At 44.1% G+C, this 71,219-nt stretch overlaps 3 protein-coding genes across 5 annotated transcripts; 1 reads left to right on the plus strand and 2 right to left on the minus strand.

Annotated features, from left to right (window-relative positions):
* The first annotated feature begins 19,025 nt into the window (after positions 1-19,025).
* On the plus strand, positions 19,026-20,707 carry LOC139299892 (piggyBac transposable element-derived protein 3-like). The gene is made up of 2 exons (XM_070922840.1): positions 19,026-20,554; positions 20,695-20,707. The coding sequence occupies exons 1-2, from the start codon at positions 19,026-19,028 to the stop codon at positions 20,705-20,707; spliced, it is 1,542 nt and encodes a 513-aa protein (XP_070778941.1).
* Positions 20,708-35,700: 14,993 nt separating this feature from the next.
* LOC139299894 (M1-specific T cell receptor beta chain-like) lies at positions 35,701-42,811 on the minus strand. The gene is made up of 7 exons (XM_070922842.1): positions 42,763-42,811; positions 42,304-42,614; positions 38,549-38,591; positions 36,929-37,276; positions 36,808-36,825; positions 36,603-36,709; positions 35,701-35,945 (listed from the first exon to the last, which is right to left on the minus strand). The coding sequence occupies exons 1-7, from the start codon at positions 42,809-42,811 to the stop codon at positions 35,919-35,921; spliced, it is 903 nt and encodes a 300-aa protein (XP_070778943.1). The 3' UTR covers positions 35,701-35,918.
* A 3,791-nt stretch (positions 42,812-46,602) lies between these two features.
* Positions 46,603-67,335, minus strand: col1a1a (collagen, type I, alpha 1a). 3 transcript variants are annotated; one of them, XM_070923291.1, is made up of 49 exons: positions 67,124-67,335; positions 64,702-64,893; positions 64,287-64,309; positions 63,856-63,891; positions 62,502-62,594; positions 60,822-60,890; positions 60,675-60,719; positions 59,785-59,838; positions 59,645-59,698; positions 59,490-59,543; positions 59,333-59,386; positions 59,182-59,235; positions 58,809-58,853; positions 58,668-58,721; positions 58,515-58,559; positions 58,276-58,329; positions 57,410-57,508; positions 57,270-57,314; positions 56,978-57,076; positions 56,561-56,614; positions 56,338-56,445; positions 55,284-55,337; positions 55,066-55,164; positions 54,918-54,971; positions 54,716-54,814; positions 54,523-54,576; positions 54,364-54,417; positions 54,087-54,194; positions 53,945-53,989; positions 53,488-53,586; positions 53,264-53,371; positions 52,708-52,869; positions 52,530-52,583; positions 52,303-52,410; positions 52,118-52,171; positions 51,871-51,924; positions 51,615-51,776; positions 51,228-51,335; positions 50,613-50,720; positions 50,432-50,485; positions 49,818-49,925; positions 49,587-49,640; positions 49,378-49,485; positions 49,228-49,281; positions 49,008-49,115; positions 48,562-48,841; positions 48,208-48,398; positions 47,627-47,869; positions 46,603-47,312 (listed from the first exon to the last, which is right to left on the minus strand). In XM_070923291.1, exons 1-49 carry the CDS (start codon positions 67,203-67,205, stop codon positions 47,166-47,168), a joined length of 4,344 nt encoding a protein of 1,447 aa, XP_070779392.1. In that variant the 5' UTR covers positions 67,206-67,335; the 3' UTR covers positions 46,603-47,165. The 3 variants fall into 3 exon arrangements, with proteins under 3 accessions (XP_070779392.1, XP_070779393.1, XP_070779394.1); XM_070923292.1 differs by lacking the exon at positions 64,287-64,309 and adding an exon at positions 64,070-64,085 and having other exon boundaries at positions 64,692-64,893; XM_070923293.1 differs by lacking the exon at positions 64,287-64,309 and having other exon boundaries at positions 64,697-64,893.
* Between the last annotated feature and the right edge of the window lie 3,884 nt (positions 67,336-71,219).

Raw genomic sequence — 71,219 nt, forward strand, 5'->3', positions numbered from 1 at the left:
ATCAGAGTCTTTCAAGTAGTGGAATTAAGCAGTCCTGAACGTGAAACTACAGCAGAATAGAAGCCTTAGCTCTCCTCCACTAGTGTGTACATATTCAATTGTTGACAACAGGGACACCAAGATCACTTCGGGTGGGAAAAAAGAACACCAGAGTTTTTCAAAGGGAAAGAAAACTGTCCTTGATGTGTCTGGTCTTCGTCTCCCAGCTTAATTAGACTGGTACTTCAGTCAGTGGCCACACTTACCGAAGCACGCACATTATGAAGCCTCGTGCATCACCATCTTTACAACAAACTCCTTAGCCTGCTTCGGATCCTTGAAACTTGCCTCTTGACCATCCGCTGTGGTTATTCTTAATGTCGCAGGGTATCTCAGGCCGTAACGGACTGCCTCACAGCTCCGAAGCAGCCCTCTCACCTCGGTGAAGGCCGCCCGCTGTTTACTCACGGTCTGGGTGAAATCCGGCAGGTTTCGGATATGGTCGCCTTCTGCGGTAGTCACTGCCCTCCTCTCCATGGCTTTCTTCAGAAGCGACTCTTTTTCGGAGAAGTAATGGCACTTCACCACAAACGCCCGAGGTGGGAGGTTGTCTTGCGCCGGCTTACTACGGAGGGTGCGGTGTGCCCGGTCTATGGTCGGGGGCTTCTCGAGATTCAGAGCTTCTTTAAGCAGGTTTGCTACAAACTGAGACGGATGTTTCCCATGTTCACGGCCTTCCTTCACTCCCGTGATGCGTATATTGCAACGCCGCGATCTCGCCTCCAAATCCTCGCAGCGATCTCTCAGTGTGACCAGCTCTTTTTTCATCTGGCTGACGTCTGCTTCCATAGTGGCAAACGAGTCCGAGCGACCGCCAACCTCAGCCTCCAGCTCAGGCACTCGGCTCTCGGCCGCCTCCATTCGCTTATCAACTTGATCCACCGCACATCGTAGTTCAGTCTGAATCTGGCCAATCTGACTCCGGAGCTCTGCCGACTGAGCTGTCGCCTTTTCTTCCATTTTCGCCATCAGATCTTGCTTTAAAGACTCAATGGCCAGTAGCACTGCCTGTTGATTATCGTCGTCTGCATCGTCTGCTGCGCTAGCATTAGCGTTAGCCTCTGGCTCCGACTTGTTTCCTTGGCGATTTCTTGGCATTTTCCTCTCCGCAGTTGAAAAATCTTGTCGACCTAACTTGTTTATAGATGCGCGTAGGGTCGTAGAGAGTGGTTTAAGAACAGAGAGTTTTAAAAAGAGAGATTTTTTGTAGTCCCGTGAGGAGCCCAACAAAACTACGTCTTCACATGGCGCTGCCCATCCCGGACTCCCTAAACAAAACAATTATAAGGTAAAAGCATAAGCTAAACAGTTCATATCAGGAGTAGCCATCATGGTACCGGGAACAGAACCTCTTTCCCAGGAGAGTACAACCTTCCACAACTCTACTGATAACATGTCTGCAATGAGCACAATAATCATAAGAGAAAACTAGGAGTCTCACGCCTGTACGTGTATATAATGCTATATGTGGGTATGTGTTAACTTTAGCAAAACCTGTATATCTACAGGGGTTCAGGAGTATAAATCTTCGTCAGCGTCCTTGTAAACTTCAGTCTCATCCTCTCCGGGCTCAGAGAGGGAGACCAGTGGAACAGTTTCTCCTGCATGTTGTGATAATTGGTAAGGAGGTGGTGTGGGGAATTTATCATTAATGGCTGTGGTAATACACTTTAGACAGAGGTGCCTGATGCATGGCATGCAGCAACATCCACATAAGGTTAACACAGTCACTGCAACAACTAGTGAAAGAAACACAGACATAATTAATGTTTTCCACCTGCCAAAGGCTCTGTTTAGCCAATCAGATAACGGATTGTCTATCCCCGAGTGTTCTGCTAACTCTTCCGACATAGTTTTGAGGCCAGAAAGGGCTCGAGTTATGGAGCCATCTGGGGCTGTATTGTTAGGGACCAACACACAGCAATCTTGGGAAAACATAGCACACGCACCTCTTTCAGCTAGGAGGAAATCAAGGGCCATTCTATTTTGGTAAGTCATCAGAGAAGTAGCCGCCAATTGTTCATGTAGTCTGGCAATGGCATCTCTAGTCATATTGAGCCCTTGAACATTAAAATGAAGGTAATTAATTCTATCCACGTTTTTGTTTACAGCGACCCACCAAAACAGGGATGACTCAAACCCTGCGGCGACTTGGTCAACCAATTTATATTCATCAGGGACACCTCTGGGGACTCCAATTGCATCTATGTAGGTCGGGGAGTTCTGATATAAGTCAAATGATAGTTACAGCCGCTCGAGTACTACAACCTAGTCTCCATAGTGGAGTGTTTTTGGAAGATTTTGTCAGTTGAGGTCTGTCCAGTCTCTGGTAGGTTCTCATCTCCAGTGTTGTAGTCATTGTCAGTCGGTGAGGTTCCTAAGTCAGTCCGAACCTCAGTCAGTGTTCTCTCTGTAGGGTCTTGAGTCAGTGCACGGTGCGTCTTATGGATCCAGTTGCTTAGTCTGTCTTCAGTCAACCATACTTTCACACAATGTGATGTAGCCTCTGCTACTTTGTACGGTCCCTTCCACCTGGGGGAGGACCAATTGAGCTTATTGACTTTCCTTAGGACCCAGCTTCCCACTTCAAAAGGAGATGTGTCGTGGTCCAGTTCTTTGGTGAGTCAGTTTCCGTGACCTGTTGAGAGATGCTCATCACAGTGTTATTCAGTTGTTTAACATACTCACTCAGATCTTCATACTGTAATAATACAGGTGGAGTGTCTGTTGGTGCAGTAGTAAATGGACAGGGCATTTTCCTTCCTGTCAAAATCTCATGTGGGCTGACATTCATTGTCGCATTTGGAGTGGATCTCAGGTTAAATAGCACTATAGGGAGGGCTTCGATCCAGGTTAGTTTTGTGTCTGCGCAGACTTTAGCCAATCCTTCTTTGATAGTACGATTAGCCCTTTCTACTAGTCCCTGAGATGCTGGATGGTAAACTGCACCGAACTTCTCCTAACTCCTCATTGGAGAAATGAGTGCCGTTGTCAGATCTTATTACTTCTGGTACTCCGAATCTGGGAATGATTTCCCTTGTTAGCCATTTTATGACTTCTTTCCCCTTTTCAGTTCTGGTAGGTGTGGCTTCAACCCACCTTGAGAATGGATCTACACAGACTAAGAGATATCTCTTGCCCTCAACTCTGTGATCTGCACCCATGTCAGTGAAATCAATCACTATCTCCTTCCATGGGGCATCAGGAAGTGGAAAACTTCGTAGTCCTGCCTTGAGTGAAACCTTTGGATTGAACTGATTACAGATTTCACATGACTGTACAAAATATTTAGTGATGTCTTTAAGGTGGGGGTGCCACTAATGCTGAGAAATGAGAGCTGTTACTTTTGAGCTCGCACAGTGACCTCTACTGTGGGCTTCTTGGCATAGCAAATTTAGTAGTCCAGCCGGAGCTACTATCTCGTGTTGTAGTACATTAACACTTCTCGGTCTGTTGTACTCCTACTCCCCCCCTTTTGAAAAAGAACGGTTGACGAAGCCGTTCTTTTCATCAACATCCAGATGAAACGGTTCACAGTACTTGGGAGTATGTAGGTTGCATGCTGTAGATAGTGCTGTTTTAACGTTAACGGAGCTGTTTGCAGCAGGCCATTCCTTATGACCACTAAAGGGCCCATCATAGGAGGTGAGCTCTGGGCTGCATGTGTTGTGTCAGACTGTGTCAGTGGCCTCTGATGTTGGAGGGCCTCCATCATAGCTCGTGCTTCTGCGTAGGCAGGAGGGGGAGCCGTGGGAGTTTGGTCATGCGCCGTCTTATCTTTTTGTTCCGGTTGCTGTGTCTCTGGAGGAGTCAAGGTCTTAACTGGCATTTGATATATGGATTGCACAGAGGACGGTGATTAGATGGAGAATTTAACTTCTCCCATAAAACATTGGCCAAAAACCCTTCTGCCTTTTTTACTACTTGTCCTGCTTTCCCTTTCTGCATTCTTCCTGCCTCTTGTACCGTTACTGTGCTCTGCTCTAGACTTTCTGTAGCTTGCTTCATGAACATATTAAAATCGCTCACTTTTGGTGGAACGCTTTCACAACCTCCAAACATCCCTTTGTCCTGCACTTCCCCCGTCCAATCTTCTAACCTTTCTAATCCCTTCTTTGTTTCATCTTTTGGAACTTTCTTCTGCCATCTCACTATTGTTTCAGCTAACACCGACCCCAAAGAGCCGGATTTGCAATCCCGCCACTTACCCACAACTTTCTGCGACATTTATAAACACTATTCCATGTGTTATTCAGAGAGGGTGAGTGGCACAGTGCCCGAGTGAGGACCCGATCAAGAAGCATCTACACGGAGTCTGTTACTCTGTGCGCTTGATCGTTGAGGGTTTTCCCAGTCTATTCACTCGTTTTAAATCACCACCTTCTGTAACACCTTGACTAAAATATCCCCTTTTATGCTATTCCAATCCTCCATGCACACAACGACTTGAGATCCGTGTTAGTGCAGGAATTTTCGAGCAGTCTGTACTGTCCGATACACCGACACATGCACAGTAAAAATATCAATCAAGTAGGAAACCACCCCACATTTGTATGAAAAATAACAAACTTATCCCTGTGTCCTCATAAAGATTGTATCTTTACAATTATTCCGGGAATTTATTTATTTATTTATTTATTTTTAAATTTTTCTTTTTTGTACTCGAGTCTTCACCTAACGCGGCATCGGGACAATCAAACTTCTCCCGGCATCGGGCTAACCCCGGAATCAAAAATGTCCTTTAATAATTTAGAAGACAATATGCCTTTTATTCCAGCCGATTCAAACTAAACTAGGACACTTATTCACTTTCCCTCACGTGAGACTAAGTGTTTTTTACTTTACATGTGACCATTTCAGTAAAAATCAAACAATCATTAATCATTCTCCAAAAGAAAATGACTACGCTTTTAGCGATCAGGGAATAATCTTATTCAGACAATTTGTTTTGGTATGCCCAATGTGCAGAAATTCCAAGTAGAAAAGAGGTTTTCTGCTTACCTTTTTGTTTCAGGCGCCTGAAATTGTCTGAAAAAGTGTCTCCTTTGATCGACTCCGGCGGTCCTCAATCGGACGCAGTCTCAGAGTCAGCCAATCCGGGTCACCGGCACCAATTTGTTAGCCCCATTCTTTAGTTTGAAGCCCAAGAACAAACTGGAGCCATGTTCAGTTCAGGAACCTGAAAAAAGTACATTAATGGATTTCTGAAATATAATTCCTTTTCCATTAAGTAAAGAAAGTAACATTCTCTCTGAATAACCATTTGGTTTCACATATGACTTGATTTAAATTAATTCTTAGCAACTTTCAAAGTCTGTCTCGCCCAACTTTTCAATAATGGCATGTTTCACTTTACCAATTTCAGTATTTATTTTACAATATTTACTCTTAACACATTTTGCATATAATTACATAAACTCTTTAAAGGAAAATGGGTCAAACCATTTTGAGCTGAGAAAGTAATTTGTGATTATTTTCAATTATAATGATAAGGAAACAGGGTTGCATAAAGTAAGAGGGATGACTAGCTACATTATTTCTGATTATAGATCATTATATAAAAGTGAGAAATAAATGCTCAACACACCAAAGTATACTTTGAATAACTTTTAATACTTTGTCAGCACTATTTCTCTATTAACAACACCCAACAACAACAACACCACATTGCTTTTTATTGACCTTACTATTGATGGCTGGCTGCCCTAGCCTATCAACATATTCACTCTAACTGAGCTAAAAACATTTCACTCTAACACTTAACAGGCTAAAACTTGCCATCTGCTTTAGAACATCGGTTTTCTAATTTTCCACTTTATTTCTCATGGCTGACCAGAGAACTCCATTGGTCTTTTGCAATGGCCAGGTGGCGTGATGTAATATTTTGCGGTGGTGGAATGATGGTCAGCATATCCTCAAAGGGATACCAATGGCGATCCTCCCTCAACGGCCAGAAAAAGCGTTTTTCCCCCACTTTGTGCATACATTTCACCTGGCAGTGGGTCTCATTCACCTCTTGGATGATCCCTGGGTAGATGTAGCCCTCATACAGCAGGACACACCATTTACCCACAACCTCTGGAGTATGCCACTGCTCTTCTTCTGGTGTGCTATGTGTTAGGAGTTCTGTGTGGTCATCTGTGGAATTAAAGCTGAAGCTTTTGGTTTTTTGGCAATTACATTCCAGATTCCCATTTGCAGAACACATGCAGCTGATGTCGCGGTACAACATTTTCCCAGGTGAAAGAGTAATCACCTGGCAAGACAAGGCAAGATCAGTCATACACAAGTTAGTTCAAAGTGCTTTACCTAAATAAGAATCATGGAGAAATAGTGAAGTGAATACCTGGTGAAGCCTCATTGTGGATGGTACCGCTGGAAGGTCAGCTGGCATTTCCTTCACTGCATCATCCACATCTTGCTCCTGAATGTAAAACAATTTCACCTTTGTTTGTCCATCATTCAGAGCCTGGTAAAGGGACATTGGCGTGGGAATATCAACTCCTCAGCCCTCCTCTTCAGTGTGCCACCTATGCCATCTGGGGCTCCTTTGCCATGATTGGCTTCAAAGTAATTCCAAGTTCCCCTTGTAAACCCCTTCTTAAAAATTTCAGTGCAAAAAAGGTAAAAGTTTCTACGCTGTTTGTATTGTGTGCAGGGCCCATCGCTCAAAAAATGCACAGTTGTCACATCTGGGAATTTTTCTCTGATTTCCTTCAGAATGGGGTCCATGTGTTTCCATATTGCAGGTGGTCCCTTCAATCTTGATGCCGATATGGTCCAGAAGGATGTAGGGGCCGATTCTCCCCCCACATGATAAACACCGGTGTGTAAAGTGGCCTGTTGGTGGGACGCACCAAAATGAACAGATTGCACTTCTGCACTGTATTTGCAAGCATAGTTTTCTGAGAAATCAACATGAAGTACACATTCGTTGGCAGGGAGGTTCTGCTTCAGGGCCCGTGAGAAAGCATACTGCTGCCTGATGTTGTAGAGATGACGCTTAAACTTCTGGAGCAAAGTGGCAAATGTTTCCACCAGCTCTTCTTGTGAGGATTCATATTCTTTTTTCAAAGTGACCTTTGAGGTTACTCCAGAATCATCTTTGTGCTTTTTGTCAACAGTTGCCCACTGAAGGTAGGAGACACTATCTGTAGAGGTCTTTTTGAAGCAACTTCTTTCCTGTTTCTACATCTTTTTTCCATTTCTCTCTTTCTTTTAGTAAGTACTGTTGTCTCCTCTGTACATCAGCATCTTTTCAGCAGCACTCAATGGTGGGCCACACTGTAAGAAAAGCAATTTATCTAACTTAATTTAGTGTCCCCTATTATGAATTGTAACTCATTGTTTGAATGCAGTTTGACTTATGTCAAGTTAATCATCCCATCAAGGTAGTTCCTGCAACCATAATCAATTTAGACTACCATCAGGAAATTAAAGGAAACAATACAGTCTGTAAAATTCAGGAAAGTGTTTACAATATGTAGATTAACTAAATTCTATTTCAGATAATGTAAATTATTGAATTGAATCATAAATAATAGTTTCTGAAGTCTGAGTAAACTCGAGGAAATGCAACCCTGTTAATGTAGTGCAACCCTGTTACTCTAATCACAGTAACAGGGTTGCAAATCCATGCTAATGTTAGCTTTTTCTCAGGAGTACAAGCTAGCTTTTTAGCTAGCTGGTGTTACTGCTGACCAAGAGGACACACTTACTTATGTAAAAAACTAAAAAAGAAAAAGAAAAAAAAAGGTCTTATCCTGATAATATGCATAACAGGGTTGCACGAGGTAGAGTGAGACATTCAATCAAGGCTAACAATGTTATAAAAATATGAAAAATAAAAAAGAGGACATACCTTTGCTCTGTCCATTCTTTTGGAAAACTGTTTGATGATGGCAATTCCAGCGTATCGTGTGATTCGCTGCTTTCTTCTTCTTCTACCATGCTAAAAAGGTTATGGTAACAGGGTTGCGTGCATGTTGTGGGACACATGTTCCATAAATAATAATTATTATTTGAAATATTATGTTTATTAAAGAAAATTGTTCCCACAGTTACAAGAAACAGCAATGAAACAAATAATACCAAAAAAATTAGATTTAAATTTCATTTTGACTGTTTTATTTGAGATTCAATTTGGTCATCAGGGGGGTGGGACAAGAGAAAAATGGCATTTTAGGGGGTACTCCAGACTTATTTGGTATTTTCAAAACTATTTTCAAGCATTTTTTTCTCCTAGTTTTTTTAGATTTGGTCTCAAGACAAGTCAAGTCAATTTACAGAGAAACTGCATATTTTAGTATTTTGTATATGGATTATTTAAAATTTGATGGGTGGGACGTAAAATGTCCTCCAATTCTGGAATGACCCAGGTTCAGTGGAGAAATACAGAATACATACAATCAGAATACATGATAGCTCGAAACATAGCCAATTATAACATCAACGTGACAAAGACTAAGGAGCTGACTGTGGATCTGAGGAGGACCAAGGCGCCGATGACCCCTGTTTCCATCCAGGACGTCAGTGATGCTGGATACCATCAAACGTACAGCTACATTATAGTGTTTCTTATGATTTGACTGCGAGTGAGATGAAATTCTTGGGGTGTGCAGATTAAACAAATGAGCCACAGCGTGTTAGTGTAGCGTTAGCCAGGCTAGCGGTTTCCCCCCTGCTTCCAGTCCTTATGCTAAGCTAGCCACATCCTGACTCCAACTCCGGATTTCAAACACAAACGTGAGACTGACATTGATTGATTTTTCATCTAACTGTTGAAAAGAAAGCAGATACACACATATCTCAAATTTCAAACTATTCTTTTAAATTGAGGTGTCACAGAAAAAGGGCCAATCGCTTTTTGTGTTAAGATTTATTTGCAGTTAGAACTAAAGAGTTGTGGATGGAAAAAAATGCCTTTTTTTGGCGTGTTCTCCACCTGATCATGAGAGAAAATGTAAGACTATTTTCTTGTTTAACAGCATCAGAAAACTAGTTGTGGAAGAAGCAAAAGAAGCACAGTAAAAGTACTCCCCTAAGTAAAAGTCAACATCTTACTGAAGTAAAAGTACAGTATTTAAAGTATCTGAAGTAAACATACTTATATGCAGAAAGCACCTTTAATTGTTATATTCATCACATATAATTTTATATTATTACTGATGCCTTTCCATGTATGCAGCATGTTAACGGTCATGTTCATTTAACTGTCAAGGTGGAGCTCAATTGAACTTACAATATCATATACAACAATACATTTTTTTTTTTTTTAAATGTACAATTTGAAAAATAACAAGATTTAAAATGAATGTAATGGAGTAAAAAGTATTTTCATTCAATTGAATGTTGAAGGGTGGGGCGGCCATTTTGTTCCCATTTGGATCACAGACTGTGGCTTTGATGAGTCTATGATGTCAAAGTACGAAAAAAGATCGTCTGTCAATAGAATGTTGGACACTCAAGCCTTTGATGTGTTCCGGAATTCTCGCTTGTGTACAAGGGGGGCGCCAGTCAGAAGTCGCTACCGTTGATCGCAAACACTTGAAGCACTTAGGAGACACAACCCGAGTGACAAAAACAGTTTGAAAGACACTTCGACAAGTACTGAAAACACTTCTCTTCAAACAAGAGCTTGGTTCTAGCAAGTCTTTATTGAACAGACAGGAAGAATCCTCAAGTCCCACGAACCTGACACTGATGGAGTACATAAATAACCATACTATGCTGGACCTCCCTTACCGGCCGCAAGCCGAGACTCTCCGCCGAAGAGAGAGGTCCCGGCCCCAGGCCCCAACTAATCCAGAGCGGGCAAGATATCAGCCACAAAACCACCTGATGCAGGTGGAAGATCTGAAAAGGCGCCTGCAGGTATCCAACTATTACCTAAAGCAGGAGAAAGCCATGAGGATGATGGCGGAGCGCAACAGAACCGCCGACAGGAGCAGCCTCCAGGCAATAGAGGGAAAACTGAGGGAGGAGATTAGCCTGAGAGTCGAGCGTGAAAAGGAGGTACAGAGGCTCCAAGAAGACATCAAAAAAATGAGTCTGTCCTCCGGAGCGCTTCCAGCTGAGCCCCTGAATGAGTCAACTACCACTGACCACCTCAAAGAGGAGCTCCTGAAGGACTATAAAGAGCTGGAAAGCGCAGCTAAAAACGGTCCACCTCAGTCTTGCGCCCCCAAGACAGAACTGGAGATAGTCAGTCGCCAGTTTATGGAGAGAGTCTCCATGGACCTGAAGCTGGTTAAGAGGCTGGAAGCAGAAAAAGAAGCCCTTCAGCAGGAGATGGAGGCGATGAAGCAGAAAGAGGCCTGCAGAGAAGAGGCGACCTCCGAGCAGCTGGAGGACCTAAAGAGGCAGCTGCAGGAGATGACCAGCTCCAGCCTCCAGCTGGCGTCCAAGCTGAAGGCCCAGGAAGAGGCCAGTGAGGCGCTGGAGGACAAGGTGGAGGCGCTCACCAAGCAGATGAAGACGCAAATGTGCGCGCTCATCCAGGAGGCCCTCCCCCTGAAGGAGACCGCTGAGGTCCCCGAACAGGCCGACGCTCCAGAGACGGTCCAGGAGACGGTCCAGGAGACAATCCAGGAGACACTCCAGGAGACGGTCCAGGAGACGGTCCAGGAGACGCTCCAGGAGACGCCGAAGAAGCCTTCTGTGTGGAGGCGATTCAAGAAGTGTGTCACTCCCAAACACCGCCGCAAATACAAGACGCAGCAGCAGGAGTGAGACAGAAACACACACACACACACACACACACACACAAACACACAACACCCCCCCCCCCCCCCCCCCCCCACACACACACACACACACACACACACACACACACAGGCCGTAACAGGCCACAGGGCAGCGCGGAGGTTCAGTATTTGGCACGTCCTCTCCGTGTCTGCGTGGGTTTACCCCGGGTCCTCCGGTTTCCTCCCACACACTACAACAAATATATATACAGTGCTTAACTAATGTATTAGACCACCTGTCAGAAAAACGAGAAAACACAAACATTTTAGAAATCTGTCAAAAACCTGTTTCAAACTAAAACTTGTATTGTTATCTATTAGGCAAATAACATTTGAACTAATTTGCCCAATGCCGTGTCCACAAATGGAACCCCGTACCATAATGGAATCTCCACCGTGTTTCACTGTGGCTGCAACGCATCCAGCATCAAAACCTTCTCCAGCTTTTCTGCGGACATAAACACGACGATGCTGACCGGAGAGTTCGAACTTGGACTCGTCCGTCCAGAGTACCTTCTTCCAGTGTTTGTGCTCCCTGGCTACTGTGAGGCGTTTTTGGATGTTTTCAGGCCTCAATAACGGCTTCTTAGCAGCTATTCTTCCCTTTAAGCCTTGTTCCTTCAGTCGTCTGCTTCTGGTCATTTTGGAGACTTTTCTCAGATTCTGATCTAGAAGCATTAATCTCCGACTGAAGCTCAGCAGTGGTCTCCCTTCTGTCTCTAGTGCTTAAAATGTTGAGGGGCCGGACATCTGCTTCAGTTAGCTTTCGTTTTCGGCCTCCTCCTTGACGCATTTTGTAAGTACCGGTCTCTGCAATCGAGTCCGAGGCACACTCGACCACGCTGAGAGAACACTTAATGTCTCGCCCTATTTGTCTCAAAGACCATCCAGCATCTTGAAGTGCTTTAATTCGGACTCTTTCTTTCTCAGTGAGTTCCCTGCGCTTCCCCATTTTGAACGGGAGTGAAGAAATTCAAACTGAATTCAAATGTGAGCCAGCACACTGGAATTCTCTGAGAAGTCAGAAACTAATCAAGAATAACATACAACCACTAAAACAAATTCGAGATATCATTTTGATTCAAGAGCTTGCACATACTGGTGGATTAACCATTACAGAAACATCAAAGAATATTTTGGTCATCAGCAGTACTGTCCATTTAGGGCAGCAAACACCTTACACTGGGTGGTGGTCTAATACATTTGTTAAGCACTGTATATATAATATATATTACAATTTGAACAATAATAATAATTGGAAAAATGATAATAAATAATAAATTCTTGAAATATACATACTTCCTGTATAATTGTATTTGTGTATAGTATTGTTAAGTATTCGCCATACTGTCGTCTTACTGTTCATAGTGAGAGTATTGTGTCTGTCAAAGGTTCTTGCACAGGTGTTGTTCACAACCCCCTTACACATAATGGAGCGTCATTTGATTCAATAGTGATGTAAAAATATTGATTGACACAGCTTTACAGCTTTTGGTTTCTTATTTCAAGTTCATATTTCAGTTCACTGTATTGATGCATGTGTTTTGCCGATGTCATTGAAATCCTGGGTTACATAAAACAGAATTAGTTTTTTGGCCTTTTGGAACACCGCCGGTGTTGACTTTTAGTGGGGAGTTCGGTGTCCAGCTGTGCACCAGCGGGTGGGAATAAAAGTCAGTGGTGTAACAGCACTTGTAGCGGTGCACAGAATGATGTCACACAGGCTCAATCTCACCTGGGTGATGCTAAATTCCTGGTTGGCCTACAAAAACACGTCATCCCTGCAACACCTTATTTTACTCTGATTTATATTTTTAAGTGTGACAACGCCACCCTGGGAATTTCACCCAGAGAATAACCATTTACTGTACAGATTCTTATAATAAGATAAGCAGAGACATGAGTTTCTAGTTTAAAATTGATTTTTTGACTTTATTTCAACAAAATTTAGTTGGGGTGTTAATAATCAGGCAAAAAGGGTGGTCAGTTAAAAAGACAGTTTATTACAAAAAGAAAAGATACGTTAAAATCCTCTAAAACATACCACCATACTAAGGGTCAGTACCAGTACAGGCAGGGGTGTCAGGGAAACCTACAGGAGTGAGGGGAAGGGGAGTCACCACCACCAAGGAGGGGAGAGGGTCACACACACACACACACACTGCAAAGCAAGAAAAAAAGAACGTATTAGAATACACCGCAAATTAAATCGTGCAATAAATACCCAAACAATGTATTACAAAAACAGGGCACAGAGATTTGAGAGAGCATGCAACCAAAAGAAACCAGAGAGGGGAAACCCTCCACCTAGTGACTCACCACCTGTAGGCACCAAACAGCCAACCTGTACTGGAAACTAACAAACCCCAAAATGTTACAAATTCCCAACCAAAAAAACTACTCACAGATCTTGGTTTTTATAAAGAAAGAAACAGAAAACAAATACATCCTCGCACCATACAACCCCTGCTTAACTTAAATATGGGGGAAAATCAGTCAACCCAGGAAGCAAAGTAAAGAAAACCACAGATCACCAAATTCATATTAAGAAAACAAAGTGAGGTAACCAAGAATATCCAAAGGAAATTAAACAAAGGACAAAAAAGAAATTGCCCCTGTTAACCTGATTCTTTAGTTGGAAGCCCAAGAACAACCTGGAGCAATGTTCAGTTCACAGATGTAAACTTTATTTCGGTCACAGGTAAAGTAAATGCAGCGCTGGGCTCGGAGTGACAGAGCTCTCGCAGGATCTCAGTCAGAAGGAGCCCCGATGTACGAAAATGATTCACATTTATCTTCTGGGGCTGGGCCTGCCCTGTACAGAGGTTGGACTTACTGAAATAAATCATGTGTGGATGTTGGTGGTACGGCGTAAATCTAACTGATAAAATAGAGGAGTTTCAGCCATCTCCTGGTATGAAAACCAGTTCTAACCAGTCATGTTATCTTCAAGTACATACATTGTGCTCAGTAGAAAAGTACAAAACAAGATCATAGGTTCAGTGGAGAAATACAGAATACACATATACATGATAGCTCGAAACATAGAACAATTATAACATTCCCCCTTTTGACATGATTTTATCATGTCAATAAAATCCAGGTGGGAACGTTATTTCTGTATTGTATCCCAATTGCGTGCAGCAGCCAGCTCAACAGGCCTCCAAACTGTGAATGACTAACCGCCATGAGTTGCAACACAATAATTCTATTATATCAACACAAAGAAAAATCTCATAATCGTATAGTGGATATGTAAGCATGTCTTCATTGCGTTGAGCAGCCTATATGTATGCCAGTACGTGTAAGCTGTTCTGCATTTACTTGCAGCAAGCAGTTCTTCATTGCACATGCATGTGGAAATAGTAGGGGGGGGGGGGGGACTTAGACTACACTATATTAAGGGAAGGGAGTTCATCCTCAAAATACAATAGAAATGGTTGCCAAACTTTATAATATCTATGAGTAGTGCCCCTGGCAGTGTATTTAAGTTGTTCAAGTTTGAGATGGGACATCACCTCCTCCACCCAACGCCTATGAGAGGGGGGTGTAACCTTCTTCCAACTAAGGAGTATTAGACGTCGAGCCAAAAGAGTGGAGAATGCTATAGCCTCAGCCTGGTGCCTAGTTATTGGTGTCTCCTGAGGGACAACCCCAAATAATGCAGTCAATGGGTTGGGACTGATAACTTTATTACACATATATGAAAATGTATCAAATATACCTGTCCAAAATAGAGACAGTTTCGGGCAAAGCCAAAACATGTGACTGAGGCTAGCTGGGTCCTGCCTGCATCTGATGCTAGTTTACTTGCAGATAAATGTAACCTGTGCAGAACCTTAAATTGCAGCAACCCATGTCGAATACATATTGAGGAGGAGTATACCAATGTAATTGCTGCCTGCCAATCCACATCTGAAATGGTGGTTCTTAATTCTTCCTCCCACAGCCTTGCCAAACGGTTAAGTGATATGACGGCAACCCTCTGGATATTATCATATAACACAGACACCAGACCTCTGTCAACTGGGTCCATGTTCAAACACTCATCTATCCATGCACTCTGAGGGGTTGTTAAAGAGAAGTGTGTTTTAACATAACTCCGCACCTGTAGGTATCTAAAGAAATGTGACTGAGGGATGCTGAAGTCTTTCTTTAGCTGTTCAAAGGAAATGAAGTGCCCTTCCTTAAAAAGGTCCATCACACATTTAATCCCTCTCCTATGCCACACTTGAAAAGATGGGTCTGTGAGAGATGGGGCAAAATTGATGTTCGCAAGAATAGGGGAAGTGACAAGAGCTTGTTTATGCTTAAAGTGAATCCTAAACTGCGACCATATCTTCAGGCAGCCAGAAATTATTGGGTCGTTCGTCCAACAACGTTTACTAAGGGGTAGTGGAGAACAAATTAAAGAGCGAAGCGAAACCGGATTACTCGAATACTGTACCATTCGACACCAGACTGGGGAGTCATCATCTGATACATTAGAGACCCAGAACATCAATTTGTGGATATTAGCAGCCCGGTAATAATACAAAAAATTGGGTAGAGACAGCCCACCATCTCCTTTTTGTCTTTCCAAATATTCCTTCCGTATTCGTGGTACTTTTTTATTCCAAATGAAAGTAGATATGAGTTTATTTAAGTCCTTAAAAAAGGATTTAGGGATAAAGACTGGTATTGCTTGGAACAGAAATAAAAACCTGGGCATGATAGTCATTTTTACTGAGTTGATCCTTCCGGCAAGTGACAGTGGGAGGGTTGAGCAACGCTCCATTTCCTGTTTGGCCTTGTTAAACACCGTTTTGAAATTGCTGTCAAACAGATCCTTATACTTGTAAGTGACACAAACACCCAGGTAGGTAAAACTATCCTTACTAACAGAGAAAGGAAAGTCCTGGAATGACATCTGGCGTGCCTTGTCATTTATGGGGAATAAAACACTTTTAGTTAAATTTAACTTATATCCTGAAATTTGCCCGAACTTGGTGATGATCTCAAGAGCAATTGGTATAGTAGTACATGGGTCTGAGAGAAAGAGAATGAAGTGATACTTTATGCAAATGTCCTGCCCTTCGCACTCCAACTAGATTAGTGGTCTTCCTTAACATTATTGCCAAGGGCTCGATGGCAATATCAAATATCTGGGGGCTCAAGGGACACCCTTGTCTTGTCCCCCGGGAGAGAGGGAAATAGTCCGATATTATCTTGTTCGTTCTTACGGAGGCTTGAGGCGCAGTATAAAGGATTTTAATCCATGAGCAAAAAGTAGGACCAAAGCCAAACCTCTCTAGCGCGGCAAACAGGTAGTTATATTCAATCCTGTCAAACGCTTTTTGTGCATCCAAGGGCAGTATTAGCTCTGGCTCAACATTGTTAGGTTGGTATACAATGTTGAATACTCGGCTAAGATTGCTTGATAGTTGTCTGCCTACAATAAAACCCGTCTGATCCGGATGAATCAGCTTAGGCATAATTTTCTCAAGCCTACCAGCCAGTACCTTAGTTAGAATTTTGTAGTCGCAACATAATAGGCTGACCGGGCGGTAGGACTCACAGATTAGCGGATCTTTATTCTTCTTTAATAATAAAGAGATAGAAGCCTGTGTCATAGTTGGGGGAAGACTTTTTTTAACCAGGACCTCTTTGAATACCTTCGATAGTAATGGTATTAATTTAGGACCAAATGTTTTAAAGAATTCTATTGGAAACCCGTCAGGGCCGGGTGCCTTTCCGGGTTTCATTTTTTTAATTGCGCTATTGATCTCCATTTGGGTTATACACCTTTCAAATTCTGATTTATCTCATTCGTCTAAGGAGGGCATTTCCAGTTTACTGAAGAAATTGTTTACCAACTCCCCTTCACCTGCTTCTGAGGTATACAAATTTTCGTAAAAAGACTTAAATTGAGCATTAATGTCCCTTTGATCTGTAACTATGTTACCTGCCCCATCCTTTATCGCAGATATAAGACCAGCCATTGCCGACTGTTTAAGTTGATGGCTCAAGACTTTTACTGGCGCGTTCCCCGTATTCATGGAGATTATGACGAGCTTTTAAATAAAGATCTATAGCATTATCATTTGTCAGAAAATCGAATTCCGTCTGAAGCAAAATTCTCTCTCTGTAGAGGTTCTCAGAGGGTGATGTTGAGTGTAGTTGATCCACCACTTTAATCCTGTTGATCAACTCTGTAACCCTTTTGGATTTCTTTTTATTTTCACCAGCAGTGTAGGATGTCACTTGTCCCCTTACATACGCTTTCATGGTTTCCCACAGCGTGCAATAGCTTATCGCAGGAGACTTATTAGTTTCTAGGAATAAGTCTATTTGTGTATTTATGAAATCGACAACTTTTTTATCAGCAAGCAATCTTGAGTTAAGGCGCCATGTACGTTTAGGAAGTATGTTTTCTGGAAACCGAAGTTTCAAAAGTACCGGGCAATGGTCCGAAATGACTATACTGTCGTATTCTACTTGAGTAATCATAGGTAGTAATTTTTGGTCTATTAAAAAATAATCAATTCTAGAGTAGGTTTGATGTACTGGGGAGAAGAAAGAGAACTGTTTGGAAGTTGGATGCTTGAATCTCCATGGGTCAATGACTCCATAGGCTTGAAGAAAAGTATTAATGCATCTTGCCGATTTGCTAAGTGAAGTGACCTTTGTACTGGAGCGGTCCTGCTTCGGATCCAAAACACAGTTGAAATCTCCCCCCAATATTAAATCATATGAATCCAGACCTGGTAAAAGTGAAAAGAGATTTCTAAAGAAGTCAACATTATCCCAATTGGGGGCATAAATATTTGCCAGCACCAGCGGCCTATTGAACAGTTTCCCTTGAATGATAACATAGCGACCATTTTTGTCCTTTATGATGTTAGACTCTTCAAACAGTACATTTTGATGCAGGAGAATAGCCACCCCCCTACTTTTGTGACCGAAATCAGAGTGGAAAACTTGTGTGAATCCTCCTCTGCGGAGTTTTGCTTGGTCCTTATTCAACAGGTTAGTTTCCTGCAAATACACTACTTCAGCTTTTAATTTGTTTAATCGAGAAAATACCCTACTTCGCTTAACCGGTTGATTCAATCCCCTTACATTTCAACTCACCAGCATGGTGTCGGCCCTGCCTGTACCTTTATCACACGCCATCAAGTTGACCTTTCACATAGTGCCACTGCCTCATCTCTGTGACCTGTTGTTGGTGGTTCTGAAAAAACTGCAATGGAGGTTCCCTGATAGAGTGATAGCCAAAGGAAAAGGGAAGAAGAAAAAAAAAAAAAAGGGGGGGGGGGTGGTACGTGCACACACGTTCAAAAAACACACATTCAAAGAACATCAGGCAACATGTAACCCTAACAATCTTAAACATTATAAACAAAAACATGAACACAGCATGGCTTGTCTCTCGCATGGAGACTGTCTGCTCTTCCAGTCACCCTCTTCTCCTAAACTGCTTACCATGTGAGCTCCCCACGGGAGCAAATGTAGAACTCTTAACCCTTTAAGGTCCTGCTTGACTATTTGGTAGACCACACTATACCTCATTGAAAAATGCATTGATCTTAACTCAACCTGAATGAGCCATCTCTGCCGTTTGGTGTAGTTGCAAAATGCTCAAAAAATCCCCTAGATGGCACTGTGTCTTTGAGCAGTATGCCTTTTCAGTGTCCCTTAAAATCGGAAGTGACACAGAGAAAATTCACTCCTCCTTTGATGACAGATTTCGGCGGAATTTTCAAAGGTAACACTGTTTTTTTTGACATATTATCATCTCAGAAGTGTTCTTTAACAGAGTTATGTAACTTTATGCAACAAAATAAGTCTTATAAGGGTCAAATAATTTTTTAAAAACATGCTCTACCAAACGGTTGAATTGTCATTTTATGGTAAAGGTAGAGAAGCTAGCTCATGTTGGTAAAATTTGCTATTTACAATGAAATAAAAATGTTCTGACCATTCATTGTTGTTAAAATGATTAATTTAATGTTATTTAATTGAACCTTGATGAAAAATATTTTATCAATATCATGTTTCACCATTTGTGAGACATTTCATGTGTATTATGTACTGTATATGGTAAATATCAAGAATAAATTGGTAGAATTAATATCAGTTCTGGTGTTACTATTATGTCATAGTAACAAATTGACTGTTTGTGTATTATCATATGACTAGCACTGTAATAGTACATGGTTTGTAATACAAATTGTTTTCTTTCTGTTTTACACATGATAGATGGAGGCCAAAAGATTTTACGGTGCAGGACCACGCACCTTTCTGGCCCTTGTGCCAGAAAATCCTCAGGACTCAGATGCAGATCTGAGTGATGATGACCCTGTAGAGGATCCAGATTATCTGCCCTCACCAACAGAAGAGAGTGGGGAAACATCTTTTGAGTCTATGGATGAGGAGGAGGTTGCCTCAACAAGTTCATCCTCACAACCACCATCCAAAAAGAAGAGGAGAAAGGGGAAAAACTCCCTTAAAACAGTTTCTTTGGATGAGCTACAGGACACACCTGACCCATCACTTCCAGGTGCAAAGAACGGCAGAAGAAGATTGTGGCTACGTGAAGACATTGAGACATTCCAGGTTCTAGACTCAAGTTTTAACCCCCCTGATGCTGTAAAGACACCCTTTCAGTATTTTCAAACGCTCTTCACCGTTGAGATGATTAAATATATCACTGAGCAAACCAATCTCTACTCTGCCCAGGAACTGGGAGATCCAATCAGTACCAGTCCTGAAGAGATTGAAAAATTCCTGGCAATGCTACTCTTCATGGGTGTTGTCAGCTTCCCAGCCATCGATGACTACTGGCACCATGAGTTGCGGTTCAGCGTGATAGCTGATATTATGCCAAGGAGGAGACTCAAGCTGTTACGCCGATTCATTCACTTTAATGATACTCAGCAGTGCGATGGCACTCCAGACCGGTTCTACAAAATCCGCCCCCTTTTTGACATGCTTCGTCAGCAGTGTCTTCTGATCCCATCCACTTACCAGCACAGTGTGGATGAGGTCATGGTGGCGTATAAAGGCACAAGGGCTGGTTCTCTTCGCCAGTATATTGCCAACAAGCCAGACAAGTGGGGCCGGGCCAGTTCATCTGGCATCATTCATGACTTTCTGCTCTATCAGGGGGCGTCCACGTTCTTCAATGTTGCCCTAACTGAGCAGGAGGAGGCACTGCTTCTAGGGGCCAAACTGGTGACAACGCTCTGCAAAACTATAACACTGCCACGACTTTCAGTTGTTTTCTGTGACAACTACTTTACCAGTTTCGACTTGGTCCAAAACCTGCACGAGAACCTGGGCATCAGGTGCATTGGCACTGTCCGATCAAACCGCATGGGTGGAGCAACCTTAAAGACGGACAAAGAGCTGATGAAGGAAGGACGTGGAGCTTTTGACTACAGGTCTGCTGAAGGGCTGCTCGCAGTGAAATGGTTTGACAACAAATGTGTGAGCCTTCTTAGCAGTGCCGCTGGGATCACACCTCTTTCCTCTGTCAAACGGTGGAGCAAAGAGGCCAACACAAAGATCGCCGTCCCGTGCCCATCACTCATCCCTGCCTACAATCAGCATATGGGAGGCATTGATCTCTCTGACATGCTGGTACACATGTATAAGACCCCAGCCAAATCCAGGCGATGGTACCTTCCCCTGTTTGGATACATTCTTGACCTGTGCATCTCAAATGCCTGGCTCGTCTACAAGAGGGACTGCAGCCTCCTGAACGAAACCCCACTGCCTCTCAAAAGGTTCCGTCTGGCAGTTGCACACACTTTGGCACAAGTCAACAAACCAGCATCCAAAGTTGGCCGACCATTATCATCCTCTCCACCACAGATGTCATCTCAGAAAAAATCCAATACCCCAAGACCCTCCCAACCACAACCAGATGTGCGATATGACAACTTTGGACATTGGCCACATCACTCTGACAAGCGGGGGCGATGCAACCTCTGTACAAAGGGAGTGTCGAGATGGAAATGCCAGAAATGTCATGTATTCCTGTGTTTGAATGCAAAGCAGGAATGCTTCGCAGCATACCACCAGAAATAGAATGCGTACAATGGTCAACAACAAAAGACAAAATAAGTGCTGTTGCACCCCTGACCAAAATCATTAGTGCAGTTTCTCCACAGGTCGAAAACCATGTGCTGTTGCATGACCACCAAAAAACATTTGTGCTGTTGCACGACCAGCAAAAAACATTTGTGCTGTTGCACGACCAGCAAAAAATATTTGTGCTGTTGACACTAATGACAAAAGCAAATTCTGTTCATTTCTTGAAAAACAATGTACTTTATTTGGCTTTTTCTCAATGTTTGTTGTATACATTAAAGTATATGATACGTTTATTATAAACGCATTTCTCAACCGTTTGGTAGAGGCCTATATCTCAAAAACTGTGGGGTCTGATTTAAAAAAAAACAATTGATTGTTGTTAATATTATCCTCAGTGAATAAAAAATGCAAATGCCTTTGCTTTTTTCTTGGTGCGGACCTTAAAGGGTTAATTCTTATACAGTGTATCTATTAGAGCTGAATATGCTGATAGTATAGTATGTTAACAGACCTAAACAGAAGTCGAAATATTCCAAATAGGAGGTTAAACAGTCGTAAAAATAAGTACCATGAAGTAAAATAAAAACAAAAGATGTCCCGTCGCCGTCTGCGGTAGTCACTGCCCTCCTCTCCATGGCTTTCTTCAGAAGCGACTCTTTTTCGGAGAAGTAATGGCACTTCACCACAAACGCCCGAGGTGGGAGGTTGTCTTGCGCCGGCTTACTACGGAGGGTGCGGTGTGCCCGGTCTATGGTCGGGGGCTTCTCGAGATTCAGAGCTTCTTTAAGCAGGTTTGCTACAAACTGAGACGGATGTTTCCCATGTTCACGGCCTTCCTTCACTCCCGTTATGCGTATATTGCAACGCCGCGATCTCGCCTCCAAATCCTCGCAGCGATCTCTCAGTGTGACCAGCTCTTTTTTCATCTGGCTGACGTCTGCTTCCATAGTGGCAAACGAGTCCGAGCGACCGCCAACCTCAGCCTCCAGCTCAGGCACTCGGCTCTCGGCCGCCTCCATTCGCTTATCAACTTGATCCACCGCACATCGTAGTTCAGTCTGAATCTGGCCAATCTGACTCCGGAGCTCTGCCGACTGAGCTGTCGCCTTTTCTTCCATTTTCGCCATCAAATCTTGCTTTAAAGACTCAATGGCCAGCAGCACTGCCTGTTGATTATCGTCGTCTGCATCGTCTGCTGCGCTAGCATTAGCGTTAGCCTCCGGCTCCGACTTGTTTCCTTGGCGATTTCTTGGCATTTTCCTCTCCGCAGTTGAAAAATCTTGTCGACCTAACTTGTTTATAGATGCGCGTAGGGTCGTAGAGAGTGGTTTAAGAACAGAGAGTTTTAAAAAGAGAGATTTGTTGTAGTCCCGTGAGGAGCCCAACAAAACTACGTCTTCACATGGCGCTGCCCATCCCGGACTCCCTAAACAAAACAATTATAAGGTAAAAGCATAAGCTAAACAGTTCATATCAGGAGTAGCCATCATGGTACCGGGAACAGAACCTCTTTCCCAGGAGAGTACAACCTTCCACAACTCTACTGATAACATGTCTGCAATGAGCACAATAATCATAAGAGAAAACTAGGAGTCTCACGCCTGTACGTGTATATAATGCTATATGTGGGTATGTGTTAACTTTAGCAAAACCTGTATATCTACAGGGGTTCAGGAGTATAAATCTTCGTCAGCGTCCTTGTAAACTTCAGTCTCATCCTCTCCGGGCTCAGAGAGGGAGACCAGTGGAACAGTTTCTCCTGCATGTTGTGATAATTGGTAAGGAGGTGGTGTGGGGAATTTATCATTAATGGCTGTGGTAATACACTTTAGACAGAGGTGCCTGATGCATGGCATGCAGCAACATCCACATAAGGTTAACACAGTCACTGCAACAACTAGTGAAAGAAACACAGACATAATTAATGTTTTCCACCTGCCAAAGGCTCTGTTTAGCCAATCAGATAACGGATTGTCTATCCCCGAGTGTTCTGCTAACTCTTCCGACATAGTTTTGAGGCCAGAAAGGGCTCGAGTTATGGAGCCATCTGGGGCTGTATTGTTAGGGACCAACACACAGCAATCTTGGGAAAACATAGCACACGCACCTCTTTCAGCTAGGAGGAAATCAAGGGCCATTCTATTTTGGTAAGTCATCAGAGAAGTAGCCGCCAATTGTTCATGTAGTCCGGCAATGGCATCTCTAGTCATATTGAGCCCTTGAACATTAAAATGAAGGTAATTAATTCTATCCACGTTTTTGTTTACAGCGACCCACCAAAACAGGGATGACTCAAACCCTGCGGCGACTTGGTCAACCAATTTATATTCATCAGGGACACCTCTGGGGACTCCAATTGCATCTATGTAGGTCGGGGAGTTCTGATATAAGTCAAATGATAGTTACAGCCGCTCGAGTACTACAACCTAGTCTCCATAGTGGAGTGTTTTTGGACCAATTGAGCTTATTGACTTTCCTTAGGACCCAGCTTCCCACTTCAAAAGGAGATGTGTCGTGGTCCAGTTCTTTGGTGAGTCAGTTTCCGTGACCTGTTGAGAGATGCTCATCACAGTGTTATTCAGTTGTTTAACATACTCACTCAGATCTTCATACTGTAATAATCCAGGTGGAGTGTCTGTTGGTGCAGTAGTAAATGGACAGGGCATTTTCCTTCCTGTCAAAATCTCATGTGGGCTGACATTCATTGTCGCATTTGGAGTGGATCTCAGGTTAAATAGCACTATAGGGAGGGCTTCGATCCAGGTTAGTTTTGTGTCTGCGCAGACTTTAGCCAATCCTTCTTTGATAGTACGATTAGCCCTTTCTACTAGTCCCTGAGATGCTGGATGGTAAACTGCACCGAACTTCTCCTAACTCCTCACTGGAGAAATGAGTGCCGTTGTCAGATCTTATTACTTCTGGTACTCCGAATCTGGGAATGATTACCCTTGTTAGCCATTTTATGACTTCTTTCCCCTTTTCAGTTCTGGTAGGTGTGGCTTCAACCCACCTTGAGAATGGATCTACACAGACTAAGAGATATCTCTTGCCCTCAACTCTGTGATCTGCACCCATGTCAGTGAAATCAATCACTATCTCCTTCCATGGGGCATCAGGAAGTGGAAAACTTCGTAGTCCTGCCTTGAGTGAAACCTTTGGATTGAACTGATTACAGATTTCACATGACTGTACAAAATATTTAGTGATGTCTTTAAGGTGGGGGTGCCACTAATGCTGAGAAATGAGAGCTGTTACTTTTGAGCTCGCACAGTGACCTCTACTGTGGGCTTCTTGGCATAGCAAATTTAGTAGTCCAGCCGGAGCTACTATCTCGTGTTGTAGTACATTAACACTTCTCGGTCTGTTGTACTCCTACTCCCCCCTTTTGAAAAAGAATGGTTGACAAAGCCGTTCTTTTCATCAACATCCAGATGAAACGGTTCCCAGTAGTTGGGAGTATGTAGGTTGCATGCTGTAGATAGTGCTGTCTTAACGTTAACGGAGCTGTTCGCAGCAGGCCATTCCTTATGACCACTAAAGGGCCCATCATAGGAGGTGAGCTCTGGGCTGCATGTGTTGTGTCAGACTGTGTCAGTGGCCTCTGATGTTGGAGGGCCTCTATCATAGCTTGTGCTTCTGCGTAGGGAGGAGGGGGAGCCGTGGGAGTTTGGTCATGCGCCGTCTTATCTTTTTGTTCCGGTTGCTGTGTCTCTGGAGGAGTCAAGGTCTTAACTGGCATTTGATATATGGATTGCACAGAGGACGGTGATTAGATGGAGAATTTAACTTCTCCCATAAAACATTGGCCAAAAACCTTTCTGCCTTTTTTACTACTTGTCCTGCCTTCCCTTTCTGCATCCTTCCTGCCTCTTGTAACGTTACTGTGCTCTGCTCTAGACTTCCTGTAGCTTGCTTCACGAACATATTAAAATCGCTCAATTTTGGTGGAACGCTTTCACAACCTCCAAACATCCCTTTGTCCTGCACTTCCCCCGTCCAATCTTCTAACCTTTCTAATCCCTTCTTTGTTTCATCTTTTGGAACTTTCTGCCATCTCACTATTGTTTCAGCTAACACCGACCCCAAAGAGCCGGATTTGCAATCCTGCCACTTACCCACAACTTTCTGCGACATTTTTAAACACTATTCCATGTGTTATTCAGAGAGGGTGAGTGGCACAGTGCCCGAGTGAGGACCCAATCAAGAAGCTTCTACACGGAGTCTGTTACTCTGTGCGCTTGATCGTTGAGGGTTTTCCCAGTCTACTCACTCGTTTTAAATCACCACCTTCTGTAACACTTTAACTAAAATATCACCTTTTATGCTATTCCAATCCTCCATGCACACAACGACTTGAGATCCGTGTTAGTGCAGGAATTGTCCAGCAGTCTGTACTGTCCGATACACCGACACATGCACAGTAAAAATATCAATCAAGTAGGAAACCACCCCACATTTGTATGAAAAATAACAAACTTATCCCTGTGTCCTCATAAAGATTTTATCTTTACAATTATACCGGGAATTTAGTTTTTATTTTAATTTTAATTTTTTAAATTTTTCTTTTTTGTACTCGAGTCTTCACCTACGTGGCATCGGGACAATCAAACTTCTCCCGGCATCGGGCTAACCCTGGAATCAAAAATGTCCTCTATAAATTTAGAAGACAATATGCCTTTTATTCCAGCCGATTCAAACTAAACTAGGACACTTATTCACTTTCCCTCACGTGAGACTATGTGTTTTTTACTTTACATGAGACCATTTCAGTAAAAATCAAACAATCATTAATCATTCTCCAAAAGAAAATGACTACGCTTTTAGCGATCAGGGAATAATCTTATTCAGACAATTTGTTTTGGTATGCCCAATGTGCAGAAATTCCAAGTAGAAAAGAGGTTTTCTGCTTACCTTTTTGTTTCAGGCGCCTGAAATTGTCTGAAAAAGTGTCTCCTTTGATCGACTCCGGCGGTCCTCAATCGGACGCAGTCTCAGAGTCAGCCAATCCGGGTCACCGGCACCAATTTGTTAGCCCCATTCTTTAGTTTGAAGCCCAAGAACAAACTGGAGCCATGTTCAGTTCAGGAACCTGAAAAAAGTACATTAATGGATTTCTGAAATATAATTCCTTTTCCATTAAGTAAAGAAAGTAACATTCTCTCTGAATAACCATTTGGTTTCACATATGACTTGATTTAAATTAATTCTTAGCAACTTTCAAAGTCTGTCTCGCCCAACTTTTCAATAATGGCATGTTTCACTTTACCAATTTCAGGATTTATTTTACAATATTTACTCTTAACACATTTTGCATATAATTACATAAACTCTTTAAAGGAAAATGGGTCAAACCATTTTGAGCTGAGAAAGTAATTTGTGATTATTTTCAATTATAATGATAAGGAAACAGGGTTGCATAAAGTAAGAGGGATGACTAGCTACATTATTTCTGATTATAGATCATTATATAAAAGTGAGAAATAAATGCTCAACACACCAAAGTATACTTTGAATAACTTTTAATACTTTGTCAGCACTATTTCTCTATTAACAACACCCAACAACAACAACACCACATTGCTTTTAAACCTTACTATTGATGGCTGGCTGCCCTGGCCTATCAACATATTCACTCTAACTGAGCTAAAAACATTTCACTCTAACACTTAACAGGCTAAAACTTGCCATCTGCTTTAGAACATCGGTTTTCTAATTTTCCACTTTATTTCTCATGGCTGACCAGAGAATTCCATTGGTCTTTTGCAATGGCCAGGTGGCGTGATGTAACATTTTGCGGTGGTGGAATGATGGTCAGCATATCCTCAAAGGGATACCAATGGCGATCCTCCCTCAACGGCCAGAAAAAGCGTTTTTCCCCCACTTTGTGCATACATTTCACCTGGCAGTGGGTCTCATTCACCTCTTGGATGATCCCTGGGTAGATGTAGCCCTCATACAGCAGGACACACCATTTACCCACAACCTCTGGAGTATGCCACTGCTCTTCTTCTGGTGTGCTATGTGTTAGGTGTTCTGTGTGGTCATCTGTGGAATTAAAGCTGAAGCTTTTGGTTTTTTGGCAATTACATTCCAGATTCCCATTTGCAGAACACATGCAGCTGATTGTCGCGGTACAACATTTTCCCAGGTGAAAGAGTAATCACCTGGCAAGACAAGGCAAGATCAGTCATACACAAGTTAGTTCAAAGTGCTTTACCTAAATAAGAATCATGGAGAAATAGTGAAGTGAATACCTGGTGAAGCCTCATTGTGGATGGTACCGCTGGAAGGTCAGCTGGCATTTCCTTCACTGCATCATCCACATCTTGCTCCTGAATGTAAAACAATTTCACCTTTGTTTGTCCATCATTCAGAGCCTGGTAAAGGGACATTGGCGTGGGAATATCAACTCCTCAGCCCTCCTCTTCAGTGTGCCACCTATGCCATCTGGGGCTCCTTTGCCATGACTGGCTTCAAAGTAATTCCAAGTTCCCCTTGTAAACCCCTTCTTAAAAATTTCAGTGCAAAAAAGGTAAAAGTTTCTACGCTGTTTGTATTGTGTGCAGGGCCCATCGCTCAAAAAATGCACAGTTGTCACATCTGGGAATTTTTCTCTGATTTCCTTCAGAATGGGGTCCATGTGTTTCCATATTGCAGGTGGTCCCTTCAATCTTGATGCCGATATGGTCCAGAAGGATGTAGGGGCCGATTCTCCCCCCACATGATAAACACCGGTGTGTAAAGTGGCCTGTTGGTGGGACGCACCAAAATGAACAGATTGCACTTCTGCACTGTATTTGCAAGCATAGTTTTCTGAGAAATCAACATGAAGTACACATTCGTTGGCAGGGAGGTTCTGCTTCAGGGCCCGTGAGAAAGCATACTGCTGCCTGATGTTGTAGAGATGACGCTTAAACTTCTGGAGCAAAGTGGCAAATGTTTCCACCAGCTCTTCTTGTGAGGATTCATATTCTTTTTTCAAAGTGACCTTTGAGGTTACTCCAGAATCATCTTTGTGCTTTTTGTCAACAGTTGCCCACTGAAGGTAGGAGACACTATCTGTAGCGGTCTTTTTGAAGCAACTTCTTTCCTGTTTCTACATCTTTTTTCCATTTCTCTCTTTCTTTTAGTAAGTACTGTTGTCTCCTCTGTACATCAGCATCACGCTTTGCACGGTAGCGTCTCTGCTTTTCAGCAGCACTCAATGGTGGGCCACACTGTAAGAAAAGCAATTTATCGAACTCAATTTAGTGTCCCCTATTATGAATTGTAACTCATTGTTTGAATGCAGTTTGATTTATGTCAAGTTAATCATCCCATCAAGGTAGTTCCTGCAACCATAATCAATTTGGACTACCATTAGGAAATTAAAGGAAACAATACAGTCTGTAAAATTCAGGAAAGTGTTTACAATATGTAGATTAACTAAATTCTATTTCAGATAATGTAAATTATTGAATTGAATCATAAATAATAGTTTCTGAAGTCTGAGTAAACTCGAGGAAATGCAACCCTGTTAATGTAGTGCAACCCTGTTACTCTAATCACAGTAACAGGGTTGCAAATCCATGCTAATGTTAGCTTTTTCTCATGAGTACAAGCTAGCTTTTTAGCTAGCTGGTGTTACTGCTGACCAAGAGGACACACTTACTTATGTAAAAAAGTAAAGAAAAAAACGAAAAAAACATTGTCTTATCCTGATAATATGCATAACAGGGTTGCACGAGGTAGAGTGAGACATTCAATCAAGGCTAACAATGTTATAAAAATATGAAAAATAAAAAAGAGGACATACCTTTGCTCTGTCCATTCTTTTGGAAAACTGTTTGATGATGTCAATTCCAGCGTATCGTGTGATTCGCTGCTTTCTTCTTCTTCTACCATGCTAAAAAGGTTATGGTAACAGGGTTGCGTGCATGTTGTGGGACACATGTTCCATAAATAATAATTATTATTTGAAATATTATGTTTATTAAAGAAAATTGTTCCCACAGTTACAAGAAACAGCAATGAAACAAATAATACCAAAAAAATTAGATTTAAATTTCATTTTGACTGTTTTATTTGAGATTCAATTTGGTCATCAGGGGGGTGGGACAAGAGAAAAATGGCATTTTAGGGGGTACTCCAGACTTATTTGGTATTTTCAAAACTATTTTCAAGCATTTTTTTCTCCTAGTTTTTTTTAGATTTGGTCTCAAGACAAGTCAAGTCAATTTACAGAGAAACTGCATATTTTAGTATTTTGTATATGGATTATTTAAAATTTGATGGGTGGGACGTAAAATGTCCTCCAATTCTGGAATGACCCAGGTTCAGTGGAGAAATACAGAATACATACAATCAGAATACATGATAGCTCGAAACATAGCCAATTATAACATCAACGTGACAAAGACAAAGGAGCTGACTGTGGATCTGAGGAGGACCAAGGCGCCGATGACCCCTGTTTCCATCCAGGACGTCAGTGATGCTGGATACCATCAAACCTACAGCTACATTATAGTGTTTCTTATGATTTGACTGCGAGTGAGATGAAATTCTTGGGGTGTGCAGATTAAACAAATGAGCCACAGCGTGTTAGTGTAGCGTTAGCCAGGCTAGCTGTTTCCCCCCTGCTTCCAGTCCTTATGCTAAGCTAGCCACATCCTGACTCCAACTCCGGATTTCAAACACAAACGTGAGACTGACATTGATTGATTTTTCATCTAACTGTTGAAAAGAAAGCAGATACACACATATCTCAAATTTCAAACTATTCTTTTAAATTGAGGTGTCACAGAAAAAGGGCCAATCGCTTTTTGTGTTAAGATTTATTTGCAGTTAGAACTAAAGAGTTGTGGATGGAAAAAAATGCCTTTTTTTGGCGTGTTCTCCACCTGATCATGAGAGAAAATGTAAGACTATTTTCTTGTTTAACAGCATCAGAAAACTAGTTGTGGAAGAAGCAAAAGAAGCACAGTAAAAGTACTCCCCTAAGTAAAAGTCAACATCTTACTGAAGTAAAAGTACAGTATTTAAAGTATCTGAAGTAAACATACTTATATGCAGAAAGCACCTTTAATTGTTATATTTATCACATATAATTTTATATTATTACTGATGCCTTTACATGTATGCAGCATGTTAACGGTCATGTTCATTTAACTGTCAAGGTGGAGCTCAATTGAACTTACAATATCATATACAACAATACATTTTTTTTTTTTAAATGTACAATTTGAAAAATAACAAGATTTAAAATGAATGTAATGGAGTAAAAAGTATTTTCATTCAATTGAATGTTGAAGGGTGGGGCGGCCATTTTGTTCCCATTTGGATCACAGACTGTGGCTTTGATGAGTCTATGATGTCAAAGTACGAAAAAAGATCGTCTGTCAATAGAATGTTGGACACTCAAGCCTTTGATGTGTTCCGGAATTCTCGCTTGTGTACAAGGGGGGCGCCAGTCAGAAGTCGCTACCGTTGATCGCAAACACTTGAAGCACTTAGGAGACACAACCCGAGTGACAAAAACAGTTTGAAAGACACTTCGACAAGTACTGAAAACACTTCTCTTCAAACAAGAGCTTGGTTCTAGCAAGTCTTTATTGAACAGACAGGAAGAATCCTCAAGTCCCACGAACCTGACACTGATGGAGTACATAAATATCCATACTATGCTGGACCTCCCTTACCGGCCGCAAGCCGAGACTCTCCGCCGAAGAGAGAGGTCCCGGCCCCAGGCCCCAACTAATCCAGAGCGGGCAAGATATCAGCCACAAAACGACCTGATGCAGGTGGAAGATCTGAAAAGGCGCCTGCAGGTATCCAACTATTACCTAAAGCAGGAGAAAGCCATGAGGATGATGGCGGAGCGCAACAGAACCGCCGACAGGAGCAGCCTCCAGGCAATAGAGGGAAAACTGAGGGAGGAGATTAGCCTGAGAGTCGAGCGTGAAAAGGAGGTACAGAGGCTCAAAGAAGACATCAAAAAAATGAGTCTGTCCTCCGGAGCGCTTCCAGCTGAGCCCCTGAATGAGTCAACTACCACTGACCACCTCAAAGAGGAGCTCCTGAAGGACTATAAAGAGCTGGAAAGCGCAGCTAAAAACAGTCCACCTCAGTCTTGCGCCCCCAAGACAGAACTGGAGATAGTCAGTCGCCAGTTTATGGAGAGAGTCTCCATGGACCTGAAGCTGGTTAAGAGGCTGGAAGCAGAAAAAGAAGCCCTTCAGCAGGAGATGGAGGCGATGAAGCAGAAAGAGGCCTGCAGAGAAGAGGCGACCTCCGAGCAGCTGGAGGACCTAAAGAGGCAGCTGCAGGAGATGACCAGCTCCAGCCTCCAGCTGGCGTCCAAGCTGAAGGCCCAGGAAGAGGCCAGTGAGGCGCTGGAGGACAAGGTGGAGGCGCTCACCAAGCAGATGAAGACGCAAATGTGCGCGCTCATCCAGGAGGCCCTCCCCCTGAAGGAGACCGCTGAGGTCCCCGAACAGGCCAACGCTCCAGAGACGCTCCAGGAGACGGTCCAGGACACAATCCAGGAGACACTCCAGGAGACGCTCCAGGAGACGGTCCAGGAGACGGTCCAGGAGACAATCCAGGAGACGGTCCAGGAGACAATCCAGGAGACGGTCCAGGAGACACTCCAGGAGACGCCGAAGAAGCCTTCTGTGTGGAGGCGATTCAAGAAGTGTGTCACTCCCAAACACCGCCGCAAATACAAGACGCAGCAGCAGGAGTGAGACAGAAATACACACACACACACACACACACACACACACACACAAACCCCCCCCCCCACACACACACACACACACAGGCCGTAACAGGCCACAGGGCAGCGCGGAGGTTCAGTATTTGGCACATCCTCTCCGTGTCTGCGTGGGTTTACCCCGGGTCCTCCGGTTTCCTCCCACACACTACAACAAATATATATACAGTGCTTAACTAATGTATTAGACCACCTGTCAGAAAAACGAGAAAACACAAACATTTTAGAAATCTGTCAAAAACCTGTTTCAAACTAAAACTTGTATTGTTATTTATTAGGCAAACAACATTTGAACTAATTTGCCCAATGCCGTGTCCACAAATGGTACCCCGTACCATAATGGAATCTCCACCGTGTTTCACTGTGGCTGCAACGCATCCAGCATCAAAACGTTCTCCAGCTTTTCTGCGGACATAAACACGACGATGCTGACCGGAGAGTTCGAACTTGGACTCGTCCGTCCAGAGTACCTTCTTCCAGTGTTTGTGCTCCCTGGCTACTGTGAGGCGTTTTTGGATGTTTGCAGGCCTCAATAACGGCTTCTTAGCAGCTATTCTTCCCTTTAAGCCTTGTTCCTTCAGTCGTCTGCTTCTGGTCATTTTGGAGACTTTTCTCAGATTCTGATCTAGAAGCATTAATCTCCGACTGAAGCTCAGCAGTGGTCTCCCTTCTGCCTCTAGTGCTTCAAATGTTGAGGGGCCGGACATCTGCTTCAGTTAGCTTTCGTTTTCGGCCTCCTCCTTGACGCATTTTGTAAGTACCGGTCTCTGCAATCGAGTCCGAGGCACACTCGACCACGCTGTGAGAACACTTAATGTCTCGCCCTATTTGTCTCCAAACCATCCAGCATCATGAAGTGCTTTAATTCGGACTCTTTCTTTCTCAGTGAGTTCCCTGCGCTTCCCCATTTTGAACGGGAGTGAAGAATTTCAAACTGAATTCAAATGTGAGCCAGCACACTGGAATTCTCTGAGAAGTCAGAAATTAATCAAGAATAACATCCAACCACGAAAACAAATTCGAGATATCATTTTGATTCAAGAGCTTGCACATACTGGTGGATTAACCATGACAGAAACATCAAAAAATATTTTGGTCATCAGCAATACTGTCCATTTAGGGCAGCAAACACCTTACACTGGGTGGTGGTCTAATACATTTGTTAAGCACTGTATATATAATATATATATTACAATTTGAACAATAATAATAATTGGAAAAATGATAATAAATAATAAATTCTTGAAATATACATACTTCCTGTTGTTGTATTTGTTGTATTTGTGTAGAGCATTGTTAAGTATTCGCCATACTGTCGTCTTACTGTTGTTCATAGTGAGAGTTTAATGACGTCGGAAATCAAAGGTTCTTGCACAGGTGTTGTTCACAACCCCCTTACACATAATGGAGCGTCATTTGATTCAATAGTGATGTAAAAATATTGATTGACACAGCTTTACAGCTTTTGGTTTCTTATTTCAAGTTCATATTTCAGTTCACTGTATTGATGCATGTGTTGCCGATGTCATTCAAATCCTGGGTTACATAAAACAGAATTAGTTTTTGGCCTTTTCGAACACCGCCGGTGTTGACTTTTAGTGGGGAGTTCGGTGTCCAGCTGTGCACCAGCGGGTGGGAATAAAAGTCAGTGGTGTAACAGCACTGACTGTCCAGAAGATGGCGACCCCGAGCTGATATTGTTCATATATCCTGACTTGGGATGTCGTTGATGTGCTGCATGCAGACTCTTAGGATTTATATCACACAGCTGGCACCATCTGCAGCTCAACGTGACAAAGACAAAGGATCTGACTGTGGATCTGAGGAGGACCAAGGCGCCGATGACCCCTGTTTCCATCCAGGACGTAAGTCTGGATGTTGTAGAGGATTACAAGTACCTGGGAGTCCACATTGAAAATAAACTGGACTGGGTTAAGACCACTAATGCCCTCTACAGGCAGGACCAGAGCCATCTCTATTTTCTGAGGCGGCTGAGGTCCTTCATTCCTGCCTGTGGCCATCAAACTGTTCAACTCCTCCCCCTGAGTGTCAGACACTCAGAATAAACAGACTGGAAATCTGGACCTACTTCACCTGCCATATACTACCTCATTATTTATTCTTTTAAACAGTGCAATATGTACATACACATTGTTTTTGTATATGTTTTTTATCTTTATTTTTTACTTTTTTCCCCTTAAATATTGGAAATGTGTATATTTTTTTATTTCTTATATTATTTTTGTATATACTCTTATTTATAAATGTATACTACTTTCATTCAGTTCCATATCTCATTTCATTTTTTTTTTTACTGTATGTGAGAGCTGAAAAAAATAGGTTTTGTTGAACACATCTTTCACGTACCAGCTCTGATCATCGTTGCATTAAACCTGTTCGGGATTGACTGCATGTATGATTGTGTGCCAATGTAAGCACACTGGCGCATAAAGTCAGCTGGCTGAAAGGAAATAATTAGACGTTTCTTGTGCCCCTGAGCAGCGCAAACACTCCTTCTCTACTCTATTCTAAGAAAATACAAGCCAATTGAGAAAACATCTTCACCAATTTGACAATGCGATGTGCTGCAAAGTGAGAAAACACAGCCCAGACAGGGCTTCTTGTTAGATATTTAAGTCAGCTATCCGTTAAGTGAGCTGAAATGTACGCTTTTATTTTATTTATGTTTTGGTTGGACAACAAGCGTGTCCCAGCCGCGCTCGCCACTTTCCAGTGTCTGCTTGCAGTGCTTGTTTCTGCACAAATAAAAAAAGTCACTGGGCCTCATGCAAGAACATTTTCGTATTCTTATCGTAACTTTCTCTCTCGTTTCGTACGGTGGGCTCGTACGAGCGTGCCGCGTCAGATTAACGCTCCTAGCTTCAGATGACTGTGTAAACCTGTGCGTCATTGAGCGAATCATGAGAATTGTAAATAATTCGCATAATCAACGCCCCAATAATACCTTATAAGCACACAATTTGCATATAGCATCAATAGCCAATTTAAACGAATGATATCGTAAGACTATATGAATGCATTTAGAATGATATTATCATTCGAACTGCAACTGAGTCGAACAGGATCATGTCAACATAATCATAAAGTGTAATTTATATGGTGTTTTCAAACGTGACCTCCTGTAAATTGTGTTTCTAAGAGGAAATTCAAAATACCAGAAATTTGGTGAATGCGGCAAGTTAAGAACAATTAAAAAAAAAAATACAAGAAGTCACATTTTGTATTATCTCAGAATATACATGAGATGTAAACACAGACTATACTCTATAGACTTGTAACAAAGATCATTTCATGTTCTTCATGTTCAGACTGTTGCAGGGGATTGTACTGAACAGCTGTTGTACTGTAGCTTCAGTTGACACAGAAAGAGCAGTTTGATGCAGTCTCGCGCAGTTGGGGAGGGTTGGGGGGGGGGGGCACAGATGCAGGTGTCGCTTGCAAAGGTTGCGGTGAAAGCGGGGGACTGCGCCTCCCTCGCTCTGTGACCACATCCTCTCCCTCTGCTGCTTCCATGCTCCTCTCCAACCTTCTTCTCTGCAGAGATGAGAGCGTCGATTTCCTGCTGTTCCGGGCTGCGGTTGGCTCACATGTGAACACTTGACCTCTTTACTAAAAGACACGACACTTCTAACAACGCAAAAACTCACGACGCTAGATTGAAGTGAATGTAGCACGGATCGGACAGATCCCTTCGATGGAAAGTCTTATTATCGGCACGTGACCCAGTTCGTAGAGCCGGGGTCAGTGCAGCGGATGGAAACGTGTCAGAAAGGAAAGGTTGAATTCTCAGAAAACAGACAGATAAGCCAGCTGCTAAAAATGCCACCACTGAGTCTGCCATGTCGCGTATGCGGGCAGTGAGTTCCTGTCGTCACAAATGCATGGACCCTGACACAACCTGCATGTTAGCTGCCTACAACACTGTGTTATCAGCGCCTGACAGATGGGGAGATTAGTGTATGTCGGTGTCGGCTTAACAGCACAATACGTCTTTCTGACTCCTGGCAGGGGTTTCCACTTCAGACAAATGTTTAAAAGGAAATAATCACGCCGTACAAACAATCTCTTCTGAAAGTCTTTTATTGAGCAGGCGCTTAGACAAGCAGGCGGCATCGTTCAGCATCCACTAACACTGGATGTCGAATTATTCGCACTTTTGAGTCGCACAAATTTGTGCAGAGTGTGATTAGCTGAAGGCAATTCAACATTCATGCCCCCCTTTTCACTTTTATTTACAGACACAAAAAAAGAAGCATTGGCTGGTTTGTGCAGCTCAGCCATCAGTCGTCCTGTTTTCCCGATGACCCCTGTGCAGCAGACAGAGAGGGACACATTTTAGTGATTTATTTATTTAACATCGAAACATTTCTGTAACGCGACACAAGTCTGAATTGGATGCCATCAGCGAATAACAGGGAGCGAGAGATCAGCTGCTATGACAATTTTACTGTTACGCTGATGACACCATCATGTATACGTTAATTAACAGCATTTCGTCATTATGTTGAACTAAAAAAGAAACTTAATCCAGGCCGCATTACGTTTCCTCCCAACACTTTTCTGTTGCAAACTGCTGGTATCTAAACATCAGTTCTAGGAGACGGGGTGAGAAAAGGGGGTGAGGGGTCCCACATTCTCACAATAGTCATGATTTAAGGCTTCAACAGCAAAAATCCATCACTGGTGCAGCCTGTAAAAGAACAGTTCGGTTCTCTTGTGGATGAGCATTGTGACTCTTTCTGTAGCAGTTCTGTCATGTCCGAGTAAAGCCTTAACTTAAGAGGCGAAGCCAGCCACGTTACGTAGTCCACGTCTGAAAGGGGCTTTAATGGACCGTCTGGCCAAGTATACAGAACCACTAACTATGGCAAAGTACGCTACATCCACTGGCATTTCTTTGGCAAAGAGACACAACGATGACTCGATGTGTAAAATGCACATTGTGGCACCGTGTTTGTACGAACCTGTAGCCTCCACACCAAAAACGCCACAAAGGCTCCGTAGATGCTGCTCTTGATGATCAAAACAGTGTAGGACAATTTGGCAGCGTGCGTGATCCTTAAATATTTCTCTGCAAAAAAACAAAGCAAAAAAAACATTTTAGCCAGTGACATGATTCGAAAGTGTTGATGTTTTGAGCTGTATATGTTCACACGAAGCTGCGTGTACCTCGTAGCGCTCCTGGTCCTGACAGAAAAAAAACAAAACAGAAAGAAGATATAGGTTTGCTTTTGGAGTTTCACATCATTAACAACGTGTTTTGGTTCTTCTGAGATGAAAGTGAACAGACCCTCAACGCCCTCGACCCAATTTGAACGGTGCACAGTCGCGTTTCCATCGAAGAAGCTGACCGTGCAGGTGAACCTCAGGCCTGGCGTGAACCACTTTCTGAGCGGGACCCTCAGCCTGCTGGTGACGCTGTAATGTTCCCCATCCCACAGGGCAGCGTCGTCGGTCGCCACGCCGTCTGTGACGTTTACCCCCTCGATCTGCCAGGACACACTCACATGGTCCGGGTAGAAGCCAAAACCCAGGCACACCAGGGTCTTCTTGTTTTTCCTGTCTTTGCTGTTTTGACACTCGTTTTGTGAAGGCTTAAACACTTTCACTCTTGGCGGGGTGATCGTACGGCCTGGGTCTGCGGGGACAAAGGAAACAAATCATTGGAATGGTTTGAGATTTTGGGAGATACACTTATCCGCTTTCTTGCCGAAAGCTAGATGAGAAGATAGACACCACTCTTATATTTCTCTTATATTACTCTCGTTATATTTAATTTGTTTAATACGTACAAAAACCGAAGTGTAAAAACAACAATGACAACAATTTGCAGTTTTACCAAAGGTCATGTGGCAGGCTATTTCTTGGCAAGAACCAGTTACAAATACAACCAGCAGAGACAACACCTTTTGTACAAATTAAACAAACAATTAACAATGTAAGCTTTAGAGGTGCTGGTAGGTGGATTTTGTTACCTTTGGACAGTCTTTTCTCAAAGCTAAGCTAACCGGCTATCGGTTCCAGCTACATATTTACCAGAAATATGGGCGCTACCATCTACGTCTTGGCAAAAAAGTGAAGAAGCGCGTTTTCTTAAAGCTGCCCGTCCAATTCCTGGAGATACTTTGACTTTTCAATGCCAGAATATTAGACGTCAACAGTGAGGAGGACGCAGGAGGATTTTCTCATGCTAAACATAAATGCCACACACAAACAACATGGTCCTTTTACAGGATACAGTACTCACATTCAGAGCCATAATCATTCAATTTCTTGAACTTGTCATTGACAAGTGTGTCATTGACTTATGAGCTTTTTTTTTTCTGTAGTTTAAGTTGCCTTATTTAACTTTTGCTTTATTCTAAATTGACAGTATTAGATTTTACACTGTTTGAGGTCCGTCTAACTACAAAGTTACACAGCGACGCAGCTCAAACATCCAAGTGATCAATTTTTCTACAATCCCAAACTTTACAAAAACTATTAGAACAAGTAACTTCAGAGATGAATTATTGTGTGTAATGTGTTATTTTCTTACAGAAGGCCGTCAATTTGGTGCCACCACCAAAGTAAGCACGGTGGTAGTGGTTGTTGGTCACATTGAGACACGACTGTAACTAACTAAAACTGTTCTTTACATGCTGGAAACTGCCTTTCATGCTCTTCTTCACAGACAAAAAACAAAACAAATCAAGTGTCTGTGACTCCGAATTCAGCCCGTGTGACAAACATTTCCTGACAATTTTAGAAAAGTTAGGTGGATTTTAGAGAATAGGGCGAAAAAAACTCAAAATCATACATTGAAAATATGACAGCCGCTAACTTGTAATTATCCCTTATGGAGTATTACACAACACATCTGACTTTAAAATGATATATAATTTTATATAAAAAAAATTTTAAACCTTACCTAAGACTGTAAGTCTGGTTCCAGTCCCAAAGTAAGCCTCTGACTGGGAACTCATACACTCACAGAGCTGAGGAGAACTCGCTTGTACTGCTGCAGCAGTTTGCTGGACAACAGGTTCGGAGTGAAACAAACATTTTTTTTTTTTTTACTGTTACTGGGAAGAATACTACATTTAGTATCACAATCCATCACCTAAAAGTCCACATATTGCCCATTCTCTCACATAAACAAGCTGTGGAAGACGCTCAATTTCATTTATTTAATTGCAGATTTTCTTACCCAAGACGGTCAGTTTAGTTCCAGCTCCAAAGTGAGCCGCGGTGAATGAACAAGGACCTCTCAGACCTAACCCTTAACCTATAATGTTGAGGCATTTTTTATGATCATTTAAGCCATTTTGACAGCAGTTAGCGCATTAACATAGCCTGCAAAGTGTCTTTCAGGCTTTGGAGTATCTTTACTTGGGATCAAATCTGACCAATGCTAGTGGTGTACGCGATATTTTGAACTTAATATTGATTTTTATTTATTTTTTCTTTCTTTCTCTTCCCTCACCGAAGTGAGCCCCATTAAGCACCACCAGCACAGTGCAGTTGAACAGTGCTCAAGTCGTGCCAAAGATGCGGTTTATGCATTTTGCCTTTAATACTCGCAGTACATTACTCCGTCGCTTTCCTTTAATTCCCAAAGCAACATCGCTGCACTACAGCCTGTTTTTCGATGTTGGAAGACAAATGTGTTTCTCTCAACAACAGCTGAAAGAAACGTGAGGATCACACACAGCGTATATGTAGCTTCACGTGTAAATTCAAAAGAAGAAAGTCGGATGCCTTGCTTACCGAGAACAGTCAGTTTTGTACCTGGGCCGAAAAGGGCTCCGTACCACAGTGCACACGCTTGACATCAAAAAGCACTGAGCGGGACTAGAAACTACAAAGGCCCAAGTGAGAAAGAAAAACTCCAGTTCTGGTGCACTTTGAGGAACCAGAGGCTATTTCAGTTATCCAATCCTCATCAACCTGTACTTACCTGAAACAGTCAGTTTTGTTCCAGCTCCAAAGTATGCTGCGGTCGAGGTCGTCACAATGTAGAAATACTGAGCATTCATTCCCCACCAAATCATCTCAGGAACCTTTGCTTTGAATTCTGGCTAAATCTGAATTTCTAATATCCCAAAATACAATATTACACTCCAAACATTTTGCTGAAATGCTCACCTTGGCTTCGTTTCCAGAGGAGGATCAGTGCAGGTCAAAATCTTCCCGAGTCAGTTCAGTAGCTCCACACACTCAGCATGTTAAATGGAGGAGGTTTTTGTACAGCGGCTCTATTGGATTGTATCACCGTGCCCACCTCCCATCCCCACAGTGAAAAGGCTCGACACAAAAACCTAACTCTCTCTTTGCTCGTCTTGTCTCTCCTTCCCCCACCCGGCCTTCCCATATCTCAGCCTCCATCTCTCTCCTTCCTGTCTACGAGTGCAGCTGTGCAGGGCGGAGGTGAGCTCCGCGCGGCCCGGTTGCTGCTATTTCTGGTGCAAGGAGGAAAAGAAAAGAACGTGTTTCTATGTACCGTAGCTGCACAGAGGAAGTGAGGTCTTCACTGGTCACACCTCATAGCTCCTGCTACTGATACCACAGAATAGTGTTAAAGGTTGGGGGTTTTTCGTGCGTGCAGGTCAGTTTGACGTCGCCATTCAGTGGCCTCAGCAGCTCAGCTGTCTGAAGCACTTGCAGTTCTTTACTGAGGGAAGTTCCTGTCGAGAGATAAAGAAACAGTAGTAAATGTACTTTGTTACATATCTCTAATGTACCTTGTGGAAAACTTTAAGGGCTAAAGTAAAATCAAATTAAACCTATAAAGGAAAAGGTGGCTTTATGAGTACCTTCAATCCAGATGATGATGTGTATGATGAGATTATACCAGATCATGTTGAGTGTCATGAACCAGCTGAAATCTCTGCCGACCTGTGTGGACGTGAACTCTGAAGATCGACCGACTGTCGGCTAGAAGAGGGCTAGAACTCTGCCAGTCTTTCAGCCATTTCGTCTTCAGCTCCGCCCACTGTTAAGTTGGCTCTACAGATGTGGCTGTCCACGGGGTTTGCCCCAGGTGTCCACGGCGACAAGGCCGGGGCTTTCCTGTTGTCGTGTGACTGTATGCTGCACAGAAATAATGCCCACTGTCTTCAGGATGTCTCAGTCTGAGCAAATGAAGGAATGCCTCCTTCTCACCATTTCCACTCACGTCAAAGCTGCCCTGGAAGTTTGAACAGATGTATAGCTTGTGTCTCCTTGAGTCTTGAGTCATGAGTCTCCAGCGATGATACCACAGGATGGCGCCGTAGTTGTCGATGCCGTGTTTGCGTTGTCAGTTTGACCTTTATCGTTTATCTCCCCTAGCAGATCAGCTGGAGTCCGGTGAACATCTGTACTTTGATTCGGTGATATTCCTGCAGAAAGGAGCAAAAAAAAAAAAAGAAGATGAATGATGATTCGGATTAAGCATCATGATCAAACTTACAGTGATGTAGCAAAATGAATAACTTTACCTGTGAAGAGTGGGAAAATAATTGTAATGTTGAGAGCTCTTTTAGAGAGAGTGTAAAGCAGGAAATGGAAGTGATATGGTGCCAACGGCAACACATGAAGAAGAAGAGGAAAAGGCTGTAAGTCAAAGGCAGACGTATGCCTGATATGCTGAAACATGTTTGCCTTGCTCCACTCCAAGGCCAAATGGCACTTCTATCACATATTACTCAGCATACCTTGTTGATCCACCTAATAAGGTGACAGGACAGGAGAGATTTAATCATTTTGTCCTGTTTAAAAGAAATTCTGTGTGAGGATGAACATCAAAAATAACACCGGAAGTCTAAAAACTTGGGGCTGGTTGGAGACTATATTCTTTGATTCCTATTAGCTAGCCTGGCATCGCCAGACCAATTTGCAAATGCAAATTAGTCTGGAACCTCTGTGTTCATTTTCGATTTCCACGTTGCGTCATCAACGGGCGCAGACCGAAATGCCTCTGGGCGCAATTGGACAGGCCCAACAACCAATCAGAGCAACAAAGCTTGTGACGTAGCGCTGAGCGTGCATGAGCTTTGATGGTTAGGGGACCTTCGTCATGGTTACGATAATAAACACGTGCTTAATGTTATGGAACGATCGTGGTCAGGCTTTCAAAAGCAAAGTTGACTGTCGGTTGGCAACGGGACGCGTTTAAAGTCCCAGGTCCCATGTGTGTTTGTTTTCCGATTTTTTATATTAGCTAAATCATTTGGTGAGAACTGTGAGCTTTTCTGTGTTTTAGGTGTGGATAGCCCCACCATGTGGCCATTTAATGTAGCACCATCATGTCAAATTTCATCGCGTCCCATACTTTGACTTACCAAATACCCGGCAAAACGAATGACGTTTCCACCCCAGTTGTACTTTGTGTTCAGTGCCAATTAGCCAACGTTAGCATGTGTAATGGACTTCACTTACTTTTCAACCCGAACGGTTCTCAAAGAGCTTTAAAGATTTGGTCTCACTCACACATTCACACACCCATGGCGACCGAGGTGCGGTACGAGGAGCTGGCCTCCATCGGGGAGCAGCTGAGCAGCCTCAGTGAAGAAAGGAAGGGATGAAGCCCCTCCCATGCACAGTTCCTCATTGTGGTGAGGTAACGTCAGGCAGTGAGCCAGTCGTCTACGTGTAGTTTTGGTGCAGCTTGAGAGGTATCTGCATCACTGTGTGAGTCTTTACATCACCTTCACCACTGACAGCACAGAGATACACTCCGTTGTCGCTTGGTTCCACGTGTTTCACCGTGAAAGATCCGCTCTCACTCACAGTCTTGTTGGCTGAGTACTTGTCCTGGCTAAAGTTCCCAAAGTCAGGCGGCTGGTAGGGCACCGTGTGGACGACCAGCTTCATACTCTCCCCCGGTAACTGCTGAAACCAGTACATGTGATAGTAACTGCCAGGCGCACTATGCCTGCAGTTCATCTGAGCAGAGCGACCCCTCTCCACCAGTAAGCCTCGGGTCTGTCGGAGTACCTCAGTCCACGTTACACCTGGAATCAAGCAGGAAAACAAGCTGAGAGCAAATGCCCCCTTTTGGACATAAAGAATGATTCGCATATAACAGACGATGAACCCACATGAGTTTAGAGTCACGTGGGGTTTTACGATCGACAAACTAAACCTTTGGGATAAAACTACCTGCAGCGCAGAGCAGAGAAACAGTGCAGATGATGAGAGGTGAGATCATCGCGACCCGCTCCACACAGTGGGACAGCAGCTGATGGGATCATCTCCTAATACAGTAAATGATCTCTCCTGCCGCGTGTAGGCGTCATCAGACTTGTTTCAGTTCACGGCTATCCTCTCAGGATTAGCCTCACTGACACCTGTCGGTGGTTTGACATACTATTCCAGAGCGACCTGCTGCCTGCAACCACTGTGTAGACATTGAGGCTCATGGCCTCCCCTTGGACGCTGCCTGGACCAGCACATCTGTGACCAGCATCTCTTGTGCAGCCGCAGTGTTACAAATAATTATTATTTCAACTATAAAACCATGGTCATCCTCATGGGTGTGCAGTTTTTAAAACCCACCCTGCTGAAGACTGAAATTGTCGGATTTTCTGCAGAACATCGTGATGTTTCGATGAAAGTTTGTTTTTGAATATCACGATCATATCTTGCTCATACAGAAGGCGTGTGAAAGTGTGTGTGCAGAGAATCACTACACCCCACTGGATGATAAAAGCATTGCATCAACAACTGCGTGACGAGCCGTCTGCTGTCAAATATTCTGTGAGGGTTTGCTGCGCGTGTGGTTGCAGCAGGTGACTCTAGTGATGGTGTTAAGAGGGTGCAGCGTGCATCACTGGGCAGCACAGAAATCTGATTGGTGACCCCCCCCCGTCAGGGGTCAGGAGGTGGTACACGCTTGGCTTGTAAATAAATCTAGAAGATGTAGCACAACAGAAATTCACTGAAGCTGGAGGAAGTACTCAGAGCTTTTACTTTAAATTTAAAGTAGCAGTAAAAGTAGCAGTACCACACTGTAAAAATACTGTTGTTACAAGTCCTGCATTCAAATTCTTACTTAATTGAATGTACAAAAGTATTAGCATCAAAATATACTCCCAAAGTCCCAAAAGTAAAAGCACGCATTATACAGAATGGCCCATTTCAGAATAATATATATTCTATCACTGGATTATAATTAATGATGCATTAATGCTGCAGCTGGTAAAGGTGGGGCTAATGTCAGCCACTTTGTATACTGCCCGGTAGCTTAATCCATAATGATCCATCCTAGTTTGTTAGTTGATTTATATTTTGTGCTAATAATCGTAATCTGTAGTAAGTAAGTAAGTAAATAAGTAAGCAGTAACTAATGTTGTCAAATAAATTATGTGGAGTAAAAAGTACAATATTGGCTTAAAGGATTTGAAGACTGAGCAGACGCTGTGGGATGAACTGGGTGGGGGGGGGGGGGGGGTCATTAATGATTCCCAGAGGATGAATTCTATCAGCAGAAAGTTGACATTTGTGGTTTAGAGCGAAATGGCTCGAGAATGATTGGATGGACTGCCATAAAATTTGGCACATGCCCACCCCCCTCCCCTCAGGATTAATTGTAATAACTTGATGATCCTCTGACTTTTCCTTTAGCACCATCATCAGGTCAACATTTGAATTTGTCCAATACTTATGCCTCAGCTGTACTTTGCGTTTGTGTGAACTTTGGTGCTACTAAGTGAATGCCAGCATGCTAACTAAGAAGGTGAACATGGTCAAATGTATATCTGGTAAATTGGCATGTTAGCATTGGATGTGTGCAGCACTGGTAAGCAACAAAATGTCTTCTTTTTTTGTAATTTGGGTAAAAATCCCAGTACGTCTTTATGTACATCTCATCTCCTTTTTTTTTAAAATCTGCTTTTACCTGGCCTCACCTCATCAACACCCCCCCCCCCCCCCCCCCGATATTCACCCTCAACTGCTGAGTCCCACCCGCCTGCAGAGGGGTTTCCTCTCTGCAAACAGAGCCTCCTCTGTGTCTGCAACCGGAGAGGTCAGCATTCCTCTGCCCAGGCCTCAAATAAAGACCCAAATTCTTGCAGAAATAATCCGTATTCCCGCTGGGAGTGCAAACCTATCCGCTGTTCCTGGGTAGCTGCCTCCCTCAAGGTGGACAATCAGTGTCTTTGTGAAGCCAAGCTGATGCCAACAGGCTGAGCCCGGAGCAGGTCCACCCGGCAGCCCTCAGTCCTGCTGCCTGAGCTGTGCAGATGGTCTGCCTCGCCGTGGGAACACAGGATTATTGCAGACAAATATTGTCGCCATCCGTGCTGGATTATCAGAGCTACACCTGTGCTTTCTTGGTGGATTATAGACGCTCAAGATCTTCACCTTCAAATTGGTTTCAATGGCCCCGGATAACACATCACCAGGTCCTTGGGACTGCCTGACAACAACAACAAGGAATATCCACCAACTGAAGAGGTAGGCCACAGTTTTTCTGACACAGATATAGTACATGCTGCCCAGTTCAGAGCCACGTTTATTGAGCCGATTACGTGGGCTACATTTTCAGACCACAGCTTGGAGCAAGATTGTAGGCAGCATGAGAGGAGGCTGACTTTTTCTGACTGATCACAAGGATGGGGTTTTATATTATAGAAATGTCACAGTGCTGCTTCAAAGTGTTTCCCAATCCATCCTGAGCTTTCAAGCAAACAAGGACCCCCAAAGCCAGCACAAAGTCCTGATTTAGCTTGTAAACCAAAGTTAAGAATCTGCTACTGTCCAACAGACACTCCTGTTTTGTCTGGCATGCTCGGTTGCATCTTTTTGTCTTCCCCCACACGCTCTGTCTCTGTTGGGATCGGCCAGTCCAAAAGGTATAGATTGAACAAGGGAGAGAAAAAAAAACAGATTTATCTTGTTTCCTCAATCAGTCACTGTACAACTGGTGAATAGGTTAAAAAAAAGCTGCTTTAATTCAAGTCCTGGGGGGCAGTTAGTGAGTCAGTCAGGGAATTAGGCAGGATTCAATGTTAGACCACTTAACATGCTTTATTTCAGCATTCAAAATAATTAAAAACATCTCAATTTATTATACATATACAAAATAGGTACAGATCCTTGTGGTGTTTTTCCCCCATGGGTGTGTCTGTCTGCCTTCTCTCACAAACTCTCTGCTGATGGCTCCTGTTCTGTCCATTTAAAAAAAAATCTCTGTCTGATTGCAATTTTTTTTGAGAAACCCTTTGCACAAGAAAACAAGAAACAAACTACAACAGATGTGTGGATGAAGGGGGCTGAGAAGAATTTGGATGACAGAAAGGTGGAGGGGAGGTTCAAAACAAAACAAAACAAAACGGAAAAAAAAAAAAAAAACAAAAGTGTGACGAAGAGAAGAGATGCGGATCCACTTTTCACTTGAGCTCAGATACAGAGCTAGAGTTTGACTGCCAGCACTACCAAGGCTGGAAATAGAAGAAGTCTGTCTCTTTCTGGACACCAAGAATAAGAGCTGTGGTTTCATTTTTAGCACCAAGAAGGCCCTGCCACGCCAGAGTGACCTTAACACTACACAACAGTATAGCCATACTGCACGGCCAGGAGACCTCAAAGAAAGAATAGCACCTTAAGTTTTTCGCTGTTTCTGCTTCTGCTAAAGCGTCAGTAAACCTCGACTACCCCACTGACTGCCACAACTACTGCAGGCTTCACTTCAAAAACACTGGGCCCTTTTTTTTTTCTTTTTTTTTTAACAGCTGGTATTCCTTGCTTTTCTGAGGTAGCCATAGGATCTTTTTCTTTCAAAAAAGAGGTTTAAACCCATGTTTCTCTGCTGGTGGTTTTAATGTGACTTTTCTTTTTTTTTTAAAAAAGGGTAAAATTGAAAGAAACAAACAAGAAAGCAACCACAACAACAAACAAATCACAACAGCTACAACATCAGCGGATGAGGAGGGAGTTGTCAGTGTTGTCTGGGGCTGGTGGAGGTGGGGGGCAGAACAACAGAGACAAACATAGCTGTCAGTTTCACCGTTTATTCATCAACACCTGAAACGTGGTACAAAGCAATTGGGTTCTGTCTGTTGGGACTGTCCTTTCATTCCTCTCACCGCAGTGGTGTAAAAAAATACAAAAGTCACCTGTGTGTTTCTGTTGGTTTCTGTAAACTCCAGAGAGGCCTGGTTTGGCTGGTTGAAGAGGGGAAGTAAATTTTTACACTTTACAGAAGCATATATTATTTTCTTGTTGCCAGTGAAACAAAATGTCTTCTCTACAGGATCCTTGGTGTTGGTGATGGTAAAAAAAACAAAAAAAAAAATGAGAGTCAGAAGCAAAAAAAGTAGTGGTCCCAAACACGACGATGCAGATCGCCGCCATCTTGTTGAAGTGCAGGTTTTAGGCAAAGTGGACCATCGGAACAACAGCCGAATGGAAACTCGTAGAATCACGAGCGAGGGGTCGGATTTTTCAGAAAAATGGCATTAGAGAAATGTTTTGGTGGGGTTTTTTTTAGAGAGAGATGACTGCTAGAAAAAATACAACACACACACACGCACAACAATTTCAAGTCCAGATTTCTCTTTTTACAAGAAACAGACAGGTCCAACTTCAAGGCCGAACTCTTGGTCTGGAGCACCAACGTCCATAGGAGCGATATCAATGATGGGCAGGCGAGATGTTTTCGATGTCTTGTAGTCGATGACTGTCTTGCCCCAAGTACCGGTGTGTGACTGGAGGCAGAGAAGAAGAAAGGAGAGTTAGGGCCTACATGCAAAATGGCTGCTGCATAGTTAACTTTTCAAAAGTTTTCAAAATTTCTCCAATTTTGCCGAAACTTTTGTTCAAAGCACCACAAAGAACCACAAGACTAGCTACAGTTGATAGCGTGTATGTTTGATGTCTGACATGCTCCTTCATGTCTTTGCTATCTGACTCAAAATCACCATTAAGGAGTGCGTATGCCAGCTGAATTGTGACCTCCTCGCTACCGGTTATTCCTAACTTTCAGCTGTCAGTGAGATTGGGATGAGAGTAGTTTCCTCACCGTGCATCCATCCTCCAGGACGCTGTAGGTGAAGCGGCTGTTGCCCTCGGCTCTGATCTCGATCTCGTTGGAGCCCTGGAGGAGCAGGGCCTTCTTGAGGTTGCCAACGGTGGCGTCCATGTAGGCGACGCTGTTCTTGCAGTGGTAGGTGATGTTCTGGGATGCCTCAGTGGACATGAGACGCAGGAAGGTCAGCTGGATGTTGACATCCTCTGGCAGAGAGCCCTCACTGCCGTACTCGAACTGTGTAGGAAAGATGAGGGGGGAGAAGTTACTGACTGAACTGTGAGGGGAGAGGAAGGATAAGAAATGGAGAGGTAAGATGGAGTTCAGGGATAGTTGAGAAAACAAGAGAGGAGTGAGAAGAAGTGGAATTGAGAGGAGAGGAGGGGTAAAGGAAGGAGCAAGTGAGATGAAAGTTGACCTACGAGCAGGCAAGTAGGGATGTTGTATGCTAATACTGAAGGAGAAGTTAGTGAATGGAACTGTAAAGAGGAGAAGGACAGGAGGAGGTTAAAGAAAAACTGAAGAAACCGAGGAGGAAGTGAGGAAGTGCTCCTTTTTGGTGGTTCCATGTTTACCTGGAAGCCGTCGCTCATAGCCTCGCCGAACCAGATGTGCTTCTTCTCCTTGATGTTCTTGCTGATGTACCAGTTCTTCTTGGCGACCTCACGCTGAGTTGGGGCTACGCAGGTCTCTCCGGTCTCCATGTTGCAGTAGACCTTGATGGCATCCTGAGTGCAGCCCTGGTCAGGGTCAATCCAGTACTCGCCTGGAGAACAAGGGGTTCAGAGAGAAATAGGTCAGAAAAGTCAGATATTTGTCTAGCAGGCAGATCCTCCAATCCTAAATCCAGCAAGTGCCTTAATGCTGTCCTAAATGCTACCATCTACCATTATCCATTCATTCCACTTCCTCAAAAGGCCTTTACTCACCGCTCTTCCAGTCAGGGTGGCACATCTTGAGGTCACGGCAGGTTCTGGCGGGGTTCTTGCGTGTTCCATCGGGGCTGCGGATCTGCTCAATCTGCTGGCTCAGGCTCTTCAGGGTGCCGTCCACCTCCAGGTCGCGGTCACGGAGAACGTTAGCGTCATCAGCGCGGAACATGCGGAAGGGATCGGGGGCCTTCTCCTGAGGCTGGGCGATGAAGCCAAGGTCGAATCCGCCGCCAGGGGCACCAGGAGCTCCGGGGGGTCCAGGAGGTCCAGGAGGACCCTGAGAGACAAGAAGGGGAAGAGGAGGAAGAGAAGAAGTTGGTTATTTCATTGCTGGTAGAGGCTTTGTGGTGTTCCCAGAAAATCACAACCTCTACCAACCTTAGGAGACACAAAGTAAATAGAGAGATGAATGGATGACTAGTTAGACAGTTAGTTAAACTTACAGCAGGTCCCATCTCTCCAGAACGTCCACGAGGTCCAGGAGGTCCAGTGGGTCCAGGCAAGCCACTCATACCGTCCTTACCAGCAGATCCAGCAGATCCAGAGGGGCCCTGCAAACAGCATAAAGGGAAACCTTAAAGTCCCTCCAAACAGCAAATGTTAAAATGCAAAATACGTAAAACTGCTCCAAGCACTTAAAGATTGTGTGGTGTGTTAACTCACTCTAGGTCCAGCGGGTCCAGAAGCACCAGCGGGTCCCTGCTCTCCAGAAGATCCCTATGGGTTCACAAACAAAAACAGGAGTTAGAAATAAAGTGTAGATATTGTATGTGTTGTTTGTATATGTGTAGGTGTAAGTGTAAAGTGACATACAGAAGGTCCAGGAGGTCCCTGCATGCCAGTGAATCCTCTGTGTCCCTTCATGCCTCTCTCTCCAGCCTCTCCAGTCTCTCCCTTGTCTCCACGAAGTCCAGGAGCTCCCTGTTAGGAGGAAGAAGGGTATGAAGATTGTTGTCATGCCTTCTTCTGCACGCTGTTCCATCTATTGTAGTGGTCTATTAATGGTGTTGAGGTTTACTTACAGAAGGGCCACGAGGTCCAGAGGGGCCAGCAGGGCCAGCGGGGCCAGCAGCTCCCTGAAACATAAAACACAAAAATCAGTTTGATGTAGAGGCAGGTTGCAGTGAAACACAATCTTTGCTGTCACCTTCGGTAGATCTAGTGTCAGTGCCTAATTTTCATTAACATGTTCTGAAGTTAGATATTTTCATAAAAAGACAAAGCCCAAACTGAAAAAAGGGTTTGTCACTCACAGTCTCTCCACGGTCACCGCTCTTTCCAGCTGGTCCGACGGGTCCAGGTGCACCAGAGGGTCCAGGGGCACCAGAGGCTCCAGCAGGGCCGCTCTCTCCACGGTCTCCCTAAAATGCAAACGCAAAATAATTTTGTTTCACCAGCTTTAATCTCTGCATTTTATTACCATGGACTGTACAGTCCTATGTTCAAGGAATTCAAAGGGCTGCTGTGGCAAAAAGGGTAAACATAACACCAAACCTGTCCTACACATCTCATAGATCTTTGGCCATTGATTTTTGTCCAAAGAAACTTCAGACATACAAGATTTGGTGAAACTGGCCTTTGTCTAGAGGCTATAAAAAAGTAACAATAGTTGCAGGTGGTATAACTCTACCCTCTGGTGGCCATATTGGATGTCATTAGCTCTGACAACAGCTGATGGCGGTGTTTCTATCCATGTCAAGACATGGTTCTGATTTTGTGTGATAATGGCAGCTTTTCAGCTATCTTACAACAGTAGATTTAAGCATCACTGTATCTAGCAGAAGCCACTGTAGTTAGCATGTTGTTTGCTAAATGATTTTTTGCAGGCTGCTTTAGCTATTGCGTCTTTCTTTTCATTTGGATTCACCTTGGGTCCAGCAGCTCCATCCCGACCAGCTGCTCCCTCATTACCAGGGGTTCCCTAAAACAAAAACACAAAGCAGATTAACTGATTAGGAAACACCTACAGGGTTGACTTACACACACATACCAGTATACAAAAAGCAGACAGATAGCCTGAGTGTACAGGTACGACTCTTTCTTCATACCTCACGTCCAGGCTCGCCAGGGGCTCCAGCCAGTCCAGGGGGTCCCATGGGTCCGGGAGGTCCACGCTCACCACTGGGACCACCAGGTCCCTGCTTTCCGACCTCTCCCTGTGGGTGACACAGCCACAGTCAGTCCAGTCGTGATAACCTCAATTACTTTTCTAATTGATTGGAGCTTATCTGGGCTTGCTCAGAGTTGAAGGTGTTAAGGCAGTAAGACAGGAAGGACAGAACTTACTAGTTAGATTTATTTTATACTACTTTAAAATCACTTCTATTACTGAATACTGAATAATGTGTTATTTGAGGATAAACTTATGAAACTTTGCTTCCTGCTTTCTGGAGGCCACACAGCATTGCAGACAGGTGACTTGAGAGTTTTCACTGGGCCAGAGTTTAATGGTATTTCCCAATCATCCTCAGTGGTTTTGTTTTCATCGTTACATCGTCTAGAAGTGGTTTTTGATTACTCTTAATATTTCTGAATTTGGAAGTCATGTTTGGTTCTAAACATCCTATTTGAATAAGACATTTGCGTATTCTGGATCCATTAGATCACCTGTGCAGTTTGTAGTTTTGTAGAGTAGAGTTTGTAGAGTAATAATAGGAACTTACAGAAGGTCCGGGCATGCCAGGGAATCCTCTCTCTCCTCTCTGTCCAGGCAGACCAACAATACCACGCTGTCCAGCAATACCCTGAGGTCCAGGCAGACCAGAACTACCCTGCAGGGGGCAACAGAGAGAGACAAAGAGAACATGGTTAGACATCAAGGTTTAGGGTAGCAGAAACTGACAGCAACCAACACCTGAACAAGGTCTGCATGTTGTCAGTGAAATTGTAGAGACTTACTTAATTCACTGCTACTACTTAAAGAGGATAATTTAGTTGGTATCAAATCAGATTGTTATTTATTGGCAACCAAATATTTGGTTCTGTGATAGACTGAGATAGAAGGGAATATTCTAGTTTATTCTGAGGGTTTCGCGTTAAAGATAACTTACGGTAACACCATCGGCACCAGGGCTACCCTTCTCTCCAGTAACTCCTGGGGGTCCAGAGGCACCTATCTCACCAGGGCGACCAGCAGGTCCAGTCTCACCACGGTTTCCTTTGATTCCCTCCTTGCCAGCTGGTCCAGCGGGTCCGGGAGGTCCAGGGTTGCCCTATGGGGGGAATACAACACTACTGAAAACCATCCTGGAAGTTGAGCCCTGCCACTGGAACATTAAGTGCTAATAACATTAAAGACAGACTTACAGAGGGGCCAGGAGGTCCAACTCTGCCAGCAGCACCAGGGAAGCCAGTAGCACCCTAGGGAGATAGACAAAGCAGTCAGTGCAAACAATAAAAAAACAGTGGGATTTTTGCAATACAAGTAAAACATCTGATTGTAAACATGCTTTATAGTGGATAGGTGAGGATGAAGTCAGGCAGGTTGGCATTTAAGTAAATATAATAGAGGAAGAGAAGTACAGAGTGGTACAGAAGAAAAGTGGTAACTTACAGGAGGTCCAGCGGGTCCACGGGCTCCCTTAGCGCCAGTGTTTCCAACGGGACCCTGAAAGTACACAACATGTCGACATGGGAGAATCAGTAGCAGGCAATGTAGCCATAGAGACTAATGATGTTCACTCTAAATTATGGGCTTGTCTGTACTATAATGAGGTGTGAATGTATAAGTTTACAAACCTGAGGTCCAGGGGCACCAGTGGGTCCAGCAGGGCCGGGGACACCAGCATCTCCCTTAGCACCATTATCTCCAGACTCTCCCTTAGCACCAGGCTGTCCATCAGCACCCTGTGTTGGAATGGTGGGGAATGGAGAGAGATAAATTATTTTCCAGTAACTTCTGTGTTGGAGCTTCAAGCTAAAAAATGGGTGAGAGAAGCCAGGACATTAATGAAGAAGTAACTTACAGGAGGTCCAGCGAATCCAGCAGGTCCAGGTGGTCCGGCCTCTCCACGCTCACCCTGAGAAAGAGGAGGAGAGTCAGCCAAGGATTTCAAGATTCAAGGGTCAATCAGCTAGGGAACTTTGATCTGAAGCTTCATCTTCTGCTCCTCAGAACAGACAGACCAACAGACAGGTACTTACAGGGCCTCCACGGGCTCCAGCAGGTCCAACAGGTCCAGCGGCACCAGGCTCTCCCTTATCTCCGGTGGCTCCAGCAGGTCCGGGAAGTCCAATTGGTCCAGTCAAACCACGGGGACCATCCTTACCAGAAGCTCCATCAGCACCCTTGGCTCCTTGGTCACCCTGGGTTATTGGATGGAGATGGAGAGTGAGGAAAATGAGGGGTGATCATACATCAGATCTTGTAATACTGGGAACATTCTGTTGGTGGCGCCACAGCTGGTTAGTAATTACTGTTAATAAAATGATGTAGAGTAGGCCAGCGTTGTGATGGTGATGATATTCTTCATGCTGGAAATACTGGGAAACTACTGTGGATGGTGGTGATGGCTTTAAACTGGTCAGACTCATCATAGTAGAAGGCCTGATCAATGTTTTTGTTGCAATAGCGCATTAGATGTCTGACAATCCTGGAGGTGTTCTGTGAGTCATGCCACTTACTGGTGTACATCAGTAGTAACTAGTCCTTTACACTGGAAATATTGGGAGTTCTAGGAATACTGATGTGGTGACTCACTCTGTCTCCCCTCAGTCCTGGAAGACCAGCGGCACCACGCTCACCAGGCATTCCCTGCAGGCCGGGAGCACCCTGGGCTCCGGGAGCACCGGGGGCTCCAGCATCTCCCTGAGGAAGAGGGAGAAAAAAGGATTAGGAGAAAGAAGAAATTTTCAGTTTTCAAAGTTTTCACGAATAAATTCTCAGGCCACCAAGTTATTTCTTTCATGTCTCCCAGGCTTTACCTTAGCACCATCGTTTCCACCAGATCCGGGGGATCCACGGGCACCAGCGGGTCCAACAGGGCCAGGTGCACCACGCTCACCAGGGAATCCTCTGTCACCCTGATGGGAAGGGGTGGCAGAGAGTTAGGTAAGTTGAAGTGGAAGTGGAAGAGTGGTAAAGAAATCACAGGGATCTATCGGACTGTGGATCAATAATAGCTTGTTCAAAAACAAGGGCAAAAGTCAAGCCAGTTCACAGTAACCTACATTTGGTAGGTAATAATAGCTATTCGGACACTTTGTTTTAACAGCAAACCTTACTGAATCAATTTCTAGCAACAACACTTAACTGCATGTAGCCTGGTTAGTAAAGATTTACATATTGTAAACTAATAGACAATGATCATTCATCAATGGATGCTGCTGGAAGCAGACTGCTAAGTAATTGTGAATATGATGGTGATGATGAGTGTCTTACTCTAGCTCCAGCAGGTCCTACGGCTCCAGCCTCACCGGGCAGACCCTAGATAGACAGAGAGGCAAATTAATGCATTCATTTATGAAAAAGTATCAGTTTAGTATCAATCAGGTATCTAAGTCAGTCCTATCCCAATCAGTACCTGCTCTCCAGGCTTTCCAGTCTCACCAATGGCACCCTGGGGTCCTGGAAGACCCTGGAATCCAGGACCTCCGGCAGCTCCCTGCTCTCCTCTCTCACCAGCAGGACCCTGAGGATGAGAAAGAGAAGTACTGTTGGAGCTAACAGAAGTGACCAGAAGTAAGGCATTGTGTGGGTATGACTTGTTTTAAGTGTAGTGTGTAGTGAGAGGCCATCAGGTTTATGAGCTGAGTTAAGGTGGGCATGAGTGTGTTTGTGGTTGTGTGCGTTTTACTTACAGCAGGTCCAGAGGGACCCTGAGCACCAACATCACCGTCCTTTCCAGGGGCACCCTAGGTAGATGGCAGGCTTTTAGACACAGGTACTAGCTTTTAAGCATTACAAGAAAACAGTAGAGTGTAGGAGATTCAAAGAATAGCATAGTGTAGACAACTTACAGCAGGGCCAGTGGGTCCCATTACTCCTCTCTCACCGGATTTTCCAGCCTCACCCTACAGACGGGTAGAAAAGCACTATTACTATAGATGTGGAGACCATTTATAGTAGCCTACTTCTCAGTAACCCACTGACTAAAATATTCATAAACATATGAACAAAGATACTGTGTAGCAGTTGAGACACATTACTTACAGCAGCTCCCTTGGGTCCAGGGAATCCCATGACTCCAGGCTGGCCTCTAGCTCCAACGGGGCCAGGGGGTCCGGGGCGGCCATCTTGTCCAGAGGCTCCCTGGTAAAGAGGAGAATTAAATAAGGATTGACTTGAATAAACACAAAATGTAGGCGTTTTGATGAGATCTAAATCAAATGTATTATAGTGAACATGAACGTACAGCAGGTCCTGTCTTGCCATCGGGTCCAGGGCTGCCAGGGCTGCCAGTCATACCCTACAATTAGAGATCAGAGGACAGATGAGGGCCTGTGCAACAAATAAATGATGTTGCTGAAAAATATGTGATAGACAGTTAGTAGGGATCTCACCTTAGCTCCAGGCAAACCGGGCTCACCAGTGCGGCCAGGCTCACCAGTTGAGCCTTTAGGTCCAACAACACCGGGACCACCACGCTCACCGGTGGCACCCTATGATGGGCGAGGAAGAGGAAAAAAAAGGTAGAAAGGCAGAGATTAGGTGAATTGAAAAAAATGATCAGAAGTATCTCTGAAAGGACATGAATTAAGTGTGTGTGTATTTTACTCACTTTAGGACCAGCACTGCCGTCAGAACCAGGGAAACCACGACCACCGGGGGCACCCTGTAGAGAGAATCAAGCACATCTTGCTTAGTTTTATGACCAAAAGCCAACACTGTTGCATCCAGACAGGGATTGCCTATTATTACCATGACCCTAACATGTCCTGTCTTTTACCATGAAGTCAGTCCATGCCAACGCTGTGATGCATGCTCAGGTGTATTCTGGAGAGAAATTCAAATTACCCTCCACCTGAATTAAATGTTACTGTATTGTCAGGTTTTTTTTTAAAGACTACTTACAAAATAATTAAAATGCCATAAGATTGCCAAAAACACTTGATGCATGATGCATTGTGGGCCGGATCAGGAAGAAGCAGTTGTCACCTGTGACATGACAACTCCCCCTCCGGCAGCATGAGACTCTACAAGTGTAGAGCTGCTGTTTGTTCATATCCTGTTCTATACTGTTTCAACCCCTTTTTTGTCCGTCCATCGTGCACAATATGTCAGATACTGTATCAATAGCGTTTCCAAACACTGGGAAATGGTGTTCTGTTCCTGCATTTAGAGTTCTACATTTTCTGGCCTGCAGGGGGCACTAGGGAGTTTGTTTACATCAGAATCTCCTGATGAGCAAGATAAATGTCTGCATCATTTGTGGCCTACGCTGTGTACACTTGTTTTATGTGGGTAGGCAATATTTTGACCTTTTCCCTCATTTGGGTTTGGATTCCTGGCAGGGACGAATATTGAATCATGTCGGCACTGACCAGGAAAAAGTCAAATTTAAAACCATATCAAGCCTCGGACATACTTTCCGCGCATGTCTGAGGAGTCTGGAGCTGCACAAAAGCAAGATGAATTTAAGACTGACTCAGTTAAAGGTGGCATAGCTACCTTAAATGGTAATTTAAGCATATATTAATAATATGAATAGATACCATTCTATAGAGAATTCTATTCTATTTTTGTCTCTATCACTTTCCCTCCTCATTACACTTAATCTTAAAGAATATTACAGTGTACAGTATAATATTGTGAAAATTAGGTGAGAGGCATACTCGCTCTCCAGGAGCTCCACGGCCTCCTGCAGCACCAGGCTCTCCTCTGGCTCCTCTCTTGCCCTCCTCACCAGAAGGTCCTGGGGGTCCTTGAACTCCTGGAGCACCCTGTATAACACACACACAAAAATGGCATAAGGTGCCGAATGTGTATTCATACACGTGTGTGTGTGTGCAGAGCTAGGCTCCATGCTGGCTGTGCTGTGTGTGAACTTTAACTTACACCCTCTCCCTTGGCACCGGCTTCTCCCTTGGCTCCTGGGGCACCAACCTCACCCTGAGGAGAAACAAGCACGTTAGCAAATATAAACAAACAAAACCAAAAATAATAATAATATTAAAAAAAAAAAAAAAATCAACAGCAGCTTATGTCAGAGAAATAAACAGTAATTGGGACATGTCTCAAAAACAAATAAATAAAAAAACATAAACAAAAACAGCAAAAAACTCCCCAACACAAATTGCTATCAACAACAAACAAAACACCGGAAGGAGACTGAAGTATTACATCATGTATGCTTTTGATTCAGTAGTTTTACTTTTACTTCAGTATGTATGGATTGAAGCATTATTTTCATGTTTCCATTACGGGGGACAGATTTCAGCAAATATCGGTTAGTTCTGAGAGAGCTTTACTCACAGTGTTACCCTTGGGTCCGGGGGCACCAGCAGCACCCTGAGGTCCGGAGGGTCCACGGGGTCCGGGGAAACCGGGAGCTCCAGCAACTCCAGCAGCACCCTGCAGGGGGCAGCACACGGCAACAACACAGTCACATCATGCTGTACTGCCAGCAACGAGTCTCTGCAGATATGGCAACTATGAAGCACTTGCTTTGTTAGTGCCTTGCTCAACCTTTTGACCCAGGACTCAGGGATTCAAGCCCTCAACCTGGACTTGTCTATAAAGTACATGTGTTGAGAGAGATACTCACAGGGGTTCCCTTGGGTCCAGCGGCTCCATCAGTTCCGGGGTTTCCCTGAGAGGAGAAAGGGAAGGGATTTTTAATAACAAATCCGGAGGAAAGAAGGTCCTTATGAATGATGTAGATCCAGAACGATTGTTTGTACTTACAGAAGGTCCGGCGGGGCCAGCAGGTCCGGGGTTACCAGGCTCACCACGGGCTCCAGAGGGGCCCTCGGATCCACGAGCACCCTGAGGTCCGGCATCACCCTGGGTAGAGGGAAAGCAAAGAATGCAATTCAGTCAGATAATCTTGTCCAAACCAACAGCGAGGCCGCGGTCCATCATGGCTGAATACTTGGAGAGGCATGAAAAATACTGATACAACAGAAAAAAAGTTGAATTTATTTTGTATTTAAGTTTTAAAAAATGGTTGATTTTGTGGTTGATATACAAGAAACTAAATGCAGCAAACACAAAGTAAATGTTTGATTTTTTTTGTTGATTCTTTTCATTTTTGTTTTCAGAGAGCTGTCTCCCCACTGACAAAACATTTGCTGCAATTTCTCCAGACGTGAGCAACTCTTCCATTCCCTTTGCTGCTTTGTGGGCTACCATAGGCCAATAGTGTCCATCAACAGCGCACTCAAAAAGTAAGCTAATTCAATATCCATAATGTGGGTATTTCTGTCACTTTTCACACACTACTACATAGCCCAAACTTGCTTCAACTTAATACGTTGTATGGAATTGGGACACTTGGATGACCTCTTATGACCCCCACCCCATGTGACCCCTGTTGGATCAAAGATCAACTAAAAGGTCAACTGCCTACACCTATGTTAAGAGAAATGCATCAAAGCACTGCAAAGTCAGGTCAGTAACTTTCTGATGACCGCTACAACCTCTCTTGGGAAGAGAAGAGTAAAGAAGAGGAAATTGGACGTAGCAAAATGTAAAAATCTGTGGAAGATTAAGGAAGATGTTGAAGATGAAGGGCAGGTTGTTGGCATGGATCATGTTGGGAATGGTTGTACCTTGGATCCAGGGCCACCAGGGAATCCAGGAGGTCCAGCGGGGCCAGTGGGACCCTGAGAGGAAACAATAAGACAAAGAGGTTGAGACAAACGGGGCAGATCCAATGATTTTGATTCAATTTTATAGCAGACAAATCCGAACTTAAGTCACTGTATCTTGCAAGAACATACCTTTACAGAAATGAGAATGAGGCAATGAATTTTAACCTCCTTTAAGCTTTAGAGAATGAAAGACTTACGGGAGGTCCAGCAGCACCACCAGCACCATCGTTACCACGAGCACCCTGCAGCACATAGACAAAGACAATTGGTTGATCTGTTCATTAAAAGACTGATTGATTGATTTCAGTGCTTGTGTGTGTGTGTGTGTGTGTGTGTGTGTGTGGACTCACAGCAGCTCCAGAAGCACCAGCGCGGCCTCTCTCACCAGGCAGACCACGAGGTCCCTGAGACAGAGAAACAGGGAGCCTGTCAGCTTGTCAATCGGAAGGGAGGGAAGGAAAATCCAAGATGGCAACTACCCAACTACTCACCATGGCACCAGGGGTTCCATTCTCACCGGGGGCTCCGCTCTCTCCCTAAACATACATGAGCACACAAGCAGGTGAGGTGGTGAGAATGATAGGAACCATAGCATCATTTGTCAATATTAATTTAACTAGCCAACATGGCTGCTACTAGCCAGTCAGTAGCCAATTTGGCTGCTACTCTAGCTAACACCAAGACTTACACATAAACATTAGTTTAGTAGTCATAAGGAGCACTAGTCACCTTGACTTGGGCTTGAAGACTACACATTGACAAAATTACTACTGCTGCTAATTGCACTATTAGTACTTTTATAGCTATTCCTGCTGCTTCTATGGTACTACTGTACCCCTGTTTGGGGTTTTTTTTGACAGTCACCTTGGGACCAGCAGGGCCACCGTCTCCTTTAGCACCATCCAGACCACTGAATCCCTATAGAGAAAGAGACACACACACAAGTCCTCAGCTAGGAGATGCTTATATTGTTGATTTGATTTGTTTGTTAAGGGGGATGTAAGCTCGGACTCACTCTGTGTCCCTTGATGCCGGGCAGACCAGGGGTTCCGGGGAAACCGCGAGCTCCCTGAGAGAAAGATAAGAGACGGGAGAAGCAAGTTGTTGTCACAGCTCTGTTTTTTTGTTTTTGACATTACGTCATTACGAATTACACTGCCATGGCTACTTACCTGTGGGCCAGAAGGTCCACGCTCACCACCACGACCAGGTTTGCCAGACTCACCCTGAGGGACAGAGAGAAGGGGATGAACGGATGGATGAAGTCATTCTTTCATCTAAAATGAGATATAGCTGGTGTATATACGTGCAGATCCAGCCGACTTACATCCTCTCCGTTCTTTCCAGGGGGGCCGGCGGGGCCACGGGGACCCATGGCACCCTGTGGGGAAAGGGGCGCACAAGGTAAGAATGGCGACGGACCACCACAGTGCTACGTAGGTAGGTTTGTGTGTTCCGAATACTTACAGAAGGTCCAGCCTCTCCAGGCTCACCAGGGGGCCCAGTGAATCCCTGAGGTCCCTGTAGGGGGTGACACACACACACACACCATCACTACTACACTTACACCACCAATACTGTACATCTCTATTACATGTACAATGACCCTGTTGTCACGTTATTGTAATAATATGCATATATGAGCCCCTTCACACAGCTATCCGCCTGTGAGCCAGTGGGGTACCTTTGTTTCAAGGCTGCTCTCAGCTCACTCGGGCGGGAACACTTGCAGAATTTTAAAGGCAGTCGTGACGAGAATAACCAAACACTATCTCCCTCTTTATGCAGCAGGACTCTCTTTTTCCGTGACTTGTTACTTAAACCATTTGCATATATTCGGAGTGAGTCCTGGCTGGCTGCAGCTCACTGAGGAATCTCAAAGCTAACCCGCTAGCTTAAATGTTTGAATGGTCCTTTTCCGGTGCTGACAATTCATAGTCTATGGAGAAGCATGTTGGATGATAATACCAAGGTGCAGTCAAATTGTTGGCTCACTGATTTTTCTATATAGCCTCTGCAGGTGGGACTCAAGGGTGTTCAGACAGAACGGATTTTCGCCCCCTAACAACCACTATACTGTATTTTTAATTCATTTTTTTTTTCATTTCTGATTCTGTTACAATAATAATCAGACTAGAAAAGACAGCACCATCGTGTTAGTGTATTTTTCTTCAGGAAATGGACTCTAGTGCAGTGAAGGAGTGCGATAGAGTTTGGCACTGGCTTCATACCAACTTGGCACTGAGGAGAAGGTAGTGATGTCATGATGAGGTGCACGTGCTGTCACTGCCCACTGTCCTCCTAGCTGGGAGCTCTGAAATATTTTGAGTGGAGGAAGGAGGAAGTGGAGTACTTACGCTAGAGCCAGGAGATCCAGGGGGTCCACGGGGTCCCATTGGGCCCTGTTAGTCAAACAGAGGCAAGGTCAGATACTGCATCAACATGAAGGGTGGTGAAATGATAGTGAGTGTATATGTGTGTGTGTGTGTGTGTGTGTGTCCTACCATTGGTCCAGGCACAGGCATGGCAGGGGATTTATCATCATAGCCACCAGACATCTGAGGGGAGAAGTTCTGGAAAAAGCAAACAGAAATAAAAAAAATATTATAAAACCATCTGTCATTTGACATGCATTGGCAAATTAGGTTCAATTAAGTGTAAAATATCCATGACATGAATAAAATGCCTTTTCTATGCTGTTTTGAGTATTATATGCCAGCTACATGTAAAACAACGCATTCTCTTCCTCTATTAGTGTATTCGTTTCAAAGACTCCTATGCACTCAGGGGCTTACATATAAAAAAACAAAAAAAAAACAAAATATGATAATAGATTTTGGGGCACCACAGCCAAAATATCCTCCATTATGTCTCATTCAAATCCTGAAAATTGATGCAGAAGCAACCTCAAGCAAAACATGCCAAATCAATGGCTGGTGATGTATTTGGATTTAGGGTTAGCTCAGTGAAGTCTCTTTGGCTGCTACACTGTAGTAGATGGAGAATGTGCAATCTGAGGTGAGGTCAGTCTGGGCTAACGCTGGCTTTAGCGTCTCTGTTAGCTTAGCGTGGTCAATTAGAATGGAAGTCGGTTGCTGATGCGTTGTGGTCAGTTAGGACTGAAGTCAATTTTACATTGTCACATGCTTAATTACAGTCAGAATCTATAGAATATTGCTTAGTATGCTAATTTAGGATGGAAGTCAATGGTAAGCTGAATCATAGCATGCTACATTAGACTGTGATACTATCAGCTATGTGAGGTAAAGTAGCATGTTAGTCAATGATAGTGGTTCTACATAAGCATGGTAAATTAGACCAGGATGATATGTCGTGTTAGCTTAGCCTAGTGAATTAGCATGTGAGTCAATGATAAATTCTACATAAGAATGCAAAATTTGCCTGGGAATGTTAGCTCAGTGACTGACTCTGACAATTAGTCATTGGGAATGTTAGCTCAGTACACTAAATTGAAATGGAGGTCGATGGTTAACTGAGTCATGAGAGTATGAGTCTTTGGGAATGTTAGCTTAGCATGTTTAAACGCAATGAAATAAGTCTGTGGAGACATGGGAGTGCATAGTAAATCTATCCATTCTACAATAACCCAATCAACTAATGGATCAGGCAAGCGTCCACAACATCTCTGCTTCCACTCCCCGAGCATTACCCCTAATTAATCTCTGACCCTCTGACCCCAGACTGCAAGCCAAACTCCAAGCCAGAGTCATTTGTCATTTTAAGCCAAAACTGGGTTCTGTGAGAGACCATCAAGTCGAAAGAGTTCAGTTTGCCCTCTCCGAAGCTGCGTTTGCACCCAGCAGGGTCATATTGGGTCATACTGGTCCATTTCGATGCCATTCACCAAAAAGAAGAACACAACACGAAGACATCTGGAAATCTCTTGCTTTGCTAACAGAAGCATTGAGGTGTGAGAATGCAATCCAACCGACTACAGGAAACAAAAGGAGTTATGGGCAGTGGACTAATGCTTTGTCTAATGCTTAGTTTGTCTGACCACCCCAGGAGAAGGAGAAGTAGTCACTGACATTAGCAGACTGTTATGATGCAACACATCTGTCCAACAAATGAGCTACATGCCGGTTTCCAGCCATGGTCGGCTCAGATATGGTCAATTTGGACGCGAACGAGTCAAATACAGAAATCAGAAATCCACAACTTACTCCACCGAGGCCGGGGGGTCCAGGGGGGCCGGGAGGTCCAGGCACTCCAGGCTGGCCGGGGATACCATCGTTACCAGGGGGGCCAGGAAGACCCTGCAGATTGGGGGGGGGCAAGAGAGAAAGAAGGGGTCAGACTCAAGAGTCAGAATAAGAGGGTCACCCGAGTTGTTACATCATCAGAGCAGATCCTTGTGTGTAATATCCTATGTGTGTCCCTATAGAGATGAAAGCAGCATTACACCTGGAGGAGGCGTCGCTTACTGACCGTGATGTGACCAACCGGGAACGGCCTGCTAGTGGTCATGTGACAAGTGACATCACAGGATACAGGAACTGGGTAAGAGCACTCGCTGAACCTTTTGTAGGACACTACCCGCTCTGTAGTGAATTACATCATCACTACAAACATTATAACATCCACCACTGAAAACTCAGAAATGATTATAAGAACCCTCAACTCAGCTGTGGGTGAGCCGACCCGCCAAAATAAAATGACCAACTTGTCAGCTGATTAAAGATGTCTCAGCGGCCGGCTGAATCGAATCCCATCATGACAGAAACTCAATGAAATAATCAAATAAACATGGACCTCAAAAAACATAAAGCCACCATTTTGTTGACATAATAGTTGGAGTTTTCTGTCTTACTTGTAATATTTGATTTGCTCAAATAAATAAAAAACAAAAAATCCCTCCCTCGCAGCTTCTATCTTTCCTTCTAACCGAGCCTCCAGGTTCCCACTTCCTGTCCTGCTCTGAACAGCTTCAGCGCTCGGCCTTGCGTGTCCCAGCCTGACCCCGGCGTGCTTTCAGTCACCGATCACATCACCGCTCTCAGCCAGCGAGGACGGCTGTTAAAGCACATTTCTAGCTTTCGTTCACTTTTGTCGGCTTCGTAAAGGATTTCTAGGTGCCCTTCAGTCCAGTTTTAAAGAGCTGCGTGTACAATTCACTTTTGTATTTCGGTTTTCGGCATTTAAAATCGAATTTTGACCCGATTACGTGTGTCTGACGGCTGCAGTTACTTTGCAGGAACGTTTGTTTATTAACAACATTTCATTATCACTGAATATGTATGACATGTAAGTAGTTAGACCCAATGCCATTTTGGACCAGCTGCTGTTCACACACTGTAGTCCAGCAGTAATTAAATGGTGCTCTCTGTTTTACTTGTAACACTTCTTCACCTTGATATAAGTAAGATTCTGAATGCTGGACTGGGCCAAAGGACCCCTGGAGTCCTGTTTCCACATGTGCCTGAATTAAAACACATCACGTTTTTTGTTTGTTGTTTTTTTTGACGCTGCCCTCAGGTGACCAGAAATCAAAAGACTGACAAGTGGATCGGAACTTACCCTGTCTCCCTTGGGTCCACGCTCTCCTTTGGGTCCCTGTGAGTAAAGAAAGAAAAAAAAAGAAGCTGTCTCAGTATGTGATGAAACGAAATGATGTAACTGATGTATCAGAGTATGATTCACATGATAAATGTATTACTTGAATAAATGAACGCGTCTGATCTTGTGGACCAATGAGCAACATCTATAGATTCAGTTAAAGACCATCTCACACCTGACTATCACATGTCCTCATCACCCGTCAGTGATCAATAATCAACATTACAATCAACACTTACATCAGCCCGATTAAGTCTCTTTGTTTCACTGACTTATGTTGTTTGTGTGAAGGTGATGGCGATAAATACGTTGCACATGAAGGGCCCATTGATACAAACAGACTATGACAACCATTTGAACGATTGACGATCAAGGGAATAATCAATATTTACCTCAACCTGAGGCTCCTGGAAGCCTGCAAGAGAGAGAAGACACGGACAGAGCGATTATGAAAGGAAACACACACACACACACACACACACAAAAGAGAAGGAAAAGGAAAAATAAGGATCTTACAAAAATCTCAAAATATAGAGCAGCCCCTCTTACAGCAGGAGGGAAATGTGTGTGTGTGTGTGTGTGTGTGTGTGTGTGTGTGTGTGGCAGGTTTATTCATAGGTTCATAATATAGGTGTGAGAGACTGATGAGCAAGGCCGGAAGTGATTGGATGATGAGAAAAAGATGAAATGAAAAAACAAAACAAAAATGCAGGGCGACATTTGAGATAATAAAAACAACAACAACAACAACAATAACAGACTGGAGAAAGTATAAGAAGGGGTGAGGGGACAAAGACAGAGCCCTACCGTCGTCGGGGCAGATGGGGCAGCACTCGTCGTGGGGGATGACGGGGTTGGGGCAGTCGGTCGTGTCCTCGCAGATGACCTCATCGCACATCACCGTGCCGCTGTCGCACACGCAGATCTGGCATGGCTCTGGCTTCCACACATCCCGGTCCGCAAACACCTGGCCGTCCAGGGTACAGCTTCCGCCCGTGCCTGAAGAGGGAAAAAGGGGGGGGGGGGGGGGGGGGGGGGGGGTTACAGGTGAGATACCTGACCACACACGAACACTTGCACAGAAATACAGGGGTCTGGATGAGACGTGTGAAATGTACAATCGGAATGCTGACAAAATACATTATAGGCTAATATATACTAATGTGTATCTGCGTGTGTGTGTGTGTGTGTGTGTAAACAGCATTTATAAGTATAATAATAATATATATGTTCAGCTTTCATTTTAGTGGCGTTTTAACATATTTGATTATTTCCTAAAATACCCGTATTAACTAAAAATTTGAATATAATAATAATAATAATAATAATAATAATAATAATAATAATAAAATGTAGGGTTTTTATATTTTTCACAACAGTAGGGATCTCTACAGGCCTGCACAGGAAAAACAAACATCCTAAAAACATCAAGCCGGAGTGTTGGGAAAGCTGTGGACAGGAACTGGCGGCCTGAGGATCGGACCGGGAAGGGGTGACAGGGAGGGCACCGGCGCGCTGCGTCTGGATGCAGGTCACGCCGTCGTTACGCACGGACGGACGGACGGACGCACGGACGCACGTCACGCACGGAGCAAACGCGTCTCCGGGTGACTCGATTTCCCTTCAACAACACTACAAAAGTCTGACCGCTCCTCTGCTCCAGCTCAAAGTCACACTTTCCGAGCTGAGCTGCTGCCGTGGAGGTCTCGGCGACGCTAAGCCCGGGCTGGGGCCTCCTTTTAGGGCTTCTAAGTGTGCCAGCGTGCCAGAGCGCTGAGCTCAGAGGGGGGAAGCAGCAGACTGTCGGCTTGGCAGCAGCCGGTGGAAACACCGTCCGCATGTGTTTGCAATTAGAGGAAACCAAAAAAAAAGAAAAGAGTGGAAAGAAGAAGGAGAGGAGGAGGAGGAGGAGGGGAAAGAAAGGAGGAAGGAGGGGGGGGGGACGTGGCGGCCAGATGTGTCTGAAGGTGCGGAGAGAAGCCTCTGGGTGGCGCTCTGAGACCGTTCAGAGGGTCAAACCACATCTGCTTCAGATAGGCAGACGGGCAGGCAGACAGCTGGGTCCTTTCCAGACGAGAGAGAACATCTGGAAAAATTGATCCCAGCAGCTCCTTGCCTCTCGGTTTTTCCAGGTTCTCTTTGTCTTCTTGCTGGGGGGGGGGGGGCGCACTAGCGAGCTTCTCTAGGCCTTTCCTCTGAGCCGCTGTCAACCCCGCGCCACAGAGCTCAGAGAGGACGCTTTTGCTCGGGCTGTTGGAGGTCAAACGTTTTCCAGCAGACAAGACTACGCCTGCTCTCTCTCTCTCTCTCTCTCTCTCTCCCCCCCCCCCCCCCCCCCCTCTCTCTCCCTCTCTCTCGCTCACCTGGCCAACTCAGCACTTGGCCTCAGGCAGTGAATTACTCTGCCACATCAATCAGGCCTGTGGAGAAAGAAGCTTTCCCTATCTGCCTCGTGTCTGCCGCGAGAATCTTTGCCACTGCCGTGCAAAGGCCATCTCTTTTTTCTTCTCCTCCTCCTCCTCCTCCTCCTCCTCCTCCTCCTCCTCCCAGTCTTACATCCAAAAACTGTAGGGTCCACCACCTTTTCAGGGCAGGGGGTGCAGGCAGCGTAGTCAGCGTGTGTCAAACTGAGAAAATGCCATGGGAGGATCGGGGCTTTTCAAGTAAGAAAAGAAAGCCGAATATACTCCAGCTGTTTTGTTTTTGTTTTTTTTGGTGTGGGGGAGGGGGGTTCCAAATGTGATTTTTTTTTTTTAAAAACATAGTGTTTCTGCTAATCTCTGCTAGAAACCCCTCGCCTGGAGGAAAGCCTGGAAGACCTGCAGCAACTCGCTCTGCATGCATGGGGGAGGTGGGGGGGGTGGTAGAGAGACATAGGCAAACACAAGGGGAGGGGGAGAGAGAGGCCTTTTTGAGATGCCCAATGCATTACGTACACCCTGTACTGTTTAAACCACAAGCTGCACAAGCCTCTCTATCTATCTATCTGTCTGTCTATCTATCTGTCTGTCTGTCTGTCTATGTGGAGACAAAACAGCAGCACGCATCAAACTTCTTATTTCTAGTTCAAACTTTTTTTCCTCTCCTCTCTTCTCTGCCTAAGATCTCAGCAGCCGTCCACCCACGTAGAGAAAATCCGCTTTCAAAAACCAGAGGGGGGAAAAAAACAAAAACAAAAAGAAAAAAAAAGAAAAAAAAGAAAGCTCCAGTAAACAGGGATGAAACTTACGGTCGTCCTCGCCCTGCGCTCTAACCAGGAGCACCGCTGCGCCGAGCAGCAGCGCCAGCCGCAAATCCACAAAGCTGAACATGTCTAGATGCCACCAGACATGTAGACTCTTTGAGGCGAGAGAGGAAAAAAAGTTGGGGGGATGTTTTCTCTTTCTGCTACACTCCTCTCATACACGGGTGTTTGGGGCAGGGTCCGCTCGTCTCTTCACAGTCCTCCTGACCCCAGCAGAAAACTCCCTACTGCCTACACTCACTTTCCACCAGGGCTTTTATATGGGAGCCTGAAGAACTGGGAGGTGCTGGGGACTGGACCGATTGTGGACGCACCCTCATTACCCAGCCGCTCACGTTTAGGGAAGACAAGAATGGACCCCTCCTTCAAAGAAAGGAAAAAAAAATAAAAAAAATAGAGGAAAAGAAGAAGAAAAATCAGCAGGTCCCTCCTTCCATAATTCCACAGCAGAAGGGTTGGAGTTTGGATCAGAGGAGGAAGGGGGGGGGGGGGGGGGGGGGTTGAGCAGGAGGAAACTTGATCCTGAAGAGCATCGGAGGGTCGGAGGAGGATCTCCTCCTCCAGCAGCCACGGGTTTAATCCAGACTTTATTTCTGGTCACTTTGATTCCAGTTGAGTTTTAGACAGCTTCTGGTAGTCTAGCTTCACTTTTAGGGTCTCAGAGGGTTTCGTTCACATTCTAATGTCTCAGAACACTACAGTTCACCCTCATCCAGTTTTGGTGTTTTGTAGTTTTGGTTCAATCTAGGGTCTTAAAATGAGTTTTAGTCATAGTTGTCTTCCTTTTCCTAAGTGTTTTTACGCTCGAACATGGCTGCAGTTTGCAGGTTTAGCTTATCTTGTTCTTTTGTTTCTGTCGCTAACTCAGGTCTGATCAGCGCGGACGTTTGACCTCATTGTTCGCACTGTTCACATGACTTCACATGGATTCGTGTCATGTTAAACTAAAACTAGAGACGGCTTTAATGAGAACTTGTTTGCACAGTTTCAGTCTGTGAGATTTCATCTCCCGCGGACGGAAAACCATATTTGACGCAGCCCATTGATGGGTTGACTTCAAAACAATGCACATGTGTTTTACATATATCACAGTGAAAGAAACTTAAAGCTGCAGTAACTGATTATTTGGCCATTTGGGGGCAGCAGAAACAAGCTGTATGGCAAACTTGTCAGCAGACAGTTGCTTATTTGCACACCCAGCATACATCTGGGGTCGTGCTTCTGGCCACCTGGCGACTGTAAGTCATACTGTTCGTCTTTACATTAGCTTCACTTTTTAGCTATACAAAGAAGAAGGCATTTAACATCTAATGGAAAGATGGGAATCGCAGGATCCGGCATTTTTGGAGCTTCGTCCATACTAGGGACTGAAAGTCAGGATTACTCGGCCTCTGCAGCCTTCGTTTAAACCATTATTTTAAAAATATGTCTTTTGAGAGTCATCCACCTTCATTGAAGTGCAATACTAAATAGCTGGAGTATCCCTTTAATTTTTATCTGACAGTCCATTGGGCTATCTGCCACAAGCCTTTAAACTAAATGACTCCCAGAACTTGTTGAAAATCAGTGCGTGAGGGGATTTTTCCTTTAAGTGTCATAGGATTGTTCTTCAGACACGACTCAGATCTTGATCAGTGACTCAACAGCGAGTGTCTATAAGAGAGCGGCACTGTTATGCCTCGGTGTGTTGTTGAGCTCTCCTGCTTCAGCGCTCAGTCACACGTTAGCATGCGAGCTACGCCACCTGGTCATGTGACCTGACCCTTGCAGTTCTGGCTCTGGGACCAAGTAACTTGATCGGTGACCGTTCGGTCAGAGGTTCTGGCGTGGCCATGCTGGTAGTGTAATGTAGCCTCAAGACGCTAGCCTCAAGCAGAAATGACTTTTGTATCCTCCAGCCCCGACCGACGCTGACTCCAGTGACACCACTTGGCTTCACACAGCTCATATTATGCAAAATCTGCCTGATAGATTACGAGATAAATTGTGTGCTAAAGTGACATTTTGGCTTGAGAAAATGTCCAAAATGGAGTTACTACAGTTCCTGGGTACAAGTAGAAATTTTGGCCTGATGGTGGCAGTAGAGAAAGTCGGATTCATCCTCTGGGAACCGTCAATATCCAATATCCAAGCCAGCGCGTTTTTCTTTTTTCTTATAAAGTCTTGTGGCATCAGGTGGGGACCAAAAATGGTGCTGAGTTTAATCGTGAGGGCGGCGAATGACGGTAAATTCACGGACGGATATCCCAAAACCTCTGTCACGACTTTAGGAGACAATCAAGAGACATACCAGGATTCAAGAGGTTAAATCTTTGATGCGACTAGGATGTAAAACCATCAGCTGCTTTATAATAAGAATACTGATTTAAAAAATAGTTTAAATCGGTTACTACTGTCACACAGATACCTTGCAGGTCAACAAAGCGCCGCTCATTGTGAATCGAGCAGGTTCACTTTGTACATCCACTAGTTTACCTGCAAACTTAGGCTAAAGAAAACAAATGTACTGTATATGGTACAGTGGGTGCAGTGATGTGTGAAAAGGTTCACCGAAATCCAGCAGAATCATCCCCCTATTGACACAAATTTGACTGAAACGTATAAAAATATGAAGGTGCTCTGTGATAAGGTCCTTTGCCTCCACGTACTCACATGGCGAGATAGATGGATAGATAGATAGATAGATAGATAGATACCTGGCTGAGTGAAGCAGCTGATAGTAAAAAAAAAAAAGCCTCACCGTGTCTTATGAGTGAACCAGATGTTCGCATTTTTGTGAGTGAGCGGCTGCAGTCGGCTGAAGTGGCCTAAATTGTGGGTTTTGCAGACGTTATGATTGTTATTGGCTGTAAATAATAAAAGCCCTTTTTTTTAGAGGCTGCATTTTCCCCCACAGGTTCATATGTGCGATTCTCTGGTTTTTGCCCCCCCCCGCCAACAGAAGGTTGTTTGCAGCGCCAGCCGGGCTGCAGGTGAGCTGTAATTAAGCAGAAAGCAGACATTATGGAGCAGAAGAACTGCAGGGAGACGCAGAGCAGCAGCTTTCTGCCATCTGATCCACCAGCGGCAGACACGTTGCACAGTCTGAAGCTGGCCAAGCAAGCCTCTAATTCACTCCTCCTCTCTCTCTCTCTCTCTCTCTCTCTCACAACACACACACACACACACACACACACACTGCAGATACCTTCACATTATCCATGTGTCTGCCTGTTCCTTTTTTTTTTTTTTTTACAGGGAAGAGGATGGAATGCAATCCGTCTTTTAGGAAGAAAGAGAAGAAGAAGAAGAAGAAGAAGAAAGGGAGGAAAAGCGCCACCTCATCATTTTCAACCTCCAGCTCCGATCGGATCCTCGGAGCGTCACAAACCAACACACACTAACGCACGTATACACACACACACACACACATTTAGCTTTTGTTCCAATCTATCTCTTCTCTCATTTCAGCAGCACACCACAGAGACTTAACTCACAGCACTTTCACTCGCTGGTATTTCCAGTTGACTGTCAACCATTCAACAAACTGTGTGCAATCTACAGTGTGTCAGCTGTCAGCAAGCCATACCCTTTGTGCATTATATTGACGTCAGTTAAGATGTAGGGACGAGTTTAGGCACGTGCTGTCAATGAGTTTAGGCGTATACAAAGTCTTGACCTTAACAGAAACACTTAAATATATATATATTTATATCTTATACTGTGTATTCTTGCAGTACATGTTAGGCATTTGTTTTTAAAATGGTTCTCATGGACAAGCTGCCTCCAAACTCTCTCGAGTCATGCGTCACAGTAAAACAAAAAGTATTGCAGATCGTCATGTATGTCGCTGATGTATAACTTTATATCTCTAAATTAGTATTTCTTTATGTTGACAATGGATGGCCGCCACAGCATCGATGTGCGGTTACGTGCTCGAGGGGGCGCGCGCGCTTAGCTAAGGCGCAGCCTGACCAGCGTCGTTTCGGAGTACGAATGCAGCCAAAGTCCATCATTTTTTTCCAGCTGCCGGTGACGCGTGGTGCACCAACGTGAAACAAACATGGTAAATTCACCATCAAAGTAAATCCAAATAATCTAG

The sequence above is a fragment of the Enoplosus armatus genome, chromosome 17, assembly GCF_043641665.1.
Source record: "Enoplosus armatus isolate fEnoArm2 chromosome 17, fEnoArm2.hap1, whole genome shotgun sequence".
Taxonomy (NCBI): domain Eukaryota; kingdom Metazoa; phylum Chordata; class Actinopteri; order Centrarchiformes; family Enoplosidae; genus Enoplosus; species Enoplosus armatus.

Bases quoted from the DNA above. Each gene is read 5' to 3' on its own strand.
- LOC139299892 (XM_070922840.1), top strand. From the start codon at position 19,026: ATGGAGGCCAAAAGATTTTACGGTGCAGGACCACGCACCTTTCTGGCC.
- LOC139299894 (XM_070922842.1), bottom strand. From the start codon at position 42,811: ATGATCTCACCTCTCATCATCTGCACTGTTTCTCTGCTCTGCGCTGCA. The intron at 42,615-42,762 runs GTAGTTTTATCC...GCTTGATTCCAG, and splicing joins TTCTCTGCTCTGCGCTGCAG to GTGTAACGTGGACTGAGGTA. The intron at 35,946-36,602 runs GTTCGTACAAAC...TCTGCTGCACAG, and splicing joins TTTTGGTGTGGAGGCTACAG to GGGTCATCGGGAAAACAGGA.
- col1a1a (XM_070923292.1), bottom strand. From the start codon at position 67,205: ATGTTCAGCTTTGTGGATTTGCGGCTGGCGCTGCTGCTCGGCGCAGCG. The intron at 62,595-63,855 runs GTAAGTTCCGAT...CCCAATCTGCAG, and splicing joins GTGGACCCAAGGGAGACAGG to GGTCTTCCTGGCCCCCCTGG. The intron at 58,560-58,667 runs GTGAGTCCACAC...TATGTGCTGCAG, and splicing joins CTGGTGCTTCTGGAGCTGCT to GGTGCTCGTGGTAACGATGG.